The following is a 72,089-nucleotide window of genomic DNA, read 5'->3' as shown; positions in this document are numbered from 1 at the left end:
ACTGCTTGTAGAAGGGCCAGTATAACAACCACAGTTCTTACCATAAGGACTGCAGATTTTCTTTGATTACTTTAGTCAAGCAACATTGAATTCCTCAGAGATATGAAAACCCAAATTCAATCTCTGGAGGGAAAGAATGTCCCAAAAGGTAAAACACAATTTGGGCACATTTAACTGGTACATTCCACAGCATAATCTGCATTATAGAATTGATAGATTTTAGAGCCTAGCAAGGAGAAGGGTTTAAACTAATTCCCTGAATATGAAAGATCTGTTGGCTTATATTGAAGTTAAGTCATTGGTATATAGCATTCAGTGGACAAAAATCCACCACCAAGGGATCTTTTGGACAGCTCTGCTACTAGCCCGAATTGCTGTGAGCAAGGAAAAGGAGCCTTCATACAAAGTTGCTTGATACCTCCAAATCCCATAATAGTGAACAGTGGGAATAATTCCCTTATAGCTCCATGCTCACCCAGCACTGTGTATCACTACACCTGCATAGTGGTGTTTTACATAATATTTAAAGTTACTATGGGGACTCTAGGTTTGTAAAACAAGCTGTTGCAAATCAGAAAATCAGGCTTACTGTCTCTCTGACTTGAGTACATGTATACATCTTCTTTCCCTAACTATAGCAGAGATTTGACTGGCTGCTGTAAGCCAGCTACTGTTTTATCTCTGGAAACTATATACTATATTAGAGGATGAGATAGAGCTGGATAAGGTGTTTGTTGTTCTGCTTGAGTTTGTCCTAAACACACAGCAGGCCTCTGCTTCATTACTGTTATTGATAAAGCATCTCTGGATGCAGAACAAGTCCTGACCAGTCCTGTGACTAAACAGTTTCTCAGCAATTGTATGTGGTGGGCTCATATACTCTATAGACCAAGAAAGAGAAGCTATATGCTCCCCAGGAAGAACATACACAGGCACAGGGCCAGGATAAAAAGCATAAGCCAACTGCAGAAAGCGTATTTTATAATAGCTGTGACTGTAGATCTACAACAGTGGCACAATGGCAATGCATACAGCCTCGGGTGATTGATACACACTTTATTTTTGTGCTACAAGAGGTGTTCTGAATCTAGTTCAGAGATAGTGAGCAAAGAATCTGCTATTTTTATCCTCAGCAAGAGTTGCACTGAACTGTTCACAGCTTGCACTTTATAAACCTGAGCATGTACTTGTTATATGATCAGAATTCAGTCTCCCACCTTGGCTAGCAGTAGACAAAGGGGATTCTAACCACAGAGGTTTCATCAGGGAAAAGTATACACATGTTGCCTTTATCATTCACTTAAAGCAGCAGCCTGCAGTTATGTACAGCAGACAGCACTTCATGCAGAGTGCATATTGGAGAGTTCATCTATTTACATATATGAAAACATACACATGCTAGATCTTCCCTCACAATACACCATCATGACTGCCAGTTAATCTCTTGTTGAGTCATGTAGCCCACAGTGCTTCAAAGTGTACAAATTATTTTTGTCTCACATAGAACAAACCCAGCTCAATTTACCAGCAATGTGGTGAGAAGCACTAAGAATCTCAAGAGCTACTCATATTTTTTTACAGTATTCCTTTACCACGTATTTCCTACACAGAGTTAGCTTTCAAATCTACTACAGGTATAACCAGCAACAGCTTTTCTCTCAGGTAAACGACTCTAAGAGCAGCTGCAGGTCTACAGTAGATATTAAATCTTCCTATGCATCACACCATTTGTTGGTTCTGCAGCACAGAAGCATCTAGACCTTCTCCAACAGTTTTCCTCCTTGAATTGTTGTAGTATGCTTTATTCCTGATCTTAAAAGCTGAGGAAGAGCAAAAAGACAAAAACAAAATATCCAAATGTTATTATTGTATTGTACATAAGGGTCATCATCTACCCTCTGAGATAACTTCTTCTTTCTATCCTTCAAAAGACAAGGTTGCTTCCTCTCAAATCCATTTTCATGTGGTACACATTTGCTTTTGCCAAACCAGTGACACTACTAAGTACTTGGAAGCCGATGCAAAAGTTCAGTGAAGCCCATGGTAGATACAGGAACACTGTTTATGAGATAAAATGATAAGTGCAGCATTTCCTCAGAGCTTTTGGCAGGAAGCAGGCACTGGTTCAATTAATAAAAAGAAAGGCATAGATGTATGACTGCCACTGTAACTTGGTAGCTTCCCACTCAACATCATGCTCAGTGGATTTCATTCCAGGGCAGATGGGGCCTTTATTCCCAGGAGGGGCAGATCAGCAGGAGGGATATAGGGGCTGGGCAGCCCAGGATGCATGACAGCATGTAGAGATACTCACAGGCACACCAGCAACAGTTCACATTCAGAATGCATCCGGATGAGTCCCTGTGGTGATCTACATATATTGATCTCCTCTGGAGAAAGAACTGAGTAATTCAAATGACATCACAGGATGATTTGTGGCTCCCCCACCCCTGGAAGTGTTCAAGGCCAGGTTGGACAGGGCTTTGAAAAACCTAGTGTGAGGCATCCCTGCCCTTGGCAGGGGGTTGGAATTAAGACAATCTTAAGGTCCTTTCCAACCCTAACCCTTCCATGATTCTGCGATTAGCAGTTAACCAACAGCTAATTTGTCCCTGTGCAAATTTGAAGAAGCTTCTGAAGAGACTACCCAGGTGGCCCTGAATGCTGGAAAAACAGGCATTTCCACACATCTATTTGTATTCAGGTACCAGAATGAAGTGCCTTAGACTCAGCATTTTACAATCTTGAACTGCAAGATGCTGAGCAAAGTACATAACTGCAATAGCTTTAGCAAATATATATAACCTAAGAAGAGATTATAATTTAACTCTACAGAACCTTTTTAATGGTCATAATATCTAGAAGAAGATTTTGATTGTCATGTCTGGTATGATTATTCATTTAACATATGCAGCCCACTGAGAATTTATGGAGATTCCCTTAAAGAAGTGTCATACATTCCCCAAAAAAGCCCAGCCAAGACCCTATGCAGATAGTGAGCTCCCTTAATGTCGTTTGCCATCAATCAGAAACATTTGCACCATGTTGTAGATTTACTGTGGAACTCTTACTGTAAGAAAGAGACAAAAATATATTTACAGCCTAAACCATCTAATCATTTTGCTAATAAAGAAACTGACCTTTAGAAACATTGATCTCATGGCAAGTTCCAAGCATCTTTCAGCAATAGGAAAGGTTAAGGCATCAGGGCTGGCACAAGATTATTCAGTTACCTTCGCATATAAATTGATTTGTTTTGTTACTTTTTGCGATCACTTGTCTAGACTGATGGATCGGGATGTAGACATGAATGCATATAAAAACTGAAGAACAGAAGTTTGTTTCAGAGGAATCACAGGGACTATAAGGGTAGCTAATGAAGTAGTGACTCATAGTGATCAGTACCCAGTGACCTTGGAGTTTAAACACTTCAGAGCAAAAGCCTGCTGAGATGAGCAGGTGCCAAGTGAATTCAAACATTACGAAGGCCCCAAAGCAACAATCATTTATTTCGATGTTTCTTTTTTTTGGTCTTTGGGATACGTTCCAGGATGCTCCTTGGACATAAACCTATGATTTTATTCCTGAAGCTCAACCCATCTGTCGTCTAGATTGTCTCTTAAGTGTATGTGCTTCCTCATTTTCAATTAACTGGATTTGATATGGGTTACAAGATAAGGATGATTTTCTTATTTTTCTGTTTAAGAGCAGTCATGTTTCCTTACTTCCCATTAAAACAGCCAGCGTTAGTCCTATGAACAAAGAAAACTGAGAATGATCATCAAAAGTCTACAGACATAGTCCTCATAGAAAATCAAAGCAGACAGCAGGCTGACAAACATGCACACGCCACACACACCTGAAATGCCACTATTTTTAATGCAATCCTGTAGGAATTGAAATTCAAGCTCAAACATGAACCTCCCTGAGCACATTTTTTAATTAGAAAGGTATTATCCCTGGCTTTGCAGAGAGGGAAAATGTGACATAATTAGCAAGTAGTGAAGTCAACACAAAATCTCTCGCTGACTTCAGCAGTTACTGTATTGAGCACTCACTGACATGCCAGAGCTCTGTCACAGCAACTCAGCTGGCAGTAAAACTCTAGGAGTTCTTGATTCTGGTTCAGAAAATTCAGACAAACTGCTCTGAGATGTAAGTCCCAGGTCTTTCCTGTAAGCCGCTATGGAATATTACTCCAGAAAAGTGAACGCAGGTGTCACAAGCAGGCCTCTATACTATAGACAGGATTTTTTCAGGGCTCAGGAATTTATCTATTCTTTGGAAAGCACTGTGTAAATCTATCCAGATTACCATCTATCAGCCTCTTTCACTCCCATGTCACAGGATAAGCTTACAGGTTTTTATGGTCAATTGAGTCAGATACTCCAGCCTGTCTGAGAATTTTGTCATGTAGAAGTAGCTGAGTTTCTAAATAAATTCCAATAGAAGGGAATGGAGCAGAGTATAAGGAGCTTATTTACGTAAAACAAGCTTAAGTGTGTGAAACTTCATGGAAGCGAGAGAAAAATACCATAGCACAGTTGGAAAAATCCTTGACATAAATGAGTATTAGCAGGACATGTTTGTTCTTGACCTGAACACTGTAATGTTTCCAAGCAGGGAACATGCTTTCATTAAAAATAGGCATTAATTCTAATTCTTCAGAGATGAACTTCAACTGATTTGGAATGCACATAAGCCTTAAAGCATTCACATATTTGAGGATTACCTAAATTTTTCCATAACTGGGGGTCTCATACTTCTTGGCTTTCATAAGGCTGAACTTACTGTGCGCACCAGGGGCCCTTTGAAATTCTCTTCTCTGGACTTCTAATCACCCTGTCTGCTGGGTGATCACCACTTCTTCTGGATGTTGTGTGCCCCCCCCAAATAGTCTGATGCTATCTCTGTATTAGCTATGTTTCCTACTGTTTCTTCCACATCATGATTCCTAAATATCTCTTTCTGAGGAGTTTTCAGTGACTCTGTTTACTCTTTTCTTGCAGCAGGGCTTTTATGCTATTGTTCCATGCTAATCGCTCTGTGTTGCACCACATTCCTTGTGGCATGTATCCTGCTAGCAGTCTCTGGGAGCTGCCCTGTTTCCTGCTCTTCATTGCAGCTTCCCTACTACTTCAGAGGGCCTAAAGTTCCCCAGCTCCACTTACTCCTCAGTGTTCAGCTTCTTGTTATTTGAGATTCACAGATTTTTTATATGGGATAAGTTATTTAGTATATACGTTTCAGACATGCACTACACAGAAAAGGTTTAATAACAATAAACAACACTTGCTGGATGCTCAGCAGTTACCCATCTCTTTCTCCATTTCCCTCCCACAGCCAAGGGAGAACCATTCCTCTCAGTTAGCTGTTCCAAGTTCCTGAGCTCTTCCTTACATTTTATGGAAAGTATTAGCAAATTGTGCTAATAGGTTGAGTCTGAGCATTGATATCACTAGGCTGTAATAATTTACAATTGGGTTAACATGGGATTTTAGTACAGTTCTGTATGAATTCTAGATGCTCCATGACCTTCCAGATCAGAGAAATAACAAAGATTTTTATTTTATCTTCTCATAGACTCCATTTATACCTTTAGAATGTACAGAAATAATGTAGTTATTGGGAAAATGTGTGAATGGAGATTCACCAACACATGAAGTCTAATTTCCCTTTGGAACGGTATCCCTGCTCATAGTCAAAGGATCTCTATCTAGGCTATGTCTGGGATGGTGAGAGCTGAAAAAAAAACCCCACAGAAAATTAAGGATAAGAAAAAAAATACATGTTTGGGGTTAGAATTTTTTATGCTCCTTATTCACTTCAAAAAACAGCTGCCAAAAAATAACTGTTATAAAAGAGGAAAGTAAAATGGATAATATGGACAGCTGCAATGCACCATCCCTGCAGACCTGGGCTTTCAGAAACTGTTACCTTGCAGGAAAAGTTAGGAAAAATAATTATTTTTTGAAGTCATTCTGTCTTAGGGAGCAATTTCACATGTAGGCAGGTGCCGATACCATTAGCTCCTTTCCTTCCTTCCCTGTAGAACAGCTGATAGCAAATGACACGACAGCCTACTTGCACAAGAACACAGATGATTTCTCTTCCTCCCATACAAAGCTTTACTGTTTCAGAGAAATATTTACAAACAATGAGAGCAAAATAATGAAATAAAACGTCAAGGCAGAGAGCTAAGTGCAGTATTTACCTTTCCAAGACCTGAATGCAACTCATAAGCACTAAATTGCAGCATGAGTTGGTACTGCTGGGCACCTTAAATTGACTTTCATGTGCATGCAAAGCTAATGTAGAATGTTACCTACGTATCAGCCTGCTTTGCTGTAAGTACAAAGTGCACTTTGATCCCAGTTCAGGAGATTACTGTAATATAGCTTTTTTTCAAAACCCAACTCTGCCTGAATAGAGTAAGCGCACAAAGCAGCCTGAAGACATGAAAGCCACTGGAGAATACTGTCCATGACTTCTCTCTAGGACCTTCATCATAATCCAAGTTAAGAGGTAAAACTGCTTTTTGTTAGAATACTGTGAAATCAGTAAAAGGTAAGCATGCCAGCTCCTGAGAACACAAGGGTAGTCTCAGGGTGGTTTAGGACATAGGGAGAAGTAAATGCCAAACAGAACTATTTCTTTGTCTCTCAACTAGCACAGGGTACAGCATGAACAAGTTTTATGTAATGCAGCTGGAGAAATCCAGCTACATCGTGCCTACACCCCTAGCTGACATCTTCACTCAGGTTGGGGCCAAGTTCATCCCTGAGAAACATCTTACCTAAAGTTACATTTCAGAACACAATAATAACATTCCCAGCATAACAAGAGTTTGGCAACAAGAACATCAGCTATATGTTAACACAACCTACTAGTATATTCTAGTTGCTTTGGCTCCTTCTGGGTTACATGGAGCAAGACAGGACGCATTTCACTTTTCTGAGACCTTTGTCTTCCCAAGGGGACAGATCTCTCCAGGTCTCTTCCCAGTGACTAAGAGGAAACCTCAATGTCTACTTGAAGATTAGGCAAGATGAATCCTTAGGAATCCCTAGGTTGAAAGGCAGACATTGCCAGATCCTATCTAAATTATGTTTCAAAATGAAACATTGCTCCTTTTCAACAAGAAAGGGAACTACTTCAGAATCTGTCTTAGGATGGACCATTAGCACTGCTTCAGCCAGACAATGAACAAACTCTATCACCCTTATACTGAGTCTGCATCTATCTATATGTGGGAACTGGTCTTCAGAAAGCACTGAATACATTGAGAAGAAACATGGAGCGGGCGCAAGAGGAAGCACTGGGGCATGGTCGTGCACAACCTGAGGGCAAGGTAAAGAAGATCTCCTAGAACTGGTTGGATTTCTGGGCAAACAAAGGTCATTTGCGTTATTTTCTGGAGGGCTTTCTACGAGTCTAATCTCCCCAGGCAAGGGTCATGTTTGTGTCCGTTACTTATTCTCTTTGCTCTAGTGATCCTACAGTCTTTCCATTGACTGTAATGGCAGTGCTATTCATGGACTGACTCTAGGATTGGACTGTTTACTAAGCAAATAATCAGAATCAGCAAATTTGGAGTCATATGGGCACCCAATAAGCAGCTTGTTTTGTTGTTGGATTTGCTATAAAATCCCAAATCCCTGCAGCTCCTAGCTGCTGGCACCAGGGCTCACTAACAGCAAACAGGATGGCCTTTCACTCTGTGCTCTTCATTTTCTTAGCTGGACTGGTATTTCTCTCTGAAGCTGCACCACTGGTGAGTCTCTTTTTATTCAAACTCAATCATTAATGATAACTGAGATTTTCTATATGGCTAGCATTCTCCTCATCTGTGAAATTCTTTAACCATTTGGCATTGCTGAAGTGTTATTTTGCTCCAATATTTTAAGCAGCTTCTTCAAGATTCTTAAAATGTCTTTTTTTGCCATTTATCATCTTTTTTCAGGATATTATGAAAGGATCATGGATGTAGAAGGTGTGACCTTTTATTCCTGTCTGTCTCTGTCAGTCCATGACTCACATCCCGTATCTCCAATATGGAGGTAGCTTTACCTCTTTATCAAACAAGTGCTTCTCTAAAGCACTAAAAAAATACTTTTGAAGTATGACTAATTCTTTATAGTATAATAAAGCTCAAGAAACAAATATTCTTTCAGTTTTAGGGATGTCATAGGTATTTCATTGTTGGTTTCCTAGGCTGCCTGCACTTATAATAATTTACTATTTTCTTATTTGTGACCTCATTAAAAACATGCACATTATAACATTTTCCTAGGGCCATATGCAACTCTAAATATTTATCAAGCAACCTGTTTGTGTTTGTCAGTATGTGTAAGAGTCTTCAGTATAAAACTCTAACATAGTCTGCTTTAAGAAATACATGTTTGTGAACTAGCATTGAATACCATTTGTCAAAAAAAATGCTTTTAAGTCAACGTTAGCTCTGCAATAAGAATTCATCTCTTCTTTAAAGGAAGGTTTTTGCAGGGCTGGTGAACAGCTCCTATTCAACCTCTCCTGCTTTCCCAAGGTCTCCCATGGCTCTGTTGATTCCAAATGCCCTCTCATGGTGAAAGTGCTGGATGCAGTCAGAGGAAGTCCTGCAGCTAACGTAGCTGTTAAAGTCTTTAAAAGGGCTGCAGATGGAAGCTGGCAGGACTTTGCTACCGGGTAAGTTACATGGTCTGATGGAACCATTTTCAAGGTGCCTCGAGCAAACAATTGAGAAATACAGGGAATGGGGCTCTGATCAAAAAAGCTGTATTCTTTCTAGCATGTCACACTATCACTGTTAATAGGATATGAATTCTGGTCTAAAATCCATCAGATTCAAGTGGAATTTATCCACGACTGAAATACATGCTAATTGCAAAAATATATTGAGATGCTTCTCTTACCTGCATAAAGGAATAGGTTTAATAATTATTCTTCTAGCTCTAGTACTATCATTGCTATAAAAAGAATAAAAAAAATACTTAAAAGCCTATTTACCAGAATTTTGTAGGCAATCCAGACTAACCTACTGTCTTATACACGATGGATATAGTTTTATTTGCAGCAGTAAACACATACGAAATCCTCTCTGTAAGATTTGACTGTACACATGGAAATAGTAAGCACATTAGTTGTCTTTTCCTCTTTAACAAACATGCCGGTTGGAAGAAACTCCTTGACCAAGAAGCTTAAGGAGTCCCATGATAACGCAGCACAGAAGCATTTGTTTGTGGTTGTTTCTATATATCTGCATGGCTTTTGCTAGAATAACAGCTTATTGCCTATAAAGCATCACTGAGGGGAACTCAATAATACTATTCTCTTCAGTCTTTGGGAAAAGTATGGGTAACAGAGGAATACATTTTACTAGAATTCAAATAGGTGAGATGATATTCAGGCATTTAGGTTTCATTGTAACAACTCATGTAATCATATTTTTATATCAATCAAGAGAAATCTTTAGTAACAGCAGGATATTCAAGCACAGAATGACAAGCACAAGCATGGACAGGAGCCACCAGGGCATTTAACTGTCTTTTCCTTGTTTTTTTATAGCATAATTTACATAAAAGCTGCAGAAAAAAAACCCACAGAAAACACAAAGAGAGAGGTACCTTTCTCTCCCCCTGTAGGGTTTCTTTTTCTAAAACTCAAAACAAACTTACTTTTCCCCATTGAAAAGGAATAAGGTCAGGAGACTGAAGGAGAAACAAACACCTCCACTCCAAAATACTGTGTGCTAAACCAGGAACAAATTACTCTCAGAATGGATTTATATACCATAACGAACAGAGAAACACCATTAAAAAAGATACATTGCTTTCCAGGAAAGGAGAGACAAGGATAATGTCTTGTCCTTAATGGGTATTTCTGCCATTATTGGGAAACGCAGTTATTTCAAATGCTTTGTCAAGTGCTCTTGAATATATAATACAAAATACAGTTTACAGAGGAGTAAGACAAATGGAAGATAAATTAACACTGGTGTTAAATGACCTCAGTTTTGTGGCATAACAGTGTTTTCTTGTTCAATTTGCAATGCTGGTCTCAGCAAGCCCAAGGAGACAAATCCTGCAGTCCTCAGCCAACCACTGTTGACATTTTAGGTCAGCACATCCCTGAGAAAATCAAATCCTTTCTTCTGAAATATAAACTGAGACTAACCCTAGGCAAGTGAGATCCACTTTGCTGGGGGAAGGCAGTGGAGGAACATTAAATCACTATTTTTATTGCGGGTGAAGATTTTGATCTTTCCCTTGACTTGCATCTTAACCAAGGTTTCTTACAGTGACACCCTTGACTTTAGCTGATGACACCTTTTTAAACTGAGTTTTCACATTATTTTTCTTCTTTCATTTTTTCTTCTTTCGGGAAAACCAGAGTTTCTCTGTGTTAAAGCAGATGAAAATCTGAATGCAATCAAAGAATACAATCTATAACTACTCCAGTCAGGTTAATAACATTTGTAAGTTATAGTACCTAGCAGATACATATGGAAAAAATACATTTTGTACAAATGTCTATAAAAAATATTTTTTTCCTTATTTGTTTGCTTGGTTTGACTTTGCTGACACATTTTAGGAAATTAAGCAAATGCATCAAGCAACTGGTGAATTTGGTGTAATGGTATTTAAGAGACAGGAAGTCAGCATAGCAACAGCTAACTTTATTAAAAAGCCTATTTCAAAATTAGTCTAACCAAAAATATGCAAGAAGAGATAACTTAAACTGAGATGTACTCTGAGGAAGGCCTCAGGGCACAGAGACTGGGAAACATGTGATTTGGGTTCTGTATTAGCTCCTCCCTAGCTTTGACCCTCTCACTCATCACATGTTCTTAAAAATCTAGGTCTTATCATATAGATCAAGAGTTGCATTCACCAAACATAGTTCTCATGTGACCTAGGCTGTAAATCATAAAAAAAGACTGCAGCATATTTAAGTGGTTCCCCCAACATCCTTCTTTAAAAAAAAAAAAAAAAATCCTTCAAAATAATAATTCATGTTCCTGAGATACATTTCTTCAGCATTCTGCATTTTAGCGCAGAGTTTATCTCAGTGCAGTATGTAGCCCAAGAGTACATAAAGGTATTATTGCATAGGCAGTGTAGATTTAACCTGGTCGCAATATATAACTAAGGTCCAGACAATAAAAATGTGCATCAGGATTGCAGTCTAGGCTGGAACCATAGTAGCTTAACCAGAGGTTTGCAAATTTTCTGCTGGAAAGGCACAGCTTAATTTGATTGTCCATCTTACAGCAGATGCTGGCAGTCTGCACCCTATTAAGAATAAACAACCATACTATATTTCTTCCTCAGCTCAGCCAGTAATACAAGTGCCGTTCAGAAGGGATCACTTGCAGCCTTTTGCTATCAGGGCTGAATGTAGGGCATCCTCTGCCTTCTGCTAGTCCCATCCAGGCTCTGAATTGCACACTGTCCTGTTGCCTGTCAATGAAGCAGTATTGCTGAAGGCTTTCTTTGTGATACCACTTGCACTGAAGGACTTTTGCTTAATAACTGAAATGAAATGCCATTAACTCCTGGTAGTGGGCCAGAGTCTTCAAGCGAATTCTTGTTTCCAGTTTCCCAACTGTTCTGTGTAGTTAACATCTCCAACTTTGGGTCAGCACTTATTAGGGAGAGAACCCTTCAAGATGCATCCATGCTTTTCTCAATCTAAAACTTACGTGTTTACATGAACAAAGATTTTGAGGTAGACACTATTTTTCCTTTTAGTGGGTTTGTGTCTAAACTACTCAACTTCTAAGCAGATGTAAACGAATTGTTATCTTGTACTCTGAACTCTTCTGCAGGATCCTAGCAATTCTGTTTCATGGTTTTCAGGACACTTGTCATAGAATCATAGAATAGCTAGGATTGGAAAGGACCTTAAGATCATCTAGTTCCAACTCCCCTGCCATGGGCAGGGACACCTTGCCCTAAACCATATTACCCAAGGCCTCGTCCAACCTAGCCTTGAACACTGCCAGGGATGAAGCATTCACAACCTCCCTGGACAACCTATTCCAGTGCCTCACTACCCTAACAGGAAAGAATTTCCTCCTTATGTCCCATCTAAACTTCCCCTGTTTAAGTTTTAACCCGTTACCCCCTGTCCTATCACTACAGTCCCTAATGAAGAGTCCCTCCCCAGCATCTCTATAGGCCCCCTTCAGATACTGGAAGGCTGCTATGAGGTCTCCACACAGCCTTCTCTTCTCCAGGCTGAACAGTCCCAACTTCCTCAGCCTATCTTCATACAGGAGGTGCTCCAGTCCCCTGATCATCCTCGTGGCCCTCCTCTGGACTCGTTCCAAAAGTTCCATGTCCTTTTTATATTGAGGACACCAGAACTGCACACGATATTCCAAGTGAGGTCTTGTCAATGAGTTCTTCCTCCTTCTACCTACTGCTTCTTATTAAAGCAATATGAATTAAGCAGGAAATACTAATTGAATAAAAACAGGTGTGTACACTTCACAAATTGCCTGTGAACCATGTTTCAAATAGGACTTGGGTTCTCTGCAGGTTCGGTCTACCCTGGATCCAGTTATTTCACTTGTACTGGACTAGTGAAACTTTTGTCAGTCTTCAAATTTCTAAAGTTGAAATATGAGAAAATCTGAAAATTAGCATGGCAATTCCTATCCTGTTTCTTCTTAGTTTAAGCAAAAGCTCTGTCATTCAGACTTTTTTCATCTACCACTGTTAACCAAAGATAACAAATAAGATGAAGAAAGAGGCAACAGTTGGAAAAGAAAAGCTGCAATAGCCCAACTAATTGTGTCTCTGATAAGCAGTGTGCCACTGCTGTGTCCCCTTCCTCTCTTCCTCCTCAAGCTTTTCTGTTTTCTGCCTGAACAGCTACTCTTGCCGTAAGACAGGAACGTTCCACTAGTTCTTCAAGTCAAGGCTCTCTTCATTTTTCCTTCAATTACATCATGTGGTTATGAAGTGCTATAAATATAAAATAAATATTTTCAGGGGAAAAAAAACATTTAAAAATCAGAAATACAAGGGGGAAAAAGAGATAAATGGGGTTTAGCTGCTAAGTATGCAAATATTTAAACAGCTGTCATGCAAAACTTGGTCCTTTTCAAATTTTCAAACAAATAGGGTGCAGTGGGAGCTATATTTCCTTCTTGCTTCTGGACTTCATTCATCCATCCACATATTTTTGTTAATAGCTGAGCACATACACTCTCTCAGATGGGAATTCCTATTGTTCATTTACGTGACACCCAGTGAAGAGGTCCCTGCTCTTTGACCAAGGCACTGTAATTCAAATTAATAAAATCTTGATGCTAAATCGCTTTTCCAAGACACTACCACTCAGGGTCACGTAAAACTGTATCAGAGGTAAAACCTATAGCCTCAGTGCTAATAACTAGAGAACAAAATAATTTTCCACTAAAATCTCTCTTCTCTCTGTAATTCTAAATTGAGATTTGCCATCTTGCCTTTCATCATACCAATCCTTTTCCTAAGCCGCTAACGTTTGGTTCCAGAAGGCACTTGGTCCAAGTTAAACATGATATTAAAAGAGGGTTTTTAACTATAATCTCTGCTGTAGCAATAGAAATGACCAAAAAAGCCAACCAGCTTTGATTTGTGATGTATATGGGTAAGTTAGCCACAAGGACAGGCTCTGCAATACAGAAACATACACTACATGGGAGGGAATTATTTCAGATGATTAGAAACCATTCAGTGTAGAATTTGACTGTGCAGCACCTCTGCTGTTTAATATTCCACATCAACTTTTTCTGTTTAGCATCTAAATGACAGTATAAAATATTTATGTAGATATTTTACCATTACAGGAAAACCACAGAGTATGGGGAGATCCATGATCTCACAACAGAAGAACAATTTGTAGAGGCAGTATACAGGGTTGAGTTTGACACCAGCTCTTACTGGAAGGGACTTGGGCTTTCTCCATTCCATGAATATGCTGATGTAAGTATCTGCAAATATATTTAATAACCTGTATATTGTGTAGTGGCATCAGTTGGAAAGAACAACTGCGGTCTAATACTGCAGGAGTGTCATAATTAAGTGAAATGGTTCACTGCCACATAACTTTGGACAGATAAAGGCAATATACAGCTGGCTAAGCCAAAGGATGTAGCTAACTTCTGTGCAAATACTGACACAGCTCTTCCAAATGGAGCTGCACTCATTCCCCCATTCAGACTAGTAGGGACCTTTGTTCAAAAAAAGCTACATTATTCAAAAGTACACAGTGTTTAAAAACAAAGGAGGGAAAAAAAGAAATGAAAACCTGCTTTTATTGTTGCTGAAGGAATATAGGGATTTGGAAAAAACAGTTTTATGGGAAATAAGTTATTCTTTAAGCAGATGTATTTTGCCCACATCAGCCCCTGGCAATCCCTGAATTCTAGTGTGACCTGTAATTACAGGAAAAGATAATTCTTTTTGATGTCCCTTTAAAAAAAGAAAAAGGAAAAAGATGTTCAGTAATGAGATATGCAATAGAAAAACACACACACACACAAAAAAAAGGCATAAAAATATGAAGAAATAACCATAGTGGGAGTGGAAAAGTTGGCTGTTTCATCAATACTCAGACATCATAAGTAGGCCAGAAATATAATCATGTCTTGTGTTTCCCTTTGCTTTCAGCTCTACACTGATTTATTGTGTGCTCTATTCTATTCCATTTACTTAGCACTTCCAAAAATTTTGTTTAAATTCTTCAGGCTTAATCTGCCATTAAATTTAAGCTTCCCCAAATTAAGTAGTCTGGCAATGGCTACAGTTTGTATTATAGAACATTTTAAACCATAGATTTATGAAGGTCTCTGAAGACTAAAACAAGTGAATAAGGCCCATGTCCATAAAAGTCTGAGGTGCAGCTTGGGTCGTTTAGGTCAAATAAACAATCCTCAAAAACATTCCCTAACCATCTGGATGTCTGAAAGTTGCTGGGGCATACAGAAAGGCTCACCTCAAAGAGTGCTTAAAAGCACCTCTTTGAAACTGTTCCAGCTAGGCTATTGATGAAGACTTCCTTTGATGTAATAGCCTACAGGTCAACAAATTAGCCTGGGAAGTGGGCAGCTCAATGACTGACTGTCTGTGTACAAGGTAACGGGGGCCTAGAGCCCTCATGTCCCAGCTGCTTAGACTTTGACAGGGCTGGGATGTAGGAGAGAACTCTGTAGTCCTCTTGTAGAAAGCATGTCATGGTTCAGAAAGCAGATCAGATATTAGACTGAAGAGAGACAAAGAAAGTGGTGATGACAAAAAAAAAGCCCGGTGATGACACTTTCCTGGAAACTAGATGTCTCAAGTTCCAGGGACTGATCTGGAGAGCAAAAAACCTGAATTACCTTAGGACAGGTGTTCTTCTTGTTCTAGCAAGTCTAACCACACAGTTCTTAATGCAAGCTGACCTATCACCAACTGTGTTAAAAACAGGAGTGAAGCACTGAAGTACAGAAAACAGCATCAGCCTCCAACAGCCCACCTTGCTTGGACACCTCACACAGAAAGGTTGCATTTAAGGTCACTAGATGGGATTTCATCTCTCTGTCTTTCTTATAGGTTTTTTGAGATGCCTCCCCCTCATCCTCCCATTCCACATCACTAACTATTTTGGCTGACTCGTACGTAGGTCTCTCCATTTAACTTCACTGCAGCCAAGGCTCTTTGTGATCCTCACTTCAGATCTTACAGATTCTCAGTCTTCAGCAAGTACCACAAAGTAAGGGGGAGCATTACACTTCAGAAGGGCAAAATCACTGACTGGACAGAACAGGCAAAGTATTTTGCAGAGGAAACAGAGTGTGCTTCTCTATTCTTACTAAGGTAGTTTTGAACATACATTGCTCATTGTGATCACAAGTTTTCTCTTTTCCAGGTGGTGTTCACTGCTAATGATTCTGGTCACCGCCACTATACCATTGCCGCTCTCCTCAGTCCTTTCTCTTATTCAACTACTGCTGTTGTCACTGATCCCAAGGAATAAATGTGTACTGTCGTTACATAAACTCCCTCCTCCACTAGAACTATAGTAGGCTTTTAGGAGGAAGGTTTTTCCTACTGCTAATGCATAACTTTTTGCTACATTAGTTTTTTTTTCCATTTTGTAACCTGGCAAACCAGACAAGTCAATAAAATATTACTTCTTTAAAACAGTTTTGATTCTATAGGTGAAGTTTTATTGTGTTATAAGACGTCATGATTTACATTCAAGTGCAAAGGACATCTGGAAAACATGCATGGCATGGCACTTGAATTGGTTCTCTTATCTTCCTCCGCTACCTCAAAAAGAAATCTCACCACATGCACTGGCTCAAAATAATAAAGATATAAAATTGTATTACCTTAAAACATTTTGACCAAACACGCATACTCAAGGTGAGAAAGTCATCCATGCTACTCACAGTTTACACACAGAGACAGTCAGGCTATCAACTAGGTCACAAGGTAAATAGGAGAAATTCTGAATACCTAGCAGCAGAATAAAGATGCTGAAAGACTGCTGAAATATATACATGCAGAGAGACGAAGGAGTTAAAAATCTGTGTACCTCCACTTAAAATTTCAGGTAAGACTCAATACTTTGTCCTTTCAAGAGGAAAATTTGCTGCTTAATCAATGTAGGAAGTTCTGAAGCTATTTCAATTAGCACCATTTTTAACAACTTTGATCTTTAACCCAGCTAGCTCTTTTTCAGGTGCATTTCAGTTAAATCTCTAATAAGTCAAATCTCCATCTATCATTTTAAAAAAGTCCTAGAATAAAAGCAACATCTTAAATTTCTCTTGATATTTTTAGAAACAGGAAAAAGTAAGCTGTAGAGTGACTGTGATTCAAATAATGTTGTTGATAAACTGACTGAAGACTTTGAGGGCTTTCACAGTGATTTCTACAGACTCATGGCCTACTGTATTTAAAATATCATAAAGCACAGGAATTGTTTTTTTTTACAGGATTACAGAAACTAGAGATAGTAGTTACTGAAATCATGCCATTCAGAAACTATCAGCCTTCACCTGCCACTGACATTGGAATTTACCTCTACACATACAGCCTTCTGGAATGACTGCATACCAATGAATTCATAACTTACAAAAGTTTGCCTTTAACATTTCATTATTCAGTTACTTTGTTCCCTGATTTCTGGACACTACCACAGTTATGCAACTCTTGTAAGCAGTGCAAAGAGTTTCAAAACAGCACCCATTTTAAGGCATGCAAATTTCATGGGGTCCTGCTATTCTTGGGGCTTGAAAACCAGGTTTGATTTGCAGTGGCTTATGCCCAGCCCTCAAAATAGGACATACATGTACGTACATGTAGTAATTAAAAAAACCCAAAACAAATAAAAAATCTACTCTGGACATATCCTCAATCCATCCATCTGGCAACAGGATAAACCCAGTAAGAGAATGAACACACATGTGTCTAACCAAAGATCAGAAAGGCAAAGTTTCATTTCAAGACGTAACATTTCCCTAAATTGAAGCAGATGCTTCTCCTGGAAGCTGACTTGAGTTGAACTTGTACTGAATCCAAGGGAGAAGTGAAGTGACAAGACTTAAACCACTGTTTAACTATGCTTCAGCAATGGATATGTAGGTATCTGGTTATCATGGTGGAAATGAAAAGTATCATTTTTTCTTGAGGGGAATGCATAAGGTAACTACAGCCCACACATTATCCATTTACCTTTCATGAGAGGTGGGGAGAAGGCCACCATAGAGGGAAATCTCTTATCTGATAAACATGGGTGAGTCAATTAAGCCAAGCCACAGAGAAATTCTCACTGAAACTGAAATTGTCGAGTTGACAATAAATTTGTATTGCTCTTCATTGTATAAGGTGTTTACAGCACTTATTCCTCAACAGAGACAAATAAAACAATAAACATTGTTTCCAAGAAAATAGATATACTGCAGTTGAGCTAGGCAATATTCACAATACTTCCATAGGCACTGATAGCAGACACTTATTTTTGCAGTCAAGGTTCATGTTTGTATGGGTTACTTATTTTCTCATTGTTTACTAAGTAAATAGGATGAATTAGTATGTTGAAAGTCATATGGGTTTTCTGATAAGTAGCCTCAGTTTAGAGGCCTTGATATAAAAATCAGAGATCCCAACAGTTTCTACTTGCTTGACACTGAGACTTCCTAGGGGTAGGCAAAATGGCTTTTCATTCTGTAGTTCTCATTTTCTTAGCTGGCCTGGCATTTGTCTCCGAAGCTGCACCACCGGTAAGTGTCTCAGGATTGAGGTCCTTCATATTATGTAGTCCCAGATTTTCTGTTTTTTATATATACTTTAATTCTTATAAATGAAAAATAGATTATCTTATTTTACTGCCATTCTTTTGATTTCACCAGCTGTGGTTCTCTCCTACTGCTCTTTTTCTGGTCCTTCTTTCCCCTCTGCTAGTGACTAGTGAGAAGGTTACAGAAGCAGCACTTGTCATTAGACTCAGCTACATCAAAAATAATGTGAGACTTGAAAAGAAAAAAATACCTTATTCACTACACAAAAGCCTTGGGCCTGTTGAAAAGAAACTAACAGCCCTTATAACACAATAACCAAAATCCTGTTGTGAGGGATTTAATTTCTTCTGGTGAGACCCATGCTGGGGAAATGACTTCTCTAGTCCTCTCCCTTTCTGCTCTACCCACTACAGTTCTATCCCAAGCATGCAAGAAGAGATCTCAACACTCATTGATGCAAGCAAAGAACAGAGCCAAACCCAAGATCACACTTCCAGAGGGCTCAGTTATTCCAGCAAGGCAAGCCAGAGACATGCACTTCAGCCTGAAATTGTTCTAAAATTGACTTGTCTGTCTCCCCTCCTACTCGTTCTTCCTCTCCCACTCTGATCTTTGGGAAAATAAATACCTGACCAACCTTCGTGAGGAAGCAGACTTCCATTGAGATCCCAGGGTATAAAAGACAGGAAAATAAGCAGTGGAATTAGAGCCTGAGCTTGCCAATGCTGTAGAATACTAGTGAGGAGCCTCTGCATTCCAGACAGGGAATGTGAGAAGTCTGGGAATACAGGTAGTATAGGTACGTGCAGATACACTGGTTTGATATAGGGCAGGGGTCCTGGCTGGTGGGACACTCAGTAGATCACAGACTGTAAGAGGGAACGTAAGAGAGGGCTCTTAGTTTTTAACAGCTACATCACAATTTATTTTGCAATGATTAAATGGAGATCAAAGATTGCTATTCTGAGATCATCGCTGATTAGCACCTTCCACAAAGCTCTATTTTCTCACTTTTCAACTACAGACTTAGGTAATGGAAGGTCAAAGTCCTGATTCAACCCCACTTTTGAGTAGGTAAAACATAAAGGCATAACCACTGCTTGTGATTAACATGCTGGGAGTGAAAATAGAGCCATCCCATCTTGGAGGGAAGGTTTTCTTCTCCGATCCCTGCACAACTGCCAGGGGGTGACAAATCTGGTACAACATAAGGAGCGGCTTCTTATGTGGTGCTTTTCAAGTTCACAGGAGAATGAAGATAACTCCATGGTAACAAGACATCATGGGCTCTCAAATGCAGAAAGCTGTGCTTGAATTACCACTCCAAAATAAAGAGTTGACAGATTTCTAAACATTCCTACTACTTTTGGTGATTTAATTATTTCCTGTTGAGGTCACAATCTAGTTACAGCTTCATGCTGGAGATGATGTGTACTTAAGCCGTGCAAATAGAAAACACAAGTGTGTACTCATATAGAGCCGCAGTGCCTCCCCAATGCACATAACAGCACTCCTGACAGCTCCTGACATCTTTCTTCCTAGTTCCACCCAGTATCCAGCCCCCAGAATGCTTTAGGCTACATTTGTGCAGTACACAGTGTTCTTGTTCAGGAAAATACGGTATACTCTATAGATCTGAGGAATAACAGTGCTTACTGCTTTATTACACACCACTGAGAACCCTTCTTACAATACAACAATTCTCTCTTCCTCTCTGAAGGACTCTGCTGACTCCAAGCATCCTCTTTTTATAAAAATTCTGGATTCAGTCCGAGGAAGTCCAGCTCCAAATGTTCCAGTTAAGTTATATAAAGAAGCTGCAGATGGATCTTGGGAACTGTTAAACTCAAAGTAAGTAATACCAAAATAGTGAGTGAAAGAAGGGAAAGGCAATGGGAAGAGGCCAAATAGTTGAAAAACCAGCTTCACATTCTCTAACATGCTTTTTTCTTTATTCAGAGGAAAGTAACTTACTATTGAACAAATTTGCTGCTGTCTTTCAACTGTACTACAGTTTCAACTACTAAAATGGTTTTATAATGTTTTTATAATTACTATGAGCCCAATAAAATATTCTAAAATACCCTTTAATTCAATCATCACTTCTCTTCAATTTCATTACAAAGGATTATATTACTTTTTAATACCCAACAATGAACTGCTGCATTGTCACCAGAAGAATCAGGCAGATTCTTTTCTTTTTTTGAACTAAGACTCTGGTTGAGTATCCTACCTTTACTGGCTATTTTCCTTCTTTCTAAATGGATTTTTTGTTTAATCAACATCATAGCTTTAGAAAGAAAACATGAAACTGTTTTGAACATATACAACCTTGTATTTGATAGCCACCTTTAATTCAAGAACAAGGAATCAGCCAAAAGAGAAAATCTGGCAATAAAGCTTCCTCATCTCCTCCCAACAGAAAAGAAATTACATTTAAAACAAGAAAAATAATCCCCCAGATACTTAAATGTTGCCACGTATTAAAAAAAAAAAAAAAAAAAGCAATTGCAGAATTTCATATGTAGGTAAATTTTTTTTTAATTGCCCTACATTTTAGTATATACACTTTTAAAACTCAAAAGCAATTTTACTCAAAATGTAATTGGAAAACAAATTGAAAAAAAAATCATAGAGGTTACATAGAATGAACATTCTTTATTAAATAAACAACATCCTACTTCCACACTTACTTCCTCAAGATAGTTGCAAAGTCACTCCATGCCTGTTAACACTCTGTTTACCTAAAAAAGAGATATGGCTCATAAGGGCTAAAGCTGACATAGTGCAGGAATTTAAATACTGGGATTCCAGATGCATTTGTAGACAGTCCATGAGAAACTGTATGCAAGTGTCTCTTTGGTGTTATAAAGCAGTGGGCTGGCAGAAACAACAGTGCTCTCATATGTGACCCTGAAAAACAGCTATGGTGAAGGCCACACATATTTGTACAAGGTGGGGAAGAACAATCTATTCACATTGTCCTACTTAAATCACCTTCCATTCCTCAAGGGAGCAGATAGCTTCACACATATTCTGTCACTGGAAATACATGAAATCTTCCATTAAGAGGGTGTTTAGTTTATCTTCATTCAACTCTGAGCTTACAGGCTTCATATAAAGATACTGGGCTGAACAGCTGGATGATGACTAAAGCCATAAAAACATCCTTAACGTTTGAAACAAATAACAAAGTAACCTTAAGATAAGTTGTGTAAAGATTGTGATAATACTAAATCGACCGCTGCAGCCTTGTTAATTTGTAAATAATTGAATCTAAATAGGGGAAGTTTAGATTGGACATAAGGAGGAAATTCTTTCCTGTTAGGGTGATGAGCCACTGGAATAGGTTGCCCAAGGAGGTTGTGAATGCTCCATCCCCGGCAGTGTTCAAGGCCAGGTTGGACGAGGCCTTGGGTGATATGGTTTAGAGCGAGGTGTCCCTGCCCATGGCAGGGGGGTTGGAACTTGATGATCTTAAGGTCCTTTCCAACCCTAACTATTCTATGATTCTATGAATTTTAACAGGAGATTCTGAAATAACTATTCTCAGTTAAAGATACGTTTGGGTTTAGCTGAAAAAGCTTATTAAAAAAAAGGACATTTATCTAATAATGATCAACCTACAAAAATAGAGACATTCAAAGGGATAAAAAAAATCTGACAACTGACTGCAGAGCAACTTAGAAGTTACAAGCGCTATTCTATGACTCACACACTATGTTAAAGCACAAATCTTAAGTAATGCATTGGACAATGATATCAAAAACATTAAATTCTTAATTTTTCTCTACATGCAATTTGAATAAAATATGTTCAGAAATGATGTGGCAGCCAGAACACAAAACAGTGGTTTGTGACTACTAAAATCGGACACTAGCAATGGATAACCTACCCAATCAAAAACCTAGTATTACATAATCTATTTCACAGAAATAGGTTTCGACCAAGAGACACGTTTAAGAGACATTTGTCAGTATTGGTTCTGGATCCCTAAATTGGTTGGTGTTCAAAGGTGTTCAAAGGTCCATCATTTCAAGGCAGAACTACGGCCTTGGATAGCATTGATAGCATCTTCAAATAAAACAAAACCATCTATTTGCCAAGGACGGAAAATCAACTGATCAATACAGACAACAGGGAATTCCATAAGGCTATGTTGGCTGACCTACTGTAATTTCAAATAGTAGACTTCAAATTTCAAATAGCCAACTGTAGAGAAAAATTTATGCTCAATACATCTAAATAAGAACAGAAAAATCAAGAGCTGACCCTACTTACTTGCACAGTAAGTGCACCATAGAGCTCCTGCACTGCTTACAACAGTGGCGAAGTTTTCCCTCTGAGTGGCTAAATTTAATTAACTCCAAGACTCTGCCAAGAGTCTATGAACAATAATGTCAACTTCTGGCTCACCCTCAAACCTTGCAGAGTAGTGACATGGCAGGTAGCCATCTGCTGTGGCAATGGTGGAAATAACAAATGCCAGGATAAGCTCTGAAGCATCCGTAATATAGATGGACATAAGCCATTCCAGACCAATAGAAGTATTTGTTATATTACTTAAGCTACACAACATCACTCAAATTCAATTGCTAAGAACTGCATTCTTGGGGTTTCAACCAAAATATAAAAGTGCATTCTTCTGTCATCACAGACAAACCAATGACAACGGCAGGCTCCATGAACTCACTACTAAGGAACAATTTGTAGCAGGGTTGTACAAGATAGAGCTTGACACAGCCTCTTATTGGAAGAGTCTGGGCTTGAACCCCTTCCATCACCATGCTGATGTAAGTATTCATTTTCTCCTGTACTTTAGCTGCAGAGAATACAGATCCTTTACCTGTCTAGGCTTCAATTAGTAACTGAATGTTGAGCTTTCTTTTCACTTTAAAGTGTTTCTGCATTAACACTTTATAGCCTCAAAGCTTTTTAACATACTCAGGAGAGAACGTAATTACTAGCTTCCCCATAAGTCTCAATCAGATCTTAGATGCGCTACTTTCAAACAGGCTTTCCATCCTTCTATCTCTACTTAAGTCTGTGATTCTTTCTACTCTAGACACCTAAGGGAAAACAACAGGTGAAGTATTCTGTTAAGACTCCTGGGAAAAGAATTTTTCTGCCTTTTGGATCCAGAAGTTTCACAGCTGTGGGCAAAGTTTATAATTTAGATTTTTAAAGATAATGGAAGTATGGAATGCATTCTGGATGCTTGGATCCTCAGTTAAAAAAAATAATAAGTATAACAGGCCTTTTTAGTTTGCATGGGATAGACTGGTTAGAGAAGGTGGTCTAAACGAGGTACCAACTGAGGCCAGCTACAGGGTTAGGGACTCCATGGGGGCTCTCCCCTTCCCCTCCACAGTGTCAGCCCTTTCATATAAGCTTTCAGTAGCAGCTGCAGCCCTGTATTGTTTACTGGATTGTGACGAACCAGTGAACACCACCAGCCATACAGTTTGCAACTGCTGTCCAAACAGCCATTCCTCATCTCCTTGAAAAAAAGGTAGCAAGCCCCTGGATTAAATTTTGTTTCTGCCTCCCTGAAACAGATGAGAAATGATATTCTAAACAATGAAGGTTAACGCTGGCTAGTCTTGCCTTCTGTGATAACTAAAGGAAAAGAGGCAAGATGAAAGATTTACAGCATGTAATACATTTATTATACATCAAGATGCTTAAATCTATATTCCAGACTAGAAATAAATTTAATCCAGAGTGCAAGAGCTCCTTTCTTAAAAATATGCCTCAGTGGGGAACATCATGTTTTGCTCAGTTCACTGGTTGTTTCATATTTATCTTTTTTATTAATGTTGAAAGGAGCAGAAGCTGTGCACCACAGAATTATCAGACTATTTTAAAAGTTGACACCCATCATCTCACACAAATAAATGGCTATGTAAAAGGAGAAATCAAAGTATAGGACATACGCTGGGAAAGATGTTAAAAGGACGATTATAAATCATTCATATATAATGTTATTACCTTGTTGTGGCCAAAGGACTAATGCAGTCCTTCTCTATCTACTGGATATGTAAAAAAACTAATTGCTTCATATTTTAGCCTGATGATAGTGACTGTAGCACTATGTTTAATTCCGTTCCTCAAAGCTCAGGACTTCATAAGAGCAACAAAAACAGTCAAATACTTCAAATACTTGAAAGAATGCCTTTTTTTATTTTTCCATTTTTAATAAAGACAGTCAATGGGTTCAGTAAGGAACCATTTGTGAGTACCAACAAGGAAACCCTTATTTAGATAATAAATATATTTGATGAAATTTTAAATAATATATGTGACAGGGATGCTTTTAGGAAAAGCTAGAGAAAGTTGGGGCTGTTCAGCCTGGAGAAGAGAAGGCTGTGTGGAGACCTCATAGCAGCCTTCCAGTATCTGAAGGGGGCCTATAGGGATGCTGGGGGTGGACTCTTCATTAGGGACTGTAGTGGTAGGACAAGGGATAATGGGTTAAAACTTAAACAGGGGAAGTTTAGATTGGACATAAGGAGGAAATTCTTTCCTGTTAGGGTAGTGAGGCACTGGAATAGGTTGTCCAGGGAGGTTGTGAATGCTTCATCCCTGGCAGTGTTCAAGGCTAGGTTGGACGAGGCCTTGGGTAATATGGTTTAGGGCGAGGTGTCCCTGCCCATGGCAGGGGGGTTGGAACTTGATGATCTTAAGGTCCTTTCCAACCCTAACTATTCTATGGTTCTATGATTCTATGATATTTAACATGGAAAAACTGTGTGACAGGCAGTCACCAATCACTGTGATCAAGTCACAAGAGAAGGTCTTTTCAAAGTTTTGTGAGAGGTTAGATAAAATGATTACAATGGTTCCATATAGGCTCATAGCTAGAGATCACTTCTCATTTATCTTGTATGTTTTTTTTCTTTTTCCAGATGGTGTTTACAGCTAATGATGGTAGTTATCGACATTACTCCATTGTTGTTCTCCTCAGTCCCTTTTCTTACTCAACTACAGCAGTAGTTAGTGAGCCAGTGGAATAGAAGCAAATATTAAGGATGGCAATTTAGAGGTGTAAATTAAAGATTCCATCAATGGTAAGAACTTAGTTTCTGACTGTATCAACAGTAAATTACTTGTTTTCTCACTTTGTTAATTTTAGGAGAAATATGTATTAATTTTGTTTTCAAATACTCTTCTGAATAAAAGTAGTCTTTTATTTCTGTATTCTGTAAGTATTGTTCTTCTGAATAAAAATTTAGGGTTTGAAAAAACACATTAAGCTTAGAAAAAAATGTACTGAAACTCCATTACTGAGACACTAAGAATAAATCAAGGTCTTCCATGAAGTTAATTAACTATACTCCTTCTTGCAAAGGAAGAGGACAAAACGCACCTGAAAGGGGTCTCATGAAAAGCAAGTCCACAGGAAACACAATCTACCACCTACCATCATCTACACTTTATCACTGAAGTCCACAATAGATGAAGTTGCATGGGATGCCACATAATCATCAGGATGCCACATAATCACCAGATTCTGATTTTTAAGATATAGAAGCAAAAGCAGCTTAAAAGAGACAGCAAAGTAGAATATCAATTAAGGATGTTACACATACTTAAAATGCCTTCTTTCCTGCTTTCCAATATATTGTAACTGGTGATTCTTTCAAGAAGAGTCCATATCCAGTGCTGCAGAAAAGTACATACATCAAACATACTTAATAAGTTTATATGTGTACTTTCATAAAATTCTGCAAATACCTTTGACCCCAGATAAAGTACTCCCAAAAATTACTTGCATACCTCTAACCATCAGACACTTTTGTAATAGCTATAAGATACAAAGAAAAACAAGGATAACTGATGATTCCTGAGAAAAGCAGCTCCCTGTTTAATGTCAGGAGAAATAGGGATGAATACTGCTATTTCCCATTCTTGTAATAAGGAAGATTATTCCTAAACAGAAATACTTAGAGAGCCATTAGGAGAGCCACTGGAAAAGCATGAGTCATTTATCCTAATAAAACCAGAAGCTGAATGCATATAAATACCAGTAAAGGGAAACCAATTTGTTAGCCTATGGCTTGATCCCATCACTGCCTAACCTGATATGTCTGCTGGCCAGGTGTTCCTTTTGTTGTTACTTCAAGGGACTGAGCACTAGAATAATGAGTTCTTTGTCTATAAATAAAACTCAAAGAAGATAGTTCTCCACAGAACCTCAGAATAAACAAGCCAACACAATCTTTAGAACATTATATTTCATAAAAGACAATGATAAAAAAGTACAAACATTTGCATGAACAACAACAAAAAAAACAAAACTATGATAGTACACAGGAAATTCCCAGCATTTGTTTTAGTGCATTGTTCATTAAGACTATCTTACACACCTCTACAAATAAAATAATCTTAAGTACACTTCCTCTTGCTGATATACAATGGATCGTTTTAATATTTTTAAATAACTGGCTCATTAGTTACCCACTACAACAAAGTCATTAGTAAACATAATGATAGAAAAATAGACTGGCAAGATCCGAGAAAAAGGACATTTTGCACTTGCTTTTCCATATACTGTCTATTGCAAAATTGATTTTATTCTATATATTCTCCTTTAATTTGTAATACAGCAAATGGACTGAAGAGTACAACAGCGTATCAACCAGATTCCACTGTTAGTGTTTCTGTAACATTTTTACTTGTTAATTTGCAACACCTTCAGGGTCTTGTAAAATACTCCCTCTTTCTTCTCCCTCCATGCTCACTCCTTGAAGGGAAGACATGCTTAATTTGCCTTGAAAGCAATGCAAAAGGCAATGTGATCGGCTTCTCTCTACATTTTACAAGAACCATGAAAATATCAAAAGGAATGTGCACAACTCATAGTTCTGCATCACATTTATTTTGTTTGAAGGCACTGTCTATGTTAAAATTCACTACAGAATAGTACTGAGTTCAAGCAGGTAGTATACAAACACTATTTTGATGTAATTTAACATGGCAACTTTTAGAAGCTCCCAGCAAAGTGATAAAAGGTATTTAGAGAAGAATGTTGGTTAACAATTCATAATTTAACATCTATCACTTTGGAGCATCGAATTGAAAACATTTTAGGAACTCAGCTATATGTCATAATCCATTCACATACTGGTTTAAATCACATTTTTTTGAGACCATACACGATTAATCACTTGGACCTGTAAAGTTATATTAGCTCAGCCATAGCATATGTGTAATATAGTATGTATATATACATATATACGCTTTAGAATTTTTAAAGATTGCACAGTAATTTCACAGAATGCCTAACAAATGGGCACAAAAGCATGCTTCAGAAAACAGTACAGACCTACAGTACCGAAGGATGTTTCATAACCATAGGTGTTAAACTGTAGGTGAACTAATACGGAAAACCAGAAATCACTTCAAATTACATCAGGGATTTAAAAATTTATTCAACAGTCCTGAAAGAATTGTATTAGTCTGCTATAAAGTAAGACTAGTTTTATTTTGAAGATATAATTGTTCATACAGTGTATTATCTCACCTTTATCTAGATGCTTCAGGATATTCTATACACTCAGTTATAGAAAAATGTATCAGAAAGTGATAAAACCACTTAAGCATGCTTTTGAAGGATGTTTTGTTCACTTTATGCTCTTACGTTATTTTTATTGCATTACATCATTCCTAAAACTTACTAGATTAACTGGTAGATTTCAAGGTACTAGATTAACTGGTAGATTTCAAGGTAATTCCAGTATGGTTTAAAATATCCCTTACAACTGTTCTCAACTACTTAAATCATCACATTTCTACTAAATATTTGGGATGCCTACAACTAAGCTCATAACTTTACTGAAGAATGGCTAAGGGCAAAATTTGCTGCTGGGATGTCAAAAAATAAAAGGTGTTTATGGCAAACAAACTCAAATATACAAAGCACCACACCATCTGTGGTAGCAATTCAGGAAACCAACACACATAGTAATGAGTTAAAGTTAATATTCTTTGTCAACACTCTTACAGAACACTCTATGGATAAACAATCCTTATTATATACTGCTTTCCATTCTTCATGGGAGCAGAAGTCAGTCTTTGGTTCCTAAAGAGCTGAGTAACTGTGACAAACAAAACAGCTTAGTAGATCTTGGTCAATATCTTTGCATTAACATAGAAAATAAATGATCCAGTCCTTTTTCTTAGTATTAACAAGGGATGTAAAAAAATATTGGAAAAAGATAATAATGCTTAGCAATGGGATACTTTTAGGTAGCATAACATTACAAGGAAACAGAAAATAAGAAGATACGTTTTGCATTATAAGCCAAGGCAAGGGGCTAGTTATACATACAACACCACAAAAAAATAGAGAAACACAAAGGACCAATCCTTAGTTGGACTGTGCAACCTCAATCTCATTGAAAGTCATCGACTTGAGGATACTCAGTGCATCATAGAAGCACTCAGCACTCTACCAGAATAGGCCCTTAAATAGCTATATTGATTAATATATTATGAGTGGAATTTTAAAAAGCACTTGGATTTGGCCAGCTTTCAGTTCCGCTTAGGTCATCACATCATCAGCAGCGGAGCAGTGTGACCAACACCGTGGCTCTGAAAATCCCACAATACAAGCGTTAGAACTATTAGAACTATGTTTTACTATTTTCTTAAAAATCTAAATTAAATATTCTTCCAATGAAGACACATTTTTGGCTCTTCTGATTTTGGAGTAATAAAAGTGCTGTTTACTAGGACTCTTCTTTAAAAAAAAAAAAAAAAAAAAAAAAAAGAACAATACCAAAATACTGTATGCACCCAGACACACTGTTTTAGGCATTAAAATCCCTGACATTGACACTAGTGGCACACTTGGAAACAGTTCCTGTAGATCATAAAACTCAACAACTGCAAGATTTTCTGTGATACACATGCAATATGCATATAAATAGCATTTAGATGGCAGGCAGGGTATTATACAATTTTGCTGGCAATAAATAAAATTAAAAGCTTTCTTTCTAGCACGTTCATATACGAAATTGATTTTTCTATACAGATATGCAGGAGGCCTAGAGCTCAAAACTAGTATAACAGTTTACAGTCATAGCTGGCCAACAATTAATATTTCCTTCATTTCACATAAGGTATAACCTTTTTTTAAGCATACTTACATTTTACACTTGTTCTTTCATGCTAATAAAAACATTCCTATAGAATTCAAACAAGAACACACTCAAATACATACTGAAGCATAAAATATTGAGCAATTTAAAAGCAATGTACACACATTCATTTACATCACATATTTACAAAACACATTTTAAAAAGAAACAAAAGCATTCATTTAAATATGGGGGGGGGGGGGAAGGCAGTTTAGTATAAAAAATTCCTGGAAGAGGCCTCTGTCCCTACTTCCAGAAAAGCTACAAGTCTGTTTTCTGCAGTTTATTTAGTTGAGTAGTTAAGATAGAGAATATGAAGAATGAAGGCTTGAACAGTAGTCTCATGCTGTAAACATCTGAGTGGTAGCTGCTGCCTTTCCTTTTTGAACAAAATGCATGGTACATACAATCACTTCTCATGGCTAATATGCATTATCAAATGGTCAAAAATCTCTAATTCTAAGATGCTGCTTGTTGGTTTTGTTTTGTTTTACAGTGTCTGTTAGTAGCTTCCAGTGTTAAAAGTTTATTCTGGTAGGGTAGCTTGTCATTCCACTTTCATCAATAGTCTCTAACAGGAGCAAGTTCTGGTATGAGATTAACAGTTATATTTTTGTATAATCTACTGACAAGTATTTTAGGAGTATATATTAAATTGTTCAACCCATCAATATACTGACGTTCTCTGGAATACCTCAGAAGTTTATATCTGCAGAGGGAATTGGAAGAAGAAAACATGAGAAACTTGCAAGACAATTCAACTGATGTTAGACATGATACTGTAACATTCATTTAATTCTGAAATATGCTTTAAATTATGAAACTACCTCTCAGCCCTTGAAATTACAAAATTGCCTACCTAAGCTTTCAAAGAAGACACTTTCTGTTTTTTTTAATACAATGATATTTTATATTCACATATACAAGTTAACATTAAGACTAAAAAACAAAGAAGGAATTCAATATGTGTACTTTTAATGGTCCTAAACAAAACTGATTTTTAAAGAACATTCAATTTCTTCATGTTCTTTCGCTCAACTATAGAGCTCAGAGAATATCTAGGAACCGTCACTGTTCAGCATTATATGCTTAAAAGTTGGAATTGTTCTTCATGTCATTCTTGAGGCTCCTGCATTTGCAAATTTGAGGTGACTAAAAAAAACCCCAGAGTTCCCCTTCCCCAGCTTACATATATATGATTTTAATTCCATATCAGATATTTATTCATGTCTATTGTACATGTCATTTTTTGTTTGGGTTTTTTTTTTTTTTTTAGTTTGTGAATAAAACAGAAAAAAAAAGATGCTCCCAGAAAAGAACACCCTCGTTAACAGAACTGAGCAGTACTTCTAATTAGCTGAAAACAGCCCTTTATCTTGCTTTTCACATACTAATTTTTAGGTGTAGCTCAGTTGCTGCATTCTATTTGCTATTTCAAGGTAGAGCAGCCAGAACCTACCGGCCAAGTAAAGTGGCTTTTGCATCTTTGTAGCAAAAGAAAGAAAACCCAGAAGAAAATGTTCATGTCAATATAAGCAGGAAATGAAAAGAAAGTAGCTCAGAAAAGAATGAATATGATGTAAGAAACCAATCCTTGAGGCATTTTAAAGCCTGTTTTCATGCAGGAGTGATTTTCCCTAGATGCACTGCTTTCTTTTGCAGAATATCCAAATTAACCAGCTAATGGAGCCCCGCCAGCACTAATGCCCAAAATATTAAGGAACAGTAGCATTCTGCATCAAAGATTACGATGATTAATACCTTCTGACACACAAACTTAGTCTCTCTCATGGTTAAATAAGAAATATCTGAACAGCAAACTGTGTTTAAGAAAACACAAAGTTTAGCATTAAAGATGGAATAATGCTGATAAGCACTGACTGTTTATTTGTATGTGTGGAAGATTTATACATGAGCAAGACAAGTTTTACGTCTTTAGCTCTAGCATTTGAACAGTTTTCCTTTTCCCTTACCGTCCTAAAAACTGGACTTCACCTCTGTGATGATGAGGAATGGATTTGTATTTCCCTAAATCTCCTTCTGGTCTTGTTACATTGTATCCAGCATAGTGAACCCTGTGGTACAATACATAAACATTTTTCTGAAGTGTATCAGAGACAGTTTTAAAAGTTACAACAAAAGTGAAAAATGTGCATCAAATCTTTTAAAGCTAGTCTTTGCATTCACTGACATCCTCTCCCTAAAATACCAAAACACTCTTAACCCAACAACTACAAAAACTGGCAAAAAACAATGAAGTGTGAAATAATAGTAATAATTATAACTATTATTATTTCATATTTAGTATTTCTGCTTTGTTCTTAAAGCACAACTGCATAAAAATATTAAAATAGTCAGGAAAAAAGAATAAAAACCTATAAACTCTTCCTTTAAAATATCTCTTTACATATAAACTTATGCAGTTACTAGGTTTCAACAGCTCAACCGGAACATTTTACACTTGTTTACTGTGAGCAGTTAGCAATAATTGCTGTCCATTGTCCAATTTGTGAATATCAATATAGTCACAAATTAGCCTCTGTCTCCAACACTGCTCCTCACGCTTACTCTTCATGTCTGTGGGATGGTATTCCATAATGCCAGCAGCAAGAGAGATGGAAATTAAAATCAAAACACAGTGCATAGGAGACTAGAAGGAATAAGAATAAATGCTTAATACTGGTATCTACTGTTAACTCTGTTATTTGTTACAAGATGTCACTCTTAAAAGCCAACGCCAAGAAAAAAAGAACATCATACTTATCTCTTCTAATGGTATATTCTGATATTTTTAAAGTGAACTCTTTAGAAGTGTTAGAATTTGTTCATCTAAAACAAATTTTAAAAAGGTAACATCTGACAGAAAAAAAATCCCAACACCTAATAGCTCTCAAAGAGTGGATTGTACAGAACAATGAGAAAGACGTAAGCACTGAACACTCACCTGTTCCAAAGATCATCATCTTCTCCACCCCATCCCCAAAAGGCATTTGGAAACCCATTGATTTTCCTGAATTGCTCTACTGTCAGGCCACTTACACCACCGAAGAACTCATTGTATGGAAGACTGAAAACAAAACACAAATTCTGTATTATTAGCTGAACTTAGATAGGTAACCCTCTCTTTGAGCAACACCTTTCAAGAACACAAGAACCCCAAGCTAAGGCATGAACAGATGATGAATGCATTTACTAAGCAAAACTGGCTCACAGATAGCTGACATTAAGTAAGATATATGGAAGTTGAACAAAATATTTGTAGTAGTGTCTGATTTGCATACAAGCTACTCTTAAACTAGCTCACATTAGTACCATGAAACAGAAATCTACCACACATTTCAGATGGCTGATTTAGACCCATAGCTGAAGTGTTAAGTTAAACCCTCAAACTATTGTATTTCAACACCATTTGACTGGGAAAAAAAAACACAAAAAAAAAAAAACCAACAAACAAAAAAAAAAACAAACCACAAAGACATCCTCTTCTATCAACTGAAAAAATTACAATTAGTAATGCATCAATCCAGTAATTTTAACTCGTAACTACATCCTACAGAACTGTTAAAACTCAAGGGGAACAGTTTAACAGTATATATGTAACCACAGGGAAAAGCATACTTGAGAAACAATTTTCCAGGTTTTAGAACTTTTGAATCAAAAGGATCTATAGGCAAGTTGGTTTAGTTTGGGGTTTGTGGGGGTTTTATGGTTGGTTGTTTTGTTTTGTTTTTTTGTCAGTAAGCATACAGTATTTCCTAACACATAGTATTAAACCTACAAGAAATCTGGAGAGGGACTTTTTACAAGGGCATGGAGTGATAGGACAAGGGATAATGGCTTTTAGCTGACATTAGGAAAACATTATTCACTACAAAGGTGGTAAGACATTAGAACTGGTTTCCCACAGAAGTTGTGGCTGTCTTATCCCTGGAAGAGCCCAAGGCCAGGTTGGACAAGGCTTTGAGCAACCTGATCTAGTGGAAGGTGTCCCTGCCCGTGGCAGGGGTCATGGAACTAGATGATTGTTAAGGTCCCTTACAACCCAAACCACACTGTGATTCTATGATTAAGTAATAAGCAGTTGGCCAACACGAACAGACACTATAGCTATATAACATAACATACTAAGGCTCAGGCAATGTGACTTCCAGTTCTCAAAACATTTCCAATCTAAAAAAAAAAAAAATAAAAAAAATTATCTATATTTACTTCCATTAATATTGACTTGTATCCTTAACCTAGAAGCTGCCACAGTAATGTGTGCTCATCTTTACAGAAAAAGCACACAATTTCATCAAATAAAAGTAATCAAACATATTTCTCAGGAGACACTTCCAAACCTGGAACCTTCAAGAAGTTAGGACTATCTACAAAAAGATTTACCATTGCTTAGGACACAATTGCCACACTGAAGGACAAATAACTCCAGAATGCAAGGGGAAAGAAAAAGAAATACACAGTCATGTAATTTCTGACTTCTGTGGAAACACAGGATTCAATCAAATCTTAACAGTTTTCAGGGAAGATTGTTACTATGGGTATCCCTACTCAAATAAAATAGCAGGTGCTCTAAAATCTGAGACACCCCACTCCCTAAAACCAAAACATACACCCCCCTCCCAAAAGGTCCCAACCAACAAAAAAACCCATCAACAATCCAAAACCAACCCATCAACCAAAAATAAAAACAACCAAAGTATGACAGTTAATGGAACTGTTTGAGCTTTATATTCATATGTATGTATATATGTATGTGTGTGTGTGTTGCACAAGCACTTTTTGTATATATACATAAATATGTATTTGTTTTTATATTTAAGAAAAATGCATTACTGCATACATTTATTTTCATAAACACATTTTGTAAAACTTTATTTTGACATTTTATAAATTTTAGAAATTTATATATCAATACATAAGTTATTATGTAAATACATTTTTAATGTTTAATTTAGATATTTTTCAATATGTATAAAATCTTTACAGGTTTGACTGCCAATTGACTGATAAACTGAAGACCAAACACTGTCATGTTTTCAGTGCATTGCTTTTGATCTGTCAGGTTGACCAAGTTCCCAAGTTGATAAATAAAATAAAATAAAAAAAACAAATAAATTTTCAGGATGGCAAATACATACATCTAACAAGCAATAAGCTACAGCTTTATATGAAGTGACTGGAAGAGTGTCATGAGATAGCAGAGTGTTAAAAAGCAAGTGGAACATCATTAATAAATGGCAGAAGTGTAGAAAAATAACAAAACAGCTGGACCAACTATATTCATCAAATTACAACAGGACTAAATACAAAATATTAAGTGTCCTAGCAGTAAGAAAATCTCCCATTTAAAAACCAGTATAAAGCAGAAATAACTTGTATATTCATAAGGAAATTAAGACATTTTTCCTGTAATATTTTGCTGAATATTATCTCATTTTTGTTAACAAACACTGAAAAACTCGTGTTGACAGGGAAGATTCCTAATAAGCAAGTTAAGTTTTTCCCCTTTGACATACATGGACTTGAATACAGTCAACCTCACTGCAACAAGTTTAACACTGAAAATAATAAATATCTTAAAATTAACAACATATCAAATGTAGATGCTAAACTTAAATATTCCTTTAATAACTACATATATATATATATGTAGTAGGAGGCTGTTTTATTGGTTTCACCCACTGCATATACTGTCACAAAATTCATACACACTTTAAGAATGTTTCTGGGTCTTTAAAAAACAAGAATAAAGCTAATTACTTACATGTACATGTATTTGTCCAGCTTTGCTGCAAAATGGCGTGGCATTTCTCCACATCCATAATAATTTCGGTCATTTTCAGGTAAGTGATCCACATCGTGAAATATTATGCAGTCCCAGACAGCATCTTTCATAGCCTCTTTGAAGCCAACATTAAACAGCATTGCACGGTTAAAAGGTTGCGTACCTGTCTTCAAACAGAAAACAAAGGAGACATTGCAAGAATCAAGAAGAAATAGACAAAATTTCAATACTATGAGAAATAAATTCTCTACAACACATACACACACAAAAAAAAAACCAAACATTGACAAAGATAGCTGTTATTCCTCTAGCTAAGCAGAGAAATAGCCCTGGCTAGAACCAAATACATCAACTGCATTGTTCTCCCCTTTTACACAAAACATAACAGCGCTAGCAACTTATAGCACTAGTAACTCTGAAGTATCAAAACATGGGTGGTTTGGATAAAAATAGCATGAAATTACAAGTTAAAGAAATAGTGATATGAACTAAGAAAGAAACACTACACTTTGTTTCTTGTTGAAAAAATCAACTAGAATAGAATAGGCTATCTCAGTTGGAAATAAGCTGCTATCACCTTTCAGCCATTCCCATGTGTCCTGTCACTGGATCCCAGAGAGAAGAGATCAGCACCTCCCTTCTCCTCCTCAGGAAGCTATAGAGAGCAATGAAGCCACCCCTCAACCTCCTTTTCTCCAAGCTAGACAAGCCCAGAGTCCTTAGCCGCTCCTCACAGGACATGCTTCCAGCCCTGTCCCCAGCTTTGTTACTTTCCTCCTCTGGAGGCATTCAAGGACTTTCACATCCTTCGTGAACTGTGGGGCCCAGAACTGTACAGAGTCCTCAAGGGGAGGCCACAACAATGCTGAATACAGTGGGATAATCATCTCATTTGACTGACTAGATCTGCTGTGTTTCCACACACTCCAGGGTGTGGTTTGACCTCCTGGCAGCCAGGGCACACTGCTGACTCACACTGAGCCTGCTGCTGATGAGCAGGCTCAGGTCCCTTTCTGCATCACTGCTCTCCAGCCACTCTTTTCCCAGTTTATACTTGTGCCCAGCTTTAATCCATCCTAGGTGCAGAATCCAGCCTTTTGATGTGTTAAATTAATCATTGTCCAATGCTCCAACCTACCTAGATCCCTCTGCAAGGCATTCCACCCCTAGAGAGACAATAGCACCTCCCAGTTTGTTATCATCAGCAAATCTGCTAATGTTGCATTCAACTCCTGCATCCAGATTGTTGATAAATATGCTGAAAAGAACTGGCCCTCTAATTGAGCACTGAAGAACACCATTATTGACCCGTGGCTAGTCAGATGCAGACCCATCTTTTTGTCCTTGTATACATACAAACACAATAGATTCAAAGAGGACATGTTATCAGCTATGAAATATCAGCCCATATTTGAAGAAAAGCAATATGTGTCTGGCCATTGCTTAAACTGAGGAATGGAGCTGAACTTTCCTTTTTCATTCAAAGGATTAGAACAGCAGTAATTTTTAAATACTGGATTCATCCAAACCTTATTAAAAATACCAAATCTCCTTTAGCAGGGAATCTTCAAAAGTAACTTTCCAAGAAAATGCTGTTACCTGTTCAACAACATAGAAGGCAAACTCCAGCCGCTGCTTCTGCAACATAGGTATCAGGTGACGGAAAAAAATTGGAAGATGCTCATGGCGATTCCGAAAAGGAATAAGGATTGCCACCTTCAAAAAATTAGATATATATTTAGCTATTGTATTAACATTTCTAAATTTCAATGTTTCAACACAGATCAAGTTTCCCATGGCAAACACAGGCGTTTCAACTTTTACATTTAAATCGTCTGTGTTTTAAAATTTCATTCCTGGTAGGAAAGCATGTTGGAATTTTGCTCAAACAGTTAAAAAAATCTGAGTAGAATATAAATAAGACTTCCGGTTTATGTTCACTTGCTTTTAATTATACTTTAAGCAGCAGACACACGGGACAAGTTTGCATCCATATGATAATATGTTTACCAACAACAGTTAATGAAACTTTAGAAGCTCTTGACAATCCATTTGAAGTTTTCTTCAAGTTTTAGTCTCTTGAGCACAGATAGCATAATACATATACAACATATTGTTTAAAATACATAGAAGTAGAAGACTGAGTGCTTGCAATGGTAAACTATTCTTATACACCAACAGAAAAAGAAAAAAAAAATCACAAAAATAACCCAACAGCATCTCACCTTCCATCTTGGCTTACAGTCTTTTGGTTTCCAATGCCCTCCTGGTTTAATGTCTAAATCTTTTGAAAACAGTTGCTGAATTTCATCAAAACTAATTTCACTCATATTGACATCTATAAGGCCTCCTAAGGAAAAAAAAAAACCAATTTAAATTAAGACATCAGATCTAACACTACAAGGTTTATCACAGATAAAAGCACAAGAAATTTGTAGTTACATTACCTACAGATAAAAATTGAAACTATTTCTACTATCCTCTTAATATTCAGGTTTTACAGAATGAATTTCAGTATTTCCCAATATAAACGTTCTTTCAATAAACCTTACTAGCAAAATACTCCTTTCACAGGACACAGAACATGAAAAGTAATTTGAATTCTGTATCTACTACCACTGTTAACAATTCCACATCCTCTGCACTACTGAACTAATGATGAAATCCTTGGTGTCTTCCTACCTGCACTTCCACAAAAAAAAAGAAAATGCATCATCACTGCACTCAACAAACTTCCTCAGTTTAAATTCTAAATAATTACACACATTGTATGTGCAGCCTTCATCCACTAATTCACCACTATCTGCATCAAACCAACTTACATCAAGTGGCTTCTATTTGAGAATTACCACTGATAGAGTTAATCAGCCCAATGGAAAAAGCATTTTCAAATGGTTACTGATGACATTAGAATTCAGTAATACGTTGAATAATGACCTGAATATGGTAGCAAAAATAATCAGGTTATTACTTATCAGAAAATACTTAGCTGATAGCTAAGAGTTGGTGCTCGTTTGCTTATACATGTGTATAAATTTCAAAACCAGAAAAGATGATTCATAGTAAACACCCTCCAAAGCAGAAGGAATCATGAAAATTTGAGGGAAAGAGTAGAGTGACACTAATCAACCAGAAACTCAAGTTGCTCTTCAGCAACTACGATGCTAGATCATCATATAAAAAACTTGCAATAGTTATCTGACACATCATAAAATATTGTGCTTATTTTTGTCTAAAAATTTAAGTTTTTCAGGAAGGGTTGGAATTTTAAAGTCAGTGAAAGAAATTATTCCACTTTTCTCCCCTGTGCCTGCACCCAAAAGATCCTATTTGTGTCCAAAGGCTGCTTCATGTTGTAACAACAAACTGACTAGCTCTCTAAATCTTTTGGAAATATTGACATATTTGGAGTATATTAGGAATAACTATCATTTCCAGAAGGCAGAAATACTGAAAAATCTATTTTAGTTTGGGATCTGATTAAATGTAGGAAGTAACTATAAAAAAAGAAAAGAAAAATTATATAAAAAAAAAAAAGGATCAAGAACAGCACAATAAGGAGAATATCTTCTAAGAACAGATTTGAACACTCACATTCATTTATTTACTTTGGAAGAAAAAGGAAACTTGACAGTTGCTGAAAAAAAAAGATTATGAATATATACCAGAACAAGCTAATCCTACAGAGCAGATAAATAAATAAGCAAGCTTGGATTAGCATTATGGTTGTATTTGAAACTGTTCAATAACCTGAAAAAGAAATGTTACAAAAAGTAGAAATAAGGGCAATCAACAAAGGACAAGTTTATAAACATGTACAAATTAAATTTCAAAAAGTAAACAGATCACCAATCAATTTCAACTACCAAGAGACAGAGAAGCAACAAGAGCCTTTCAGTTTATAGAATCTAACAGGAAAATAAAGGCGAATGAAGGTCAAAGACCAGAAAAGGAAGCAAATAACACATGATGCAAAGGACTCAGGTGCCTTAGTCTCCCAAGAAAAGTTTAGATGCAATCAGATGCTTACAGAGTTTAAATTAAAAACCAAACAAACAAAAAAATCCCCAACAAAACTGGAGGACAGGTAAAACAGTATTTATATAAGGCAGGTGCTTCTAAGTTTATGGGACATGATGAAATTCCCTCCAGACTGTTCAAAAATTACCTGTAGTAAAATTAAAAATTGGTACTATCAAAAGTAGACAGGAAATGGGTGAACAGAAACCAGAAGTATTTCTCTGTCACTGGCAGGGAAAGAAGGCATCTCAGTAAATATCTGGGCTTAGTATTCACTACTTGCATCACTATCTAGCGTGATGCAGTAAAGCCTATTTATGCAATCGACAAAAAAGGAAAGCTGAGGAAGCAGAATGATTTTGAAGAACAGAATCAGAAAACCAAGTAATTTCCACAAATCAGATACATGCTGAAACCCAAAATGAAATTAATTGTTAAACAAATATGTATTTTTACTGAAGGAAAAATGAAGCATACGCACACACAAACCAGGAAATACCTGGTTATGCTGCAGTATGCAGAAAGATATTTTGACAGTTTATAATGGATTGTCTATTAATATGAGACAAACTGTAATGCAATTGCACAAAATGGCAAATCTCATTCTGGAATACATTAACTGCTGTTACATGAAAACCAGAGAAGGTAATTACTAGCCTGTTTTGTAACCAGGGTTTTAGCCAGTTATGATGTTTCAAAAGGAAATCCAATTAGAGAAAGTCTACAATACAAAAATTAAGAATGACATGAGCTTTAGAAACTATGTAGTCTAGAAAGGCTGAAATTACTGGCTTATCTGCAACGGAAAAGGCTGGCAAAAACACAAGTCTTTTCAAGACAGAATAATCTGGTACATAGATGGCGATCAACTTTTTCCAAGCATCAAGAAGACCTATTTTCTTTCAGGAGGGGAAAAAGAGAAAAAAGTAAATGCAGGTTGAGTATTGCAAAAAGCTTAACTATTCAGTGAACAGAAGAGTAGAATATACTACTTCTGGAGACAGCAGAACTTCCACCACTGATGACTTATTATTTTTTAAATACAAAATAGATTCTTCTAATATCTATCTAAAATGGTTTAGGGATATTCAACCTCAGTGTACTGAAGTGATCAAAGTAAAATAGCTAGATATTATATTTATTATAGCTCATTAAGAGCTGGTTGTTAGACAAACCATGAACGCATAAAAATTCTTAACAGAATTTAATTTAATAGGTTTTAATTCATATACTGAAAAACTAATCTGCTTTCCATTTACCTCTCTAGTCAGTATTAAAATCATGTTGATTAAAGTTGCTTTGTATTGCTTCTCTCTTGAAGTACGGTTGTCTTGCTTATGAACTAGCACAGCAGTACTCAACCTGTAAGTTATAAACTGAAATACTGAGTCACTAATAAAAGTGCTAGCACTAGTTGGTCCTATTTTAAGAGCGCATATATTTGGGACAAAACACAGTTTTACCATACTCCTTTCATGATACAAATTCATCAAGTTGATGTTAAGAAGAATATTTGACTTCTGTAACAATTTTAAGCTATTAAGCAGGTCAAAATATACATAATTCAAAAAGCTTTCTTTCCTTGCTATCTCACAATAACCTACAATACTACATTGCATTAAATAACCTTCAGAGAAGCTTTATTTAGATTATAATTAAACAGACAATTAAAAAAGTATGCATGAAAATCAAAGGGTGAGACATACATTTCTTTGCAGAACAGTAACTCCTCAATTATTTTCTATTAAAATTACAATGTTTCTATTAGATTAAGCAGAAGAGAATAAATACAGGACATTATTAAGAAAAAGAAAAATATATATAGAGACATCAGCAATATGGAGACCTATAGACAAATTCTGGTATAATTACATATAGCCAAAGTGGTTGATAGCAAGGATGACAGAGTAGAATGCATCCCTACTCTAGCAATTCTAAACTGCATCAATGATTTAAGATAACATGCGATAAGTGGGCTGACCTACTAAGGTACCTTAGTGTGCTATAAGTAGGTCTGACCTACTAATGTACCTTAGTACCTTCTAACTTGCCTCATCACTCTTGGACAGCAGTCTAATACACAAGTAAAAAAGGCAGCAGAAGCCAACACAGTTTTGAACTAATCTGGCAGAATTCAGCCCTTGAAAGTTTCATTAAAAATACTGATTTATATTAATTTTTCAGTCATCATAACCATAATTCTTGTTTCTCTGGTTATCCAGAGTAGACATTTTTCGAACCTTTTATGTTACCCAACATAGCTAAAATATTTACTATTGGAATAATTAGTTTTTATTTTTTTACATAAGGAATATATGGGAAGGAACAACCACATAATTTTGAAAGTCAAACTTTGTCTACAGGAAGAAGATAAAAAAGCCCCATGCCAACACCATTTCAGCCATATTATTAAATCCGGTTTAGGACACTGATTCGCATAAAGGAACTCTTCCCATCTCAATTCATGTAACTGTTGTAACTGTGCAATACCTGCTTATAAGGCCTTCTACATACACTGGCATAATACTGCTACTAGTACAACTCTAATATTACAGGTTTTATAAAAACCCAGGAAACCAAAACAACAGTGGTGCCAAAGTATTCAGTCTCTTATTTCTGCATGACACTGCTGCAACTAAACTTTCAAACAAAACAACTAGAAGTTTAGATTCTAGGCTTAAACACAAATAAAATTAGAGTTACTTAAACAAGTTCCATTTAATAGCTTAAGATCTTAAGCGTCTGATTTCAAAAGCTTAATTTTAAAAATTCCTGAGAATCACATCTTTCCAATTGTTATGTAAGTACTACTTATTCATTATGACAAGGCTTTGGCACTTTTTTGCCTCTTATCACTTCTCACTTCACTGCACCATCTTGTTCAGTTTTGCATGTATTGATTCCACATACTGATTAGCTGATGAAGTTTTGAGAACTCGTTTCTAATTAATCAATTGCTCTATTAGGACTACCATTTCCAATACAGAAATTTTTAACTATTCCTCAAAATATGCAACTCTGAATGGGTACTTTTAATAAAGTTAGACTATTCCTACATATTAATTAAGTGATTTAATAATCAATTTGTAGACAGTAAAATAATTTGCAAATAAAATTTAAAACATACTAGGATATTAGCAAAGAGGCCAAAAGCTTTAGTAATGCAATGGTTATATGCAAAATTCTGCTAAGCATTGTTGTCCATTCTCAGATATATTTTATTCATTCTTTTCTGCTATATATTGTAACTCCCCACATTGATATTTTATATTAAAACAATTGTACTTTGTTTTAGTACAATCCAATTAACTGGATAAACATTAAGGTGAGTTTAAAACTTACTCATGTAAGGCAGCTTCTCTGGACAAGCCTGGTAAGGAGAGTAAGTGAAGTTTTCTGGAAGATACATTGTTGTTTGAGCAACACAGTCACTAGAATTGTTTCCTTCAGGATAGTCTTAAAAAGAGGAATTGATTTTTGTAAGAAACTATGTTACCACTGAATTTGTAACATATCATCATGAAGGTAAGAACATTCCTAGCAGCACCATTAAGAAAAAAAAAAAAAAAAGAAAAGAAAAAAGAACTAAACAAAAAATGACTGCACTAAAGGTACAACAATTAAGCCAAGATAGCTTTGCTACAACTATGACAAATATTTCCTACTAAAGTGAATTGATAAACAGTAACTATTTGACCTTCACTTCTATTACACAAAGGTAGGACTTGGGTCTAGCTTTTCATAATGAAGACATGCCCCAAAGGTTTGGCTTTTTTTTTCCCCTGCATAAAGCTCCTTTAAAAATTAAAGAAGAAATATTCTTACCTGTGCCATTCAGTGTAGTATTTTTGTTAGTGTACAATCTGATCATGTGTCCTATTGTTTTTACATTTTCTCTCAACATTATACCACGAGCTTGCACCATGAAGAGATATGTGTTTGCTGTCAAAACAAAAAGCAAATTTTGAATTTTAATTAAAACAAGGTATTTTACATTAACATCCATTTATAATATGTTCAGTAGTTGTTACTATGTCTGAATCCATGGCTAATGAGTATCAATCCTTCAAGATGAAGATCCACCAAAAGTTAAACCTAACAGCACAAAAAAATAACCACAGGTCTATATAAAACCCCCAAATTATAAAACTTTACTACATACCTTAGATGACAATTTTATTTTTTTAAATTACAAAAAGCAACTGACAGTGCCAAGAAACAATTAAGAAAACTTTTTTATTGGTAATGCAGCTACATCCATCATATATGCATCTACATATACACCATAGAAATTTAAGACAAAAATGTCTAGACAATAAAAAATAGTCCCATAAAATAGTCCTCCTGTTTACTCATTAGTTAATACAACTTTCAGTGAAAACTGCTATTCATTCACTCCTAACATCTGTTTTATTATACAACTGCTACAAATCACTACCAGTCTTAAAATACGTTTGATAATTATATGTGAAATATTTAGTATAGGCATCAAAGGTGAGTAAATCAACAACATGAGTAATTAAGGGTCTCACTAACAATAATAGCATGAAATACTCCTCTGTCTCAGCCTTGTACTCAAATCCCCAAACCTGATCTCAAGACAATTCTTTGTTCTAAACAGGGGAAAGCAAGTCAAAAAAGAGGCTGCATTTGTTTCTGAATAAGCAAATGTCACTTCACCTATGTTAAGCACTCACTTGTCTGGCAGATATTTAGATCACTGTAACTAGTAACCATCCTAACCTAAGAAATGCTCTGAGACATTGGAGGAAAGAACTAAACATAACAAAAAATCCTGACCAGATTAATGTCTAAAACTGGCCAAAAGAGATAAAGAAAATTGGAAAATTATCTCAGGAACTCCACCTCATCAGATGTCCCAGCACTAGTGGTATGACACAAATAACTTCAGATCAGTTGGTATCTTCTTACAGCACAACACAAAGTGACTAGAGCTACAGAGAAATGATTATAAAGGACTAGGTCATTACCAGAGGAAAATGGAGTGACTAATTCTACCACATTAGCAAACAATACTACTGACACCCACAGAGATACAATCATCAACATAACCTTTTAAGGAATATTATTTGCAAATGCTACAATTTTTTGTTTGTTTTTAAGAAAATGAATGGAGACACCCTCCTAGTGTTCAAAGAAATCCTCATTAAAACATGGAACATTATCAGTCAAAAGACAAGCTCTGAACATGTCAATTGTTATGCATGCTGTGTAATTCTCAAAGTCCTGGCCAGCATGACTACCTGCTTTGGTTAACAAGAATTTACATGCATGTAAAAAGTTACTCAGCTACTAAGACACTGAAATTGTCCCAACACCCCACTGCCACAAAAACAGAAACAAAACAGAAAACCTATAAACTTGGCCTGATGACAAAGGTAGGAAATCCAACAAGAATGACTTTTACCAGGATCCAACACAACTAGACACAGGACAACACATAACATTCAGATTCCCTTAAAGAAAACTTGCACAAAGACTTGAAACTTTAACCCAATTTACTGTAAAGTAGCACATCAGGGTTCCAATTATTTTCTTACATTTGTAGTTTTCCATTCAAACTCTGTTGTTTTTTTTTTTAGGGTGTCTGTATTAAGTACTTCAGGGCATATGTGCAATTCTTGAATTCATATATGAAGTTACATACTCAAGAAACCCCCTCCTTTAGGAATCAACATTAAAGCAATTTGATCTGTTTCTTCAAGAAACATTATTTACCTTCAAACAAATGCTTTCAAAATTCAAGGCTTCCCTAAAAGTAAAACTAGGTGGACTTTTGCCTTTCAAATAGGAAAAAGTTTTCCTAATTAACAAAGAATGACTTTCTGCGAACTTCAAAAAACTGGTATCCTCCCTTCTCTTTTCCCCACATATTACTCGTTTCTTCAGCTGTTTTCTTCAAAATTGCCATATTCCAGCACTAAAATAATGTCCATTTTTAATATAAATCAGCTAGCAAATACTGATTTCAAAGATAACCTCTGGAATATTATGTGCTATATTTCCTTTTTAATGTGATAGCGAAACCCAAAGTCACCTGATCTTTTAAGACTGTAGAACAGCAGGTTTCTACAAACATAACCTTAATTCATATATATCAAGTGTGGTGTGTTGATCCTGCTGGCAGGCAAGCCCCAACCCAGTTGCTTGCTCACTCCCCTGCAGTGGAATGGAGGAAAGGCAATCAGAAGGAAAAAAGTGATGAAAGGCAAAAACAAACAACCCAACCAAACTCACCACCAGGAGACAGATGTCCTGCCAGTCCATAGGCAACAGCTACTTTAGGGGAAAACAACCCACCAGTTTCATTGCTGAGCAAGACATTACATGGTATGAAACATCTGTCTGGTCACCACAGGTCAGCTGTGCCAGCTGTGTCCCCTCCCAACCTTTTGTCTCTGTGGGGGACAGACTGGGAAACAGAAACGCCTTCATGCTGTGCAAGCACTTGCCGCAACAGCTAAAACATTGTGTTTATCAACACTATTTTGGTCACAAATCCAAAGCATGTGTCTCCAGAGACCCATGCCTAGACCTCTTTTTGATAGCCCATAAATAATTTCATTAATAGTCTTTGTTCCTTTTCATCCTCAACACTACAAGCCCCTATCTTCAAACTGATGATACTTGGTACCACTTTTCTTAATGAGAAAGATCACTGCTTTTTCTTCAACCTACGTGTTCATCAGCCTTGGGAATTTCTTTTGCTACTAAATGACATTAATTGCAAAGAATTCAGCAATTAGACAGGTGTCGCTTACTACACACAGTTGCAGAAATTACTGTACAGCCAGAAGCATACACTCTAGCATTGCTCCTGAAATGGTTGAGACAAAAGATTTGCTCTAGAAGCCACTGCAAGGAGTATTAGAAAAAAAGCTGCTCAAACATGCTACTGTCTTAGGAACCTGATACAGTACAGAACTGAGACTAAAAACTTCAATCAAAGCCACAAAGAAGTCAGGAGTGCTATATAAGTGTTCTAAGTTACTATGGGAAACCTTACTGTAGTCCAGGTAAGGCACACATAAAACTTGATAAAATGGATTTTCTGCAAAAGTATCTGCATCTCCCCTTTTGCTGAAGGACAATTTTCTTTTTCTGACATAGGAGAAAAATCAGAACACACAAGAACTCTGTGAGAGACAAAGCTAGAGAAGACATTTCTCTCAAAAGGAGGCATTACAAAAAGACAAAAATAAAAAATCAAACAAAAAAACCCACCAAAATCAACAAAACAAACACATCAGGCAAATTCTGCTGTAACTTTGGCCTAAGTATTCAAGAGCTGCTCTTTCTAACAGGAAGATCTAACCTTGTCATGTTTTCATCGAGCTATTCTTGTCTACCCTAACCCAACGCCTCCTCTTCCTGGCTGATCTTCTCAACTCACTATACAGCTCTACCAAATACATAAAAACAATAAAACATCTTCCTTTCTGTGCACTCTTTGCCCCAGCTACGTGGGTCTCCAACACAATCATAGTTAAAGGAGTACAGACCTGATCAGTTTATTCTATTGTCATACAACAGCTGCTTAGGTACTAGCAGATGCTTGAATAGCCAATTAATTACTTTTTAAGCTAAAAGCATCAGGGGAATATCAAATATATTAATTTAGTCCTAAAAATAAATCTCATCTACTGGCACAGGTCTGTCCGCAAAAAACCTGAGAAAAATAACATAGTTCACATGTCACACCACCCAGCAGTGACAGCAATAAAGAATTCAAGATAATCCACATTGGCCAGAAGCATAACAAAAATACATCTTTTCTGTTAGTGTGGCGAGGGAAGAAAACTGACAGCAGAATACCAGGGGTTGGAGTTTGATGACTTCCACTGCAATCCTCTTTTCAGCTGTCACCACTGGATATCTTCCTGAGCCTCACACAAATTTTCACACATCTTACTTATGCTGTCATGAATACGACATGCTGAGGTACCCCTCAAGTGCCTGTATACTAATGCACTCAGTACAGGGAATAGACATGACGACTTGGAGATCTGTATGCAGTTCCAGGGCTACAGTCTGATTGGGATGAGAGGCATAGTGGGATGGCTCCCATGACTGAAGTATTGCAGTACAGGGATACAGGAAGTTAGGGAGGACAGGAAGGAAAAACAAGGAGGAAGAGGCACCCTTTATGGAGCTCTGCCTGGAGATGGAAGAGGATCCAAATGGGAATTTATGAGTTAGGATTAAAGGTGACACTATAGTGGAAAAACAACTGGAGCATGCCCCCTACAGATATGAGAACATCCAAGTCCTCATGGGGCACTTCCACCATGCCAATCTCAGCTGGAGGGACAAGGCAGAGATATAAAAGCAGAGCAGGAGTTTCCTGGAGTGCATTGATGGTAACTTCCTGACACAAGTGATAAAGGAGCCAGTGAGAGAGGTGCTTTGCTGGACCTCCTACTCATCAAGGAGGGGCTCATTGGGGATGAGAAGATCAAAGACACCCTTGGCTGCTGTGATCTTGAGATGCTGGCGTTCAGGATCCTAGGGGCAGGAAGGAAGAGGAAAAACAACTCCAGAACCCTGGACTTCAAGAAAGCAGGCTCTGGTCTTCTCAAAGATCTGTTCAAAAGAGTTGCATAGGATAAGGCCCTCAAAGGAAGATGGAAGCAAGAAAGCTGAATAATGTTCAAGGATCACCTCCTTCCAGCTCAAGAGAGCACTATCCCAATGAATATAAGGCCAGTGACTAGCAGTATACCAAACATTGTCATCAGTGATCTGAATGGCGGGGCAAAGTATAGCCTCAAAGTTCATTTATAAGATAAAACTGGTATAAGTAGCTGATATGCCGCAAACTTAAACAGGCGGGAGAAATGGGCTGAAAGGAGCCTCATGAAGTTCAACAAGGAGGAGTGCAAATTCCTTCAGCTGGGGAAAAACCACCCATGCACCAGTACATCACAGTATCACAGTAGGTTAGAGATTGGAAGGGACCTCAAAAGATCATCTAGTCCAATCCCCCTGCTGGAGCAGGAACACCTAGATAAGGTTACACAGGAACGTGTCCAGGCGGGTCTTGAATGTCTCCAAAGAAGGAGATTCCACAACCTCCCTGGGCAGCCTGTTCCAGTGTTCCGTCACCCTCACTGAGAAGAAGTTTCTTCTCAGGTTTAAGTGGAACCTCTTGTGCTCCAATTTGTACCCATTACCCCTTGTCCTTTCATTGTTTGCCACTGAGAAGAGCCTGGCTCCATCCTCGTGACACTCCCCCTTTATATATTTATATACACTAATAAGGTCACCCCTCAATCTCCTCTTCTCCAAACTATAGAGACCCAGCTCCCTCAGTCTTTCCTCATAAGGGAGATGCTCCACTCCCTTAATCATCTTAGTTGCCCTGCGCTGGACTCTCTCCAGCAGGTCCCTGTCCTTTTTAAACTGAGGGGCCCAGAACTGGACACAATATTCCAGATGAGGTCTCACCAGGGCAGAGTAGAGGGGAAGGAGGACCTCTCTCGACCTACTAACCACCCCCCTTCTAATACACCCCAGGATGCCATTGGCCTTCTTGGCCACAAGGGCACAGTGTCGGCTCATGGTCACCCTGTCGTCCACCAGGACCCCCAGGTCCCTCTCCCCTACACTGCTCTCTAACAGGTCGTTCCCCAGCCTATACTGGAACCTGGGGTTGTTCCTGCCCAGATGCAGGACTCTACACTTTCCCTTGTTATATTTCATCAAGTTATTCCCCGCCCAGCTCTCCAGCCTGTCCAGGTCCCTCTGGATGGCAGCACAGCCTTCTGGCGTGTCGGCCACCCCTCCCAGCTTAGTGTCATCAGCAAACTTGCTGATAGTACACTCAATTCCCTCATCTAAATCGTTGATGAATATATTAAATAATACTGGTCCCAGTACCGACCCTTGAGGCACTCCACTAGATACAGGCCTCCAACTAGACTCCGCCCCATAGACTACAACTCTCTGGCTTCTCTCCTTCAGCCAGTTCACAGTCCACCTCACTACCCGATCATCCAGACCACACTTCCTCAATTTAGCCGCAAGGATGCTGTGGGAGACCGTGTCAAACGCTTTGCTGAAGTCGAGGTAGACCACATCCACCGCTCTACCATCATCCATCCACCGCGTTATTTCCTCATAAAAGGCTACAAGATTGGTCAAGCACGACTTCCCCTTGGTGAAGCCATGTTGACTGCCCCTCATAACCCTCTTATCCTTGATATGCCTTAAGATGGCACCAAGGATAAGGTGTTCCATCACTTTCCCAGGAACGGAGGTGAGGCTAACCGGTCTATAGTTACCCGGGTCCTCCTTCTTGCCCTTTTTGAAGACAGGAGTGACATTTGCTTTCCTCCAGTCCTCAGGCACCTCTCCCGTTTCCCAAGACTTGGTAAAGATGATGGAGAGAGGTCTAGCAATGACCTCAGCCAGTTCCCTCAGCACCCGCGGGTGCATCCCATCTGGACCCATGGATTTATGGATATCCAGATTGCTCAACTGACCTTTAACCCATTCCTCATCAACTAAGGCTGACCGCTCCGTTGACCTATCTTCATCCGGGGTCTCAGCGGTACAGGGCTCTTCAGGACTGCCTCCAGCAGAGTAGACAGAGACAAAGAAGTCATTCAGTAACTCTGCCATCTCTGTATCTTCTGTCACCAGGGCACCCGTCCCGTTCATCAGCGGGCCTACATTGCCTCTGGTGTTAGTTTTACCTGCCATGTATTTGAAAAAGCTCTTTCTGCTGTCCTTGACCCCTCTCGCCAGCTTTAATTCCAAGGAGGCCTTAGCCATCCTAGCAGCTTTCCTACATCCTCTAGCAGCAGCCTTATATTCTTCCCAAGTGGCCAGCCCTTCTTTCCATGACCTGTAAACTCTCCTCTTCCACTTGAGCATACCGAGCAATTCCCTATTTAACCACGCAGGTCTCCTGACCCTCTTCCTCGACTTCCTACGTGTCGGGATGCTCCGATCTTGAGCTCGGAAAAAGCAGTCCTTGAACGTCAACCAACTATCTTGGGCCCCTTTCCCTTCAAGCAGCCTAGCCCACTGGATTTCCCCTAGCAATCGCTTGAAGAGGCCAAAGTTTGCCCTGCTAAAGTCCAGGGTTGCGATTCTACTTGCTATTCTACTGACCCTACCAGACAAGATCCTGAATTCTACCATCTCGTGGTCGCTGCAACCAAGGCAGCCCTCAACCTTCACTCCTTCAACCAGACCCTCCTTGTTAGTGAGGATCCCCTTGCCAGAACAGGCCTTGGACGTCCTGGTGGACAGCAAGTTGAACACGAGCCAGTAATATGGCACTGCTGCAAAGAAGGCAGATGGCATCCTGGGTTGCATCAGGAACAATGTTGCCATCAGGTTTAGGTGGTCCTTCCCAACCTTCACTCAGGACTGGTAAAGCTGCATCTGAAATACTGTGCTGAGTTCTGGGCTCCACAATGTAACAGAGATACGGACATACTGGAGACAGTGCAGTAAAAGGCCATGAAGAAGACAAAGGGATGGGAGCATCTCTCCTATGATGAAAGGCTGAGAGAGCTGGAACTGTTCAACCTGAAGAAACCTAAAGGGGATCATATTAATGTATATAAAGGGTGGGTGTATATGTATATAATGTATATGAAAAGGGTGCAAAAACAACAGAGACAGGCTCTTTTCAGGAGTGAGCAGTGACAGGATCAGAGACAATAGGCACAAACTGAAACACAAGAAGTTTCACCTGAACATCAGAAAACACTTCTTAATTGTGAGGGTGACAGAGCACTGGCACAAGTTGCTCATGGAGGTTGCAAAATCTCCATCGTCAGGGATACTCAAAAGCTGTTTGGAAATAGTCCTGAGCAACTGGCTCCAGTTGCCTCTGCTTGAGCAGGGGGTCTACACCAGGGATGTTTAGACCAGAAGACCTCCAGAGGGCCTATCCAATCTCAAATATTGTGCGATTTTCTTCCACTATCATCTCTCTGCATTTGTACCAGTCGTCACTCCTGTCAAAGTACAGGGCAATGCACAAACCAGGAAGGCAAAATTTCACATTTAACACAGAAAACACCTAACAATGTAACCACCTAGAACTAGTTTTATTCATGTTACATGGTCCATGCTAAGAGAGAAACAGCACTAATGATTCAAGAAACACACAATCCAGACTCTTGCACAGTTTACAAGGTACGCAAATGGGAAGCGCAGTGCAGGATCTAGGGCAGCACACCCATATAGGACACCCTGGAATATATACCATACTCAATGATACACATTAAGTGTGAACCTCATACCTAATACAGATCAAATTTTCACTAGCAGGTGATCCAGATCTTTATCAGCAATCATGGACACACAGCCACACATCAGTCATCAAAAGTATTGGGTTTAGTGCATTATTTAAAGCTCATTCTGAGAAAGCACATTAGGGCATTAAAGGGATCATCCCGTATTTCTGAAGAGGTGTTAAAAAAGTCAGATGGCTCATTATTTGTCTCCAGTTTTATAGCTCCCTAGCTAATAACAGTTTTACATGTTAGAATGAAAACAAAACCACTGAGGGGAGAGAATGCATTAATTCTTAAAATATAAAAAATATATGGTAAAATGGCTCAATGTTTTATATCATTCCTATTATTTAAATATTCACCCAAGGACAATTTATACCTGTTTTAAAGAAAAAGGTCTCATTGGTAGACCACTGTCAGTTACGGAATCAAGCTCCTTCCAAGCTGTACACCAAAAATCAAAGCACTTCTCACAATACTATATTAGTTTATCATCCTTTAGTTTGACACAAAAAGCACAAAACTCATTTTTATACAGAAGCTCAGTAATTTACCATGCTGTACACATACACCAAAGCAAAGCCAAAACAATGTGCCATGCTCTTAGAAGCAATCAGCATAGTACAGTATACAACGGAACAACTGAAGGTAAAACCAGATCAATGATTACAAACTATGATTTCTTAAATGCCAAAGAAAAGATGAACAGATTTAGAGATCATAAATTTAATTTTAAAATACAATTTTTATCAGGAAAAAAAAAAAAAGGAAAAACATACAGAGGGAAGCCTTACCTCAAGAATGCTTTCAAATGAATTAGCAAAAAGAGTTAGCACCCTCTATACTGAATAAGTGAGAAGATTATCATCAGAACAGCTGCAGCAACATTAAACATTATACACTGATCTTCCAGGAAGGCAGAGGAAGGCAGGCAGGGGAGAGGGAGGAAAAAAGGAGGAGTAAAAAAAAAAAAAACAACAAACCGATAAAATAAATAAATAAATAAATGTTGAACGCTCAGATAATAAATACTTATTAGAGAATCCAGGGACCCTGCAAAATTCGAATGCAATAAACACAGCTATACAGGAAATAGGTCCTGCCAAATGATCATTGTCCCCAAAGTTATTCATGTGCAAGTCACCACCTTTTTTCTCAGGACTTCTGAAAAGCACATTCAACACATTGCATAAAAACTGACATGGATTTGAATGGGTTAATAGAAAGTTCTCCACTAGTAGTTGTAAATGGGGAATCATCTCATGAGTACATTTCTAGAACAAGTCCCACAAGGATCTCTTCGCGTCTCAAGGTTATATGATACTATTCTTAGCAATCCTAAAGTTATAAATACACTACTGGCAGAGTTCATGCATGGCAAATTAACACAAAAGAGTTAAATATTAAATTCTACAACTAATCTAAATATACATTACATAGAGTTTAGCTGAAGATTGCTTCTAAAACATCATAGTCACAATTCTAGGAGCTAGGAATATTTTCCATAACTACAGGATAGGAATTTTAGTCTGTAAAACAGATTCATTAAACAATTTTGCAGTGAAGAACGACACTCAAAATAATGTAAGACTGCTGTAAACTGGCTTCAATTCATAAACTGAAATTTACAGTGAACACAGATAAATCCTATAGCAAATGTTCTACTTCCATAGGATTTTATTTATTTTACACATTTGTTGTTAATCAGAAGTTGGTTTTAAAACATATGCAAGAACCAGAAAAAAAAGGCAAAAAACAGTATGCCTTGAAACATTTTTTACTTCAGTTATTGTTGAGTATTTAATATCAATTTTTCACTACTATCAATTTAATAATAAATTCAAACTTCTTTCATAGGGATGGTGAGAGTGCATTTGAGCCTGCATATGTGCACCTCCTTGTACGGAAAATACATTAGAGAGAGAGATCAATCACCTCAATCTACTGAAAATACCAAAACCTACCAGTGTTTCTGGAAGCTAATAGGGATCATTCATATGGTGCAGACAGATGACTCTGTATTAGCTACAAAACAGAGGCTTCAATATTGGTTTTAGTTGTGGTTTGGTTTGATTTGGTTTGGTTTGTTTTTTTCAATACTCCAGACAATCTCTATATATATACTCACTGACACAAAGGACGTGCCAAATGGATAAGTCCTCTGACTGCAGGTTTGAGGAATTGATAAAATTCAGTTCACTGTTTATTTTATATGTATTTTATATATATTATATATGGTAAATGAGAAAATCTCATTGATTAAGTCTCCATTTATGGGTGAAGAAAAAAAAAAACTTAAAACTTTTTCAGCAATATATTTATGCATGACAAATGATACAGTGTTCTAACGCATTTGGTATTATTCTATCTCCAATCTCAGGCTATTAGCTGATCATATAGCAAGTCAGAAGTAACTCAGTAGTTAATTCTGAAACAGTATCCTACAGAAATTTAAAACTCAGCATTGCTGTAACCACCAACAATACAACTTATTTATTTGGTTTGGATTTTCTCTCCACTGAATACTGATTGAATCAGGAAAGCAAATGTTTTTCCTTGAATTTCTACTATTTTAACAAATTTTCAACTTTAAAATACGTAACTAAATTTCAATGAAACATTTGTTCAATAAAGACTGTTCTAACATCAACTATTAAATGGTTTTATAGTGACATTTTAAGCCTAAGCTTTGTCAGTTGTTTCAGAATTTTGTTTTAATGAGTTCAGTTACTGGCAAAAATTGAAAAATGTAGTATCTGTAAATCAAATATTCCACGTACCATCACAAATTCAATTTCAAAAAAGAAAAACAAAGAAAAAAAACAAAAAAAAAACCCCAGCTTTTGTACCTGCAAGTCCTGACATCAATCTCTGCACTGTATTCGTAAGAATCTAGCACTGGATCCCGCACAACGCACAATCATTGCATGCTGCTCCCATGAAATCAATGTGTAATTTGAATACAAAAGATTACCCAAAACAGATTAATAGCTGCAGAAAAGCAAGCAGAGATAGCCATTTGTAGAAACAGTCTTATTAATGAGAAGCCAGTAAATAAGCCAACTTTCACCAACAACAAATGTGGAACTGGTTAAAGCTTTGACCATGTAAGTAAAGCACCGCAGTTCAAATAAATTTTTCCAGGGCATACAGCTTTTCCTCCTCAAAGGATGAGGAGAACACATTCAAACAACTAGCTGGCTTAAGTGAAAACTGATTGCACATGAGGTCTCATACCTTGTCCTTAGCTGCACACCCTAAGTTCCTGTATTATTTTCTCTTTTTTGAGTAAAAGCAACACCGCAAAATGAATACTTCATGAAACCTTATGCAGGCAAGTTCCCTGACTAATAACCAAGCATACCTAAGGGCTTTAGGAAAGCCATCAGATAAAGGTGCAAAACAACTGATTCAGAAAGAAATATGCATGTTTAGTCAAAGCTTATCTGTTAGTAAAAGTGGAAGACAGTCATGAATGACTGAACTGCAATAATTTATTCAGCATCAGGTGCTAGGAATGACTGTGCTGGACCAACATCATGGAAAAATCCTTGCACTTCCCAGAATAAGGCAGAAAACTTACCTATGAAAATGCCTGAATTCACAATGAGATCAAGCCATTACTCAGAAACTTCTGATCACTGGAAATCAGTGATCAGGCAGAAGAATGTATAAGCCTCATACTCCTCTTTGCACAAGAAAAATAAAGGGAAGACTCCACGCATAGAAAGGTGACTAAAACTTTTTTGTTAAAGGGTTTGATTGCAATTTGTAGAATTGAAGTGAAAAACTGTAACGTGACAAGAAAAAGACCACTGCAGCTAGATGAAATTACTCTTGCCTCCAAATGAACCCTTTAAGAATAGGTGAACTTTAATAAAGGAATATAGCTGAAAACAGCTCCCAGAAAACAACCAGGAGTCTGTAGTACAGACATTTCCCTATACAAATTATGAAACAGAGGCAGACAAGTTTCCTTCAATCAAGAAACTTGTAAGAGGCTCATGAGAACAATTCCCTAGAAAGGAGTAAAAAGCAGCAATAGCAGCAAAAAAAAAAACCCATGAACATCTACTACATCATGCAAAAACCAGCAGCCTGTTATCAGATGATATTTCCACACACCATCAAAAGAGGAGAGTAGAAAATGATCTCTGTTGTTTAAAACAGGCTAGCAGTATTATTTCAATTTCAGTACAGCCCCTCAGCGGCACTTAACCTATTGCCTTGAAGACACAGGCTCTATCACAAAACCCTCAGACAAAGTATTACCATCTGTGTATTACTGTGGCAAACACGTATACTATACCGTATTAGCAACAGCATAACCAGCAGACTGATAGAAGCAACTATTCCCTCTAAACAGCAACTTGTGAAACCTTATTTGGGGTACTGCATTCAGTTTGGGGATCCCAGTAAGAGACAGACATTAACATACCATAGGCAAGCCTCCAAGACGGAGCATATGATGTACAAGTAGAAATAGAAAGAAATGGGTATGCATAGTCTTAAGTAGAAATAGCTAAGAAGAGGATGATTTTTCTTTTCTGTCTTCAGCTATATAGCAGAAGTGTAGAGAGATTGAATTGAACACTTGAAAGTACACACAGAAAAAATGTACATCTTAGCAACCTACACAAGAGGCAAGATGGCAAATCAGTTACATATTACAATTTTCTTACAGTTGTCAAATAGTGGAACAGATTTCCCAGGGAGACTACAGAGCTTCCATCCCTGGAGTTATTCAAAACTCAACTGGACATGGCCCTCAGCAATTAGATCTGGTAGGATCTGCTTTCAGCAGGAGGTTGGATCAGATGACTTGCAGAGGTCCCTGCCAATCTAAATCATTCTCTGATCAACCAGCAAGTCTTTAGAAATACCTTAACTGCCACAGATGCCAGGAACAAAGCATATTAGCACAAAGGCTGTGCCCTTATCCACAGACTCAGCACCTGGAAACCTGGCAACCATTTATCTTGCTAATAGCACATTTAGTTCTTTCTTCCATTTCTGCACAAGTTCAAAAAGGAGTATTAGGAATTATTACCCCAAAACAGAATACGAAATAGACAGATAAACTGTGAGCCAAAACCAATGGAGGTGTTTCTAAGTTCCACCACCTAGCCTGCACATCTGCCCTTTGGTTAGAATTGCCAGAGAAGTAGTAAAAAGTTTTAATAAGAGAAGCAGAAGACCAGAATAGAGAAAATAGTGGTTTTTCCTCCTCAATGTTATTCCACCATTCAGGATTTCTAGCTACTGATGTCAAAGACAAGCTGCATCTTCCCTAATTGCTGTTCTGTGACTAGTTCTTATAAAACTACAAAGGTCATCATGTCCAAGCTAGCTAAGTTAGACTGCAACTGACTATATTATTGAGAGCTCTAAGGTACTACACCCAATCTGGTAAAAGTTCTCTACTGCAGTCATCCAGAAAGGAATAACCCAGAGATAAGAGATCATTTTCTGAGATCAGTTATGCTGTCCAATGTGATTTCAGTTATGATGCGGATAGAAAATGGGAAAAGCAAAGAAAAAAAATTATCTGGGAATACTCATATTGGCTTTGCAGTGAAATAAGATCAGTAAATGCTCTTTCTTGGTAACCCCTCCCTTCCTACTTTGTCTCATTGTCCTCTTCTCTGGACCCTTTCTGTGATGTAAACTTGAACCTAAATAGGTTCTGAATAGCTGTCAACACGACATAGACTATTTAAGTCCCATTTATCAGTACTGTTATCTACAACAATGAAAAAGAATGTATTGGTGTCTAAGATTCCTGCTTTCAGTTAGCTTCTTCAGTCTGTAACTGCAGCACACATGGATATTAGTAACTTCCAGTGAAGTTTCAGAATCACAGGCCACCTTCACTGAGTAATTCAAAACCAGCAACTTCAGTTTGTATCTTTTCATTTCAGGTTCCACAAAAGGAGCACCAGGTGAAGTATTATCAGAAAATTGGTCTTTCTGGAGAAGCAGCACCTTTTTCCTGCTTCCATCAAATACTTGATACTATCACATATAAGTATCATTTAAACAAGATTTTGAAATTTGAGGCATCAAAAATGTTCTCTACCATTTTACCTTGCCATCCTATCCTTTCGGTTTTGCTTCAAAACATCCACTCAACTAAATAGGAAAAATGAAAATCAGAAAAAAATTTATTCTCTAATCAGCCCTCAGAAATCAGCCTTGTTTTGTGTTTGACCTCCTCTGACTATCAAAAGGCTACTGGGATGCTAAAATAGGGTCACAGCCTTCTCTACCTGATCCCATCTTCTGTTCTTAGAGAAGAGGGGAAAGGATGCCCATGAACACCCCAACATAGTGGATGAAGTATTCTCAACCACATAAACATTGTATTTTTATATTATGTGGAATATTATATGTCTTAATCTCAAAATACAAATTGTCTGAAAACCTGGAATTTAAATGCTTTTCCTCTCCTCATATTCTGAAATACATAGGATAACAAATTTCTGTTTCCCAAAGAAGTAACATTCTGAGAGGCCTCTACAAAAAAAAAAAAAAAAGTTATATACAAGTAATTATTGTGCAAATAAAAACATTTCAAACAGATATCATTAAATACCTTAAAATAAGTTTCTTCTATCCTCTAAACAACTGTCAGTATTTCAAATTGACCCAAACTGCATTTGTCACAAAATCTGCAAATTAGCTTAAAAAAAAAAAAAGTGGTAACTTATTTTCTAATTTGCATGAAGGGCAGAGGGGAATGCATGTAATAATGACCTTTTTGAGAATTCTTTCAGTGCTAAGAGATTACTTGTGCAGACATCTCCCCTTTGATAATTCATGACCTGCTTGCTAGGAGGGAATCCTGTTCTATTAACCCATAACAATTCAAATTTTCACTTAGCTTTGACCTCTCAGGAAGTCATTCTCCTACATAACCCACTTTTTTTCCCCCTCCCACTGTCTGGTACATTGCTGCTTTATCAAATATTTGAGAGCCCAATATCTCTCCCTCTTTTCAGTTCCTCTGACCATTAGGAAGAGAACCCAGAAAGGGAGCAGCTCCAGGTCCCTACAGTACAATTAGAATTTTCCTCCTCTCTGCCTCTGTGCCCTACAAATTCTCGAGGAAGTGTTCTGATGAACCAAAATACCTTCACAGAAACACCTGTACACATAAACTGACAGACCCCATCCATTTATGATAACTGCAGAGTATGTTTCATTGAAAGCTGCTAACAGGTATGGTGGCTGAACTTCCATAAGCAATCTTAAGCCCTCCTCTCCACACACACACACACACACACACACACAAAATCGCCTTTGACTTAGGTACACCTATTTCATCATACTCAGTGGAAAGAAACAAGCACACTGAAATAGTCTATTCTATTCTACCACAATATGCAAACAGCAAGAGCATAGAGCATAGGTTTATTAGACAAATCATCTGCCTATAAATTTGGGAGTTGGGGTGTTACTGTTTTGTTTTTTTTTAATAGTCTTACATTCTTACAAATTACATTTTTCCAAAAATACTGCAAGGATGCCTGTTAGTTTTAAGATAACATCTGACCTTCTTTTGATCATTCTACACAGTAACAGTAACATTTACAGTAGCAAACTCCTGGAAAATCAGCATCACATCTGGAAGCCAACAGGTTAACAGTGTAAAAACTTTCCTACTGCTCCTGCATTTCCCATTTTCTGTATTCCCTCCCCCAGTAAGACCAGAATAGCACTGTAGCATTTCAGACTGGATCCAAGAAGTGCCACAAAGAGTAACTCCAGTACTGTAGGGTTTTGGTTTAAGATAGACGAGTTCACAACACAACTGCATACAGAGTTAGGGCAGCACCTCATTCACCGGAAAGAGCTGTAATGTCACAAACTCATGTAACTACTGAAGATTTTTGTATTGCTAAACCACTGCCTGAGAGAGCTAACTGCAGTATAGACATCTGAAACAGCAAGAGACCAATCTGAGTATGATTTTTTTCTTTACAGTTGATCAGGCCTAACTAACCTCCCACAGGAATACTTTTGGTGCATATTGTTGATTTAAGTTCACCCCTGGTACAATGGAGACTGAACAGATGTGTAAACCCCAATACCTGAGCAGCAAGAGAGAAGCCTCATCACTAGAGGCTCCAATTCTAAACACAGTACTGCATAAGCATTGCTTAGTAAGAAAAGGATGCACTTCCAAGGTACCCATTGAAGAAGAAGCATCTAAATAATGAAGTAAAACTCCAACTGCATACATTATGCAAGATGCTAATAGTTTCACTTACTTACAAAGACGTGGAAGCTGTACTTCACTTTCTAAATCATACACCAACTGCTTGTAATTAAAGTCCACTCTGATACTGCACTATTGTCCCAGAGAACTAAAATGTCCAAATGGACCCTAGCAGTATCATTCTCTCACTTGCAAGACAATTACATTCCTTTCAGCAGGGAAACACTGAACTCCAGTTCAAGAACTCCAACCCACAATACATTCCCTAATATTCTTTTTGTATTTATTTGAACTGTAAGAACAATTGATGGGTATGTCAATATTGTATGAAGTGCTGTACACATGGGAAAAGTAACTGCATCTTGAAAGAGTTTACAAGCTAAATAGAAGATTGTGAACAATAGGAAGCCAAACAGCAGATACCAGTCAACGGGTATTCATGCAGATTCAGTGGTCAAATCAACAGGAACATTTTGTAGTAATGACTGCAGAGGAGAGTTTTAAGCACTGGGGACAAAGATAGAGATAGATTTACAGGTATTTCGGTAGCACTCTATAAGCAAGGAAAGTGCAGGAAAAAGTGACGGTGTTCCTTGGAAAAAAAAGGAAAACATTGCCTAGCTGATATATACCCACCACACTGAAACACCACAGGGCACCATACCTGATACCACTTGCCTTAGCTCAGGGGTAAGGCTAACCAGGTCTGAAATGGTCATGCAGCAAGAAAAAGCCTGATGACGGTCTCTCAGAAACAACACAAATGCAAACCAAGGAAAAGAGCATTTTTTTTTTGTCCAACCAGACTTGCAGTGTTATTTTACATAGCTTTTCTAAAAGAAAAGATTGTTTCCCCTCTGAAATGGTTCTTTCAGAAGTGCAAGTTAGCAAAACTGTAAAACCTGTGAAGAGAGATACCACTGACAGAAATAAATATCAAATATTCAAACTGATTCTTAATTTCTGTTCACACATGCTTTATTAACGCAGTTACTAATGACTTTAAAGATTAATTCATTCAAGTGACTCCAGCAGGCAGCTTCGCAGTTCATTCCTGGTTCCTACCATTAATTTATAACACGACGAAACGGCGAGGTGCTTTCTTGCCCCACTTTTCCATCCTGGTAAACCAAGAACATCATTCACCTACCTCGCGATAGCAACTGAATCTTCTAGAGCGTTTGAAATCCACAGAACAAAGATGCGGGATTAACACATGCGTTACCACCACCGCCGCCGCGACGGCCCTCGCCAGCCCGCCCAGACCCTCCCTCGGCAGCAGAGAGCTCGTGTTTCCACACCCGAGACGTCCCTCCTCTGCCCGCCGCGGTGCCCGCCGTGACAGGCCGGGGTAAGCGGGCGGGGAGGGGGAGTGTGCACAGCTGAAGCCGCCCCGCAGCGCCCACCACCCCCCAGCTCTTGGAGCCCACCCCGCCCTCACATCCCCCCGAGGGGGCGGCTCCCGACTCACCGATCCCGGGGGCCACATAGATGAAGTAGAGGCAGGAAGAGGAAAAGGAGAAGAAGAAGATGAAGGCGAGCATGGAGCGATTGGAAACCCGCAGCACCTTCCGGAAAAGTGGCATCCTTTCTCCGCGCCGGCGGCCGGCCGCTCCGCTCAATCCTAGAGTGCCGCGGCGGGGCTTCCCAGAGGGAAGCGGCCCGCTCCTCCCATGAATCGGGTAGCAAGAAGGCGGCGAGGGGACTCTGCTCGGCCCCTTCCTCCTTCCCTCAACTCCCGCCGCCTCCCCGGGAGCGGAGGAGAAGCGGCGGCAGCGCTATGTAGCTGGCCCCCTCACGGCCGGCCGGCCGGAGGGGCCCTGCCTTCCTTTGCGCGGCTCCTCTGGGCGGGCTGAGCCTGCCGCCGCGGCTCGCAGGTGGCGGCCGGAGCGGGGAGGGGCCCCTAGAACTGCCGCGGGGCTCGCGGAATGTTCCCGCCGCCGCTCATGCCGCCGGCCGCCCGCTCTCCCGCCTGGTGCCCCCTCACAAGCGGCGGCTGCGGTGGTGGCAGCGGCGGCAGCATCCCCGCTACCGGCAGGCAGTCACCTCGGGACCCGGCCCGGCCCGGCCCAGCCCAGCCCCGCCGCTCCCACCTCTCCTCCCGCACCGGCGGGGAGCGCGCGCTGCAGCCGCGCGGCACGGCCCTAACCCGGCCCCGCCCCGCCGAGACCCGGCTACTGCGGCGGTTGGAGCGTGCGCGAGCCCCGGCGCAGCGGCGGCAGCGGCACTGCAGGACTGCGGCGGGCGCGCGCCCCGCCGGCGAAGACTTGAGGCGGGAGGGGCGGGGGACCGCCGACGGTTGTGCCGCCGCTATACTGCAGCGGCGGCGCGCGCGCAGCCCTGGGCTCAGCACCAATGGGAGGACAGGGAGAAGCGAGCCCGCTGTCCCGATTGGCTGGTGCGGGGAGGAGTGGGGTCGCCAGGCTGCTCTCCCTGCGTGGTTGGGGTCTCCGCTGCCGTCATGTGGGGGTGCAGCGGGAAGAGCGGTAGGGACTGTGGAGGGGAGAGCGCTCCTCGTCAGGTCTCGCTTTGCGGGCGCTCCCGTTGGGCGGGGGATTTCTTTTCCGCGCCCCTCCACCTCGGCGGGGATCGGCCGGGTCCCGCGGGAGGAAACACCGCCGTGCCCCTCAGGAACTCGGCCCGCTTCCCAGCGGCGGTGCTGTACCCCCGCTCTTTGCCCCTGCACCGTCGGTACTGCCTCTCCGCCAAGTGCAGCTGCAGGCGGACGTCGTCACACTTCAGCTGCTGTTAGCGCAGAGGGGTTTGAACGGGAGTCAGGGCTAGCAGACCCACCAGTTCTCCACAGAGCAGATCAGAAATCATTTCCTGAACATCTGGCTACACTTGTGCTGAGTTCATATGTGATAACTTACACCCTCCATTAGCAGTTTGCTCTCACACCCACCGCGTGATAAAGGTGTTTTTTAAAAGTCGGTAATGTGCCACATCAAGTCGCTCTTCATCTTTTCTTGCTTTAGCAGCTAACCTTGGCCACCGCAAGTTGCTAGGTGATAAGGTCAAGCCACTAATCTCTCCACTCGTCTGCAGAACGCTGTCACTGATGGGAAGATGTGTGCCGGGGGGTTGGCAGCAGGCCAGGATATGCCTGAGCGCACCTGAGATGGCAGCAGGATCTGGTTGTGTAAGAATCCAGGTCTCTATTGTTAATGTGTGTTTATACAGACATAAGGTAAAAAGAATGGAGATACAGAAGTGCTCTCCCCCCCCTGACTCCCCCCCTCCAAATACAATTTTGTCTCAGTCACTATACTTGCACAAGTGCTTTTTATGCAAGAAACATTACTGATAACTCCATATGTTTTTTCAGTAACAACTGAGGCAAATTATTTTGTTCAACCAGCACAGCTCATGGTTTGTTCAACCAGCACAGCTCATGGTCAAGTAGAGTTTATCCTTTAGGCTCAGGGGATGACCTTATCACTTCTTTTCCTTCAGTCACAGGGTAACAAAGACTCTGCAGGATTCCATACCAGTATTTTTGCAGCATAAATGTAGAAAGCCTAAGTCAGTTGACATGTAAACATCAGATCTAGAAATACAAAATTATTGGTTAATCAAGTGAAGCACTGATGCAAGTTAAGTGATAGTAACAACAAAACCACATGTTTACCAAAAGGACCTTAAACGGTCAAAAAGAGGTTACTCTATCCTCCAATCATGCTAGATGTTGAACAGAAACATTTCTATGTACAGCAGAATACAGCACACACAGTAACAATCTGTAGCCACATCACATTATTTCCTGATTGTTCACTTTGATGCAAAGCATAGACATAAGAATTTCTCAGTAAGGGTTTCCATAAGAGAGAGAGAAATTCTGCTCCTTCAGCTCTGAAGCAGAGATTTGAGAATAATATTTTGATGGATGTTATTGCAGTGGGTATCAGAGAGATGGATAGACTGAGTGATGCTTTTTGTCACTAAATTGTTTTTGAATTGCCAGCAGCGGCTATGTAACTTGATGTATGTCATTTGTTTTATTGAGCAGAGTGTAAAGCAGGCTATAAAAGTACAACACTGAACTAATATATGCATATATGGTTTAAATTTAAAGCTTCAGCTGACTGTAGTACAGAGGGTCTTTATGGACATGAACTTGGGTTTATGAAGCAAAAATTTACTGTATCTTTATGTTATGTTACTACCTCACATTAAGGTAGAATTTATTTTACATGTGATGCAGTGTAACTACTGCTTTATTTTTACATATTAAAGCTATAGATTTACTGTATTAACTAATACCTGAGTAGCAATTGACACATGCCTCTCTGGTATTCCACTTTTATTAGTGGTTTTCTTATTGTACTAAAATAATTGTTCCTATGCTGTAAAAATAGAGAAGTACAGTAGAAGATCAATACAATGACAACCTGCAGAATCTTGTCTGATCTAAGATCCATGGTACATGAAGTCTTAAAACTGGCCATAACTTTTGTGTGGAGGAGCATTAAGTACTGCCATACACATCACTGTCTCTGCGTAACTAAAAGCAAGTTCCATGCCTTCAGCTCAAACAGTATTAATTTGGTTTTAATTCCTTGGAATGTTAGGTACACTTGTAAGACTCTAAGTGCTACTGTGATGAGCGTGAGAAAACCTGTGGAATAATATCTTAACTTTAATATACAGAGGCATTTGTGGAAAAATCAAAATGGAGTTTCAGAAGATAGATGTGTCATGTTTAATTGATTCTCCAGCAGCAGGACGCTGCAGGAGCAGCAGCATGACTCACACACACCGTTGTGACAGGAGACTCGGCCCCAGTATCTGCTCTGAAGAGAATGCTTGAAACATCCTCCATCTTCTTTAAATATTACTTTCTTCAGTAAAAAGATTACTGCACAATATGTAGATCACTCCTCTGAATAATTCATAATATTGCAATTTACTTATAATTGTAAGAAAAGGAAATTCCATCAAATATACATTGCACTTTGCTGTATTTCATCCTGCAATGGATTTTATGCAGAAAATTTATAAACAATTGTAGCTTAACGTGGAAGAATTTGGTAGTTCAAAAAACTCTCCTTCCTCATTCCTGTTCTCAGTCTAACCATCCAAAAGTGTGTTTTTTGTGGATCAGCAAACACGAAATCCAGTAAGATCTTACCAGAGCAACAAATGTAAAACCATCAATGTCTCCAAAGCTGCAATAATCAACACGTTTGTCAGTTGTTCCAAAAGGTCATATATTTCATCATGTCCAATGAATAGTGCCATAGAAAGTATGTGAATGAAATTAAACTAACATGCTTCCCATGTTGGATGGGCCCAACTGTGCATGACTACGCTATGTTAACAAAATCTGACTGGTTGGAGAAAATTAATAGCACTTTTTTTGATAGGTCTGGTGGCTCCATCAGGGTGACTTCTGGAATCCGTTTGAAAGAGTGACACTCCAAACCACTGTGGTTTTATAATTGTGGACATACGGTTCTGTGAGACAATGGGCAGGAAGGAATGCTGAAAGACCTTGAGCGAAGCAAAAGTATCTTACACTGCTATAGTCACCAAGTATAGAATCTGAGCCTGACACAAGCAGCACTGAAACTGGGTCAGAGTTTCTACTACCCAAGGAAGTAGAAGGTGGTATTCTGCTTAAACCATTAGTTAGAGCTGGAAGTTAAAACAATACATGTATGAATGTGCTGCTCATACAACATCCAGTTTTACAGTCTGCAATGCTAATTCAAAATCTCACATTTTGTTCTCTAGGTCCTTTACTGCTGCTTGTTTATGTTATTTCTTATTGCTCATACCCAGTCTTTGAATCAGGTATAATAAACTATTGTTTAACTAGCTGTTCTTTCTCTTCCATGAAATCATAGAATCATAGAATAGTTAGGGTTGGAAAGGACCTTAAGATCATGAAGTTCCAACCCCCCTGCCATGGGCAGGGACACCTCGCCCTAAACCATATTACCCAAGGCCTCCTCCAACCTAGCCTTGAACACTGCCAGGGATGAAGCATTCACAACCTCCCTGGACAACCTATTCCAGTGCCTCACTACCCTAACAGGAAAGAATTTCCTCCTTATATCCAATCTAAACTTCCCCTGTTTAAGTTTTAACCCGTTACCCCTTGTCCTACCACTACAGTCCCTAATGAAGAGTCCACCCCCAGCATCCCTGTATGCCCCCTTCAGATACTGGAAGGCTGCTATGAGGTCTCCACAGAGCCTCCTCTTCTCCAGGCTGAACAGCCCCAACTTTGATCTATCTTGAGTCTGCCTTTGCTCCAGTTAATACTCATTAAGCAATGTACACATTGCTAAGTTTTACCTGGCTGCCTCTCTGTTCTGTATTGTTCAGGTAGAAAGAGTGCATGCTTCTGTCACAACTTTTCTTATTTATCTGTTTAAAACCATTTTTACCAACAATGAAGTACCACATAAATCTTGCAACTTTTGAATTGTCTTTGTTTCTTCAAGTTTAATCATTAACACCAACATCATTTTGTCTCCCTTACACCCTACCTTTAAATTTCAATGCAGTCGTGTTTATTTGCTCTTGTTGCTGAATGTCCCTTTGTCTTTGCTTTCAGCTAAGACAGTCCAACTGCCTTGTTTAGGCTGTAGTTAATAGCCCCAGCAATCAAAAGGATTTTTTCACGCTCTTTTTGCAAGAGCTCTCTCCTACTCACACTGCCTATTCCCCAAACAAGCCTGGTGAATTGTAGCCAACCCACAAACCTACCTTGGTTCCAAGCAACCCCCTGAGCCACAGGCAAAAGCTACTATGAAGAAATTTAGCTCTTCCACAGCCAAACCCATCACATTCTTCACCCCTTATTCCATACATCACCCTTTATTATTACATCATGCTCAGGTCTCACACTATCAAATACATCCTCATTACCCACCAGTTCCTTCCCATCCTTTGATACAATACACAAATATCTTTCCCTTACCCCGTGAGCCTTCTGGATTCAGAAATTAGCCCCTGTGAAATGTCTGTAAAACATCCATAAATTCCCACAAAATGTACAAATTGCTGTGAATACCGAGTTCCTTTAGACTTTGGGCTCCATCTATTATGGTGGTCACAACAGGAGGGATGGCGTGCTGCGTGGGGTTACTGGACACCAAAGCCAGCTCAGGTCAGGTCACTGCTGCACTTGAGCTACTTCTTGTAAGAATTGTTCTCCACTGGTTTGTGTGGTTTCTACTGTAGTAAATCTTATAACACGCAACTCAAATCATGGGTTACAATAATTTAAAGGTATTTCCATTACGGTCTCCACCCCTAGTTCCTTTGAGCTGTTTTATATTGCAATTAACTCCTCTTCCCTTTGCTCCTATCTTTGCCAGCAATAAGGAGTTCCTGATATAATAATTACCATAATGTGCAACTCAAATTATGGATTATTTTCACCCAGAATTAAATTGCCTTGAGGTACACATCGGGCTTCCCCACCCTTCTGCATTACCCTGGGTATCAAGTGTACCCAGGTCCTTGAGCAAAAAAAATCCCTCTAATGGGTTTGCCCTTTCCTGAGGAAGGAGTAATCCACACTGTTTTCCCCAACAAGTTCCTTGCATGAGGTATGGTGATGTCAGTCTCTTTTCGCAGTGTGCAGTGATTTTGGTTGAGCAGGGGCAGGCCAACTGGCAGATCTTTTAGTGTTAACTAGCCAAGTAGCATGTATCCCAATGCTTGAATATACGACCACCCATTTTTCTCAGTAGTTTTCAACAGTTCACTTTATCATTCAGTTTTCCTGGGGGATGGTGCCTGATAAGGGGTATGATACACCCAGACAACACCATGCTTTTTGACCCACATGTTTATGAATGTTTTTCAGAAATTAGCCCAGTTGTCTGATTCAATTATTTCAGGGGTACTGTGTTGCCATAAAACATGCTTTTCATCGGCCAAGATAGTAGTCTTCCAATACCTGAAGGGGGCCTACAAGGATACTGGAGAAGGACTCTTCATCAGGGACTGTAGCGGTAGGACAAGGGATAATGGCTTTAAACTTAAACAAGGAAGTTCACATTAGAGATAAGGAAGAAGTTCTTTACTGCTAGGGTGGTGAGGCACTGGAATGGGTTGCCCAAAGAAGTGGTAAATGCTCCACCCCTGGCAGTGTTCAAGGCCAGGTTGGAGAGAGCCTTGGGCGAGATGGTCTAGTGTGAGGTGTCCGTGTCCATAGCAGGGGGGTTGGAAGTAAATGACCTTAAGGTCCTTTTCAACCCAAACCATTCTATGATTCCAGGCAGTGGCATGGGGCACAAGATATCATCCAATAGTTGCTTCCATCATTGTAAGCACATGGTGCTTGCCATGGTGGCTTCATGGTAGCATCATATAATCAATCTGCCAGGCTGTCCCTATTGATATTTCAGTCATCATCCTTTATACCAAAAAGGTTTTAGCTGCTTAGTTTGTTTAATAATGATGCACTTTCGACATTCATGGATAACCTGTGTAAGGGCATCAATAGTCAAGTCCGCCTCATAAGCCCATTTGTACACTGCATCCCTTCCTAAATGTCCTGCTCCCATTTGGACTCATTCCAGGTCACAGTCCCTTTGACTCAAGTTCAGAGTGGACTTCTAGCCTGTCTGGTACAGCAGCACAGGAACAGCAGCAATGCCCGGCCTTTTGCCAGCCCCGGCATGTTGCCATTGCTGTTATCAAACTGTTCCGAGGCACAGCAGAGTAAGATAATAAGCAGCACAGTGGTACAATAAGTAGCAAAACCAAAAAGCAGCCACGAATAAGCACTAGAGTCTAAGACACAGAGAGGCAAGCAAGCCCTATGGCAAGCAAAGGAGCCTGTCAAAAGCTAACCAGCAGTAACTGTTACAAATTCAATCTAGCACATTCCAGTCAAATCTGTCATTACTTCGAACCCTTCAAACCCCATGTTGGTGGTCAAAAAGGACTGTCATACCTTAACCCCAGCCGGCAACTAAGCCCCGCACAGCCATTTGCTCATTCTCCCCTGGTGGGATGGGGGAGAGAATCTGAAGGGTACAAGTAAGAAAACCCATGGGTTGGGGTAAAGACCTTCTAATAGGTAAAGCAAAAGCTGCACGCACAAGCAAAACAAAGCAAGGAATCCATTCACCACTTCCCATGGTCAGGCAGTCGTTCAGCCATCTCCAGGAATGCAGGGCTCCATCACACATAACAGTTACTTGGGAAGACAAACATCATCACTCCAAACATCCTCCCCCCTTCTTTCTTCTTCCCCCAGCTTTATATGCTGAGCATGACACCATATGGTATGAAATATCCCTGTGGTCAGTTGGGATCAGCTGTCTCAGTTGTGTCCCCTCCCAACTTCTTGTGCATCTCCAGCCTACGTGCCGGTGAGGTGGTGTGAGGAGCAGAAAAGGCTGTGAAGCAGTGTAAGCACTGCTCAGGAATAATGAAAACATCCCTGAATTATCAACACTGTTTCCAGCATAAACCCAAAAATCCAAAACATAGCCCCACGCTAGCTACTGTGAAGAAACTTAACTCTACCCCAACCAAAACCAACACAATGATAGCTTTCTTCTCAATGCAGGGAAGATCTCAATGAGATCTTTTCCATGGGTTGGCTTCTTAAATTTTTGCCACCACTTCTTTAGTTTTCCTCCTTGCCTTTTCTGCTTTCCTAAACAGTAGCAATAAAAATCAGTAAATGAACATAACGTGCTTTCATCACTAATACTACAGGTTACTTTATCAGCATGGTTCATAAATACCTTTGAGTTTTTATTTACTTGGATTTAGCAGCTTGACTGCTACTAATAACACCTTTTTATATAGGTCAGCAGCATTCTAGGATCCTGTACGATATTTGAGATATAATCCTTCTTGCAAGATCAACAAGGAGTTAAAATGCCTTGAATTAAAAAGCTCAGGATAAGAATCATGAGAACAGGCCTGACAAGTCCAATAAAATGCAGCCTAAGATTTTTAAAGCTTAAGATTTTAAAGGTTAAGATAAAGCTTAATTATGATTAAAGATTAAATCAATTTGTGCCAGGGTGATTAAGACTAATTTAGCGAGGAAAGTTAGTGGCACACAAACATGTAACATTCACACAAATAAATACTGAGAACCAGAGTAATGTATGTAAGTTTTGGGTTATGTGACCTAACCTCAATACATCAGTTATAATCCCATTATTAAATCAAACGTCAAATTGGAAGTATTTTGAGAATTTGAGATTTTTCTGGTAGTACAACTTTTGACCTGAAGCTTATTTTTAATAACTGCTGTCTCTGAGTTCTATATTCAAAAGTAAGTTTCTAAGTGTGTTGTAGCTACTACCATAAAAGAGTATTATTCAACAGTGTTGTGAGTCTACTTTCTTTCCCAGGTGGAATTAAAAAAAAATAAACATTAAACAAGGCCTTGTATTCTTTGTTTCCAGCATTTCTCCCATAAGTTTCTCAGGCTGTGATATTTTGTTTAATCATACTCTTTTACCTTAAATTAATAAGAAACAACTAAATTCATATTTCACTATGTCTATTTTATGTGTGTGCATCCATTCTACTACAAAAAAAGAATGCACACCCTTGTTTCTGCAGGGTTAGAGTTTGGTGTTCTGTAACTTTTATTGGTTTTATACTTTGATGAAATCTATCATAACAAGGAAGTCTTAACTATCTTATCTTTCCAGTGATGGGGCACTTGTGTTCAGTCAGTTTCTCAGAGTCAGTTCAGAGCAGTTAGTAATTTTTATCACTGACAAATTTCTCTAGTTCTGAAAGGGAAAAGTAAAGGGAAACACAGCAAATAAGAGTTAATTGTTGCCTTTGGATACACAGATGAGTCATACATTTTAAGGTATCATATGATTAAATCATTATCATTATCATGATCAGCATATCACATAAATCATTATCAGCAAACTCTGAACATGCTTCTCTCCCTTTCCCCCACATCACAGATCAGAGCCACAAAACGTGTTCTTGTGCAGTCCTTGACTGATATTAGTTAAAGAGAGTAAAGAGAGACTTGTGCAATTTGATAGAGGGGATAGTCCTGTCACATAACTTCAGGCTTTCTACATAATCAATCAAGAGAAAAAAAGCACCTAATCTACATTTTACAAACTCTATTGTTGGCATAAGGAGCATCAGTTATTGAGGCTATGTGATTGAATAACCACATTATCAGAGGTACATGAGCTATCCAGAATCACAAATAATCAATTATTCATGTAGGAAAACATTAATTATCTTAACCAATGCTGTCATGTATCTTAAAAGGAGTGAATCTAATAAGGATTATCATTTTGAGTTAGGCAATTTATAATTTTTTGTGTCATAGATACTATTTGCTACGCCATAAAATTGTAAGGATCATGTGTGGAAAAGACAATATCTTGCATTAGATCATGTACAGATTCCTTTAAAGTAGTGTATGCATAGTCATTTGAAATCTACATAGCAAGATTATGTGCCAGTAAAAAGTATTTTTATTGCCGTAAAAGTGCAGTATGAAGAGAGATTGATAAAGAGTAGGTTTACTATTTGAATATTCTAGGAGTTCTTTCACTGAAACTTGTACACTTGCAAAATAAATGCAAAAGGAAATATAATCAGTACTAACTAATATCAAATACTGTTTTTACAGAAATCAGAATTTAAATGGCCTGAATTAGTGGCACAGAATTAGTCTGAAACCTCTATTTGCTACATTTGGTGTAATAGCTGTTCCTTAAAATGCTTCTGAAAAAGGAGTATGACTAAGAAATCCTAAGAGCAGACTACAGGCTGAGCTTACATGCTTGGACTGCTTCCCTAACCTCACTTCTAAAGATGTCGTTGAAGTCTTAAAAATCAGAGTACAAAAGTAAATCATGCAGTTGGTCTGATAATCACTTCAGTGGTGAAATAAATTAATAGATTTTGTAGGCTTGAGGAGTTCTGCTTTTCCTTGTTTTTCATGGCTAAAATCTTATCTTCAGAAACACAGTTTCTTTGCATATATAAATAGAAACAATCTGGTCCCACTCTTTCTACTGCAATTAGGAAAAAAGCAATCAGAGTTTGTTAGACAGACTTCAGAGAGAGTGGAGTCTTATGCTTAGAAGACAGATGTTTTCTGATTAAGCTTTCTAGCGCTGTCTCATTTAGAAATCGCACAAGTCAGACAATTTTTACAAAGGCTACAGTTGGTGCAATTCCACTGCTTTGTCCAGTTCTCAGTGATGGCTTTATTTAGTTTGCGACATAGGGTTTAAATAGTTTGAACCTTCTTAAGAACTGAAGCAATGCTACTGTCCTCAGAAAAAACTCATTGTTGTACTGAAAACCTAAATAATAACTTAAAGTTTTCTTAAAATGTCATCCTGCAACTTTTCTTATTATGCTATGCAAAAAG

At 38.6% G+C, this 72,089-nt stretch overlaps 3 protein-coding genes across 3 annotated transcripts; 2 read left to right on the top strand and 1 right to left on the bottom strand.

The window, feature by feature from the left end:
- Positions 1-7,617: 7,617 nt before the first annotated feature.
- LOC133212986 (transthyretin) lies at positions 7,618-16,180 on the top strand. Its single transcript, XM_061354903.1, has 4 exons — positions 7,618-7,774; positions 8,549-8,688; positions 13,841-13,976; positions 15,904-16,180. The coding sequence occupies exons 1-4, from the start codon at positions 7,706-7,708 to the stop codon at positions 16,009-16,011; spliced, it is 453 nt and encodes a 150-aa protein (XP_061210887.1). The 5' UTR covers positions 7,618-7,705; the 3' UTR covers positions 16,012-16,180.
- Positions 16,181-18,106: 1,926 nt separating this feature from the next.
- Positions 18,107-25,532, top strand: LOC133212987 (transthyretin-like). The gene is made up of 4 exons (XM_061354904.1): positions 18,107-18,265; positions 20,004-20,134; positions 22,941-23,076; positions 25,192-25,532. Exons 1-4 carry the CDS (start codon positions 18,197-18,199, stop codon positions 25,297-25,299), a joined length of 444 nt encoding a protein of 147 aa, XP_061210888.1. The 5' UTR covers positions 18,107-18,196; the 3' UTR covers positions 25,300-25,532.
- Positions 25,533-29,043: 3,511 nt separating this feature from the next.
- On the bottom strand, positions 29,044-61,479 carry B4GALT6 (beta-1,4-galactosyltransferase 6). The gene is made up of 9 exons (XM_061354902.1): positions 61,203-61,479; positions 43,058-43,174; positions 42,575-42,688; positions 37,438-37,562; positions 36,812-36,928; positions 35,192-35,379; positions 32,372-32,494; positions 31,401-31,502; positions 29,044-30,136 (listed from the first exon to the last, which is right to left on the bottom strand). Exons 1-9 carry the CDS (start codon positions 61,315-61,317, stop codon positions 29,989-29,991), a joined length of 1,149 nt encoding a protein of 382 aa, XP_061210886.1. The 5' UTR covers positions 61,318-61,479; the 3' UTR covers positions 29,044-29,988.
- Positions 61,480-72,089: the final 10,610 nt, after the last annotated feature.

This window comes from Neopsephotus bourkii, unplaced genomic scaffold (assembly GCF_033783945.1).
Source record: "Neopsephotus bourkii isolate Nb327-2 ecotype Australia unplaced genomic scaffold, CSIRO-AGI_Nbou_v1 NB_753, whole genome shotgun sequence".
NCBI classification, from domain to species: Eukaryota; Metazoa; Chordata; class Aves; order Psittaciformes; family Psittacidae; genus Neopsephotus; species Neopsephotus bourkii.
The sequence above is the reverse complement of the archived record's forward strand: the minus strand, read 5'-3'. Positions and strand labels throughout refer to the sequence as shown.

Bases quoted from the DNA above. Each gene is read 5' to 3' on its own strand.
- LOC133212986 (XM_061354903.1), top strand. From the start codon at position 7,706: ATGGCCTTTCACTCTGTGCTCTTCATTTTCTTAGCTGGACTGGTATTT. The intron at 7,775-8,548 runs GTGAGTCTCTTT...TGCTTTCCCAAG, and splicing joins TCTCTGAAGCTGCACCACTG to GTCTCCCATGGCTCTGTTGA. The intron at 8,689-13,840 runs GTAAGTTACATG...TTACCATTACAG, and splicing joins TGGCAGGACTTTGCTACCGG to GAAAACCACAGAGTATGGGG.
- LOC133212987 (XM_061354904.1), top strand. From the start codon at position 18,197: ATGGCTTTTCATTCTGTAGTTCTCATTTTCTTAGCTGGCCTGGCATTT. The intron at 18,266-20,003 runs GTAAGTGTCTCA...TCCTCTCTGAAG, and splicing joins TCTCCGAAGCTGCACCACCG to GACTCTGCTGACTCCAAGCA. The intron at 20,135-22,940 runs GTAAGTAATACC...CTGTCATCACAG, and splicing joins TGGGAACTGTTAAACTCAAA to ACAAACCAATGACAACGGCA.
- B4GALT6 (XM_061354902.1), bottom strand. From the start codon at position 61,317: ATGCCACTTTTCCGGAAGGTGCTGCGGGTTTCCAATCGCTCCATGCTC. The intron at 35,380-36,811 runs GTAACAGCATTT...TTCTGTTTGAAG, and splicing joins CCTTCTATGTTGTTGAACAG to ACAGGTACGCAACCTTTTAA. The intron at 30,137-31,400 runs GTAAGGGAAAAG...TTCCCTCTGCAG, and splicing joins GAAGTCCAGTTTTTAGGACG to ATATAAACTTCTGAGGTATT.